General features: G+C 40.3%; 1 protein-coding gene and 1 pseudogene across 1 annotated transcript; both read right to left on the bottom strand.

Moving 5' to 3' along the window:
* Positions 1–28225: 28225 nt before the first annotated feature.
* On the bottom strand, positions 28226–28636 carry LOC118625702 (histone H3.3A-like). The gene has a single exon (XM_036254804.1). The coding sequence runs from the start codon at positions 28634–28636 to the stop codon at positions 28226–28228; it is 411 nt and encodes a 136-aa protein (XP_036110697.1).
* A 30654-nt stretch (positions 28637–59290) lies between these two features.
* LOC118625548 lies at positions 59291–61515 on the bottom strand (annotated as a pseudogene).
* Positions 61516–72089: the final 10574 nt, after the last annotated feature.

Here is a 72089-nt window from a genome sequence, read left to right as displayed (position 1 = left end):
TGAGAAAACCCCCAAATAGAGCAGCAAATGGAAAAAAGGTTTAAAAAGCAGGAGGAGAGTTTAAGGGAGCTGTGAGACAATACAAACTGTAACAACATTCACATTATAGGGATACCAGAAGGAGAAGAATCAGAGAAAGGAATAGAGAACCTGTTTGAAGAAATAATGACAGAAAACTTCCCTAAGCCGGTGAAGGAAAAAGTTACACAAGTCCAGGAAACACAGAGAGTCCCAAGCAAGATGAACCCCAGAAGACCCACAGCTAGACACATCATAATAAAAATGGCAAACATTAAAGGGCGAAAGATTTATGCGATCTGAAGAGAAACCAGAGTATGAAAATGGCAAACATTAAAGACAAAGAAAGAATCCTAAGGGAAGCAAGAGAGAAACAAAGTTTCCTAAGGGAGCTCCCAGTAGACTGTCAGCTGATTTCTCAATAGAAATGCTGCAGGCCAGAAGGAAGTAGCATGAAGTGTACAAAGAAATGCAAGGTAAGGGTCTGAATCCAAGACTACTCTATCCAGCAAGGCTATCATTCAAAACTGAAGGAGAAATAAAGAGCTTCATGGATTAAAAATTAAAAAAAAGCTAAAGGAATTTACCACCACCAAACCAGCACTGCAAAACCAGCACTGCAAGAAATGCTGAAGGGACTGTTGGAAGAAGAAGAAGAAGAAGAAGAAGAAGAAGAAGAAGAAGAAGAAGAAGAAGAAGAAGAAGAAGAAGAAAGAGGAGGAGGAAGAGGAGGAGGAGGAAGAGGAGAGAGAGAGAGAGAGAGAGAGAGAGAAGAACACAGACATAAAATTAAAATGGTAACTAATAACTATCAATAATAACCTTAAATGTAAATGGCTTAAATGCTCCAATCAAAAGACTTAGGGTAACTGATTGGATAAGAAAACATGACCCATATATATGCTGTCTACAAGAGACCCACCTCACAACAAAAGACTCATGCAGGATGAAAGTGAAGGCATGGAAAAGAATTTTCCAAGCAAATGGAAATGAAAAAAAGCTGGTATAACAATACTCATATCTGACAAGATAGACTTCAGAACAAGGGCCATAATAAGCGACAGAGAAGGACACTACATAATATTAAAAAGATCATTCCAACAAGAGGATATAACCCAGGTAAACATATACACACAAAATACGGGAGCACCAAAATATATTTAAAAAACTCATGGAGGACTTCAAGCGAGAGATCAATTGCAATACAATCATAGTGGGTGACTTTAACACGCCACTGACACCACTGGATAGATCTTCTAGACAAAAAATTAACACGGACATAAAGTCCTTAAAAGACAAACTAGATCAGTTGAACTTCATTGATATTTACAGAGCATTTCACCCCAAAGCTGCAGAATATACATTCTTCTCAAGTGCACATGGAACATTCTCAAAGATAGACCACATGTTATAACACAAAGCAAGTGTCTACAAATTCAAGAAGATTGAAATCATATCAAACATCTTCTTAGATCACAGTGGCATGAAACTAACTCAATTACAATAAAAACACACAAAAACATTCAAACACTTGGAGGTTAAATAGCATGTTATTAAACAACGAATGGGTTACTAATGAGATCAAGGAAGAAATTAAAAACTTCTTGGAAACCAATGAAAATGAACACACAACAACACAAAATCTATGGGACACAACAAAAGCAGTGCTGAGAGGGAAGTTCATAGTACTACAGGCCTACCTCAAGAAGCAAGAAAACTTTCTAATTGACCCTCTAACCCTACAACTTAATGAACTAGAAAGTAAACAAAAAGAATAACCCAGAGCTAGTAGGAGGAAGGAAATAGTAAAGGTCAGAGCAGAAATAAAAGATATAGAGACCAAAAAAACAATTCAAAAGATCAATGAAACAAAAAGCTGGCTCTTTGAAAAGGTAAACAAGATCGATGGACTTTTAGCCAGACTCACCAAGAAACAAAAAGGGAGAAACCAAATAAAATCAGAAATGAAAGAGAAGTAACAACTGACACCATAGAAATACAAAGGATCATAGAAACATACTATGAACAATTATACACCAACAAGTTAGACAATCTAGGAGAAATGGACAAATTTCTAGAATCCCACAGCCTCCCAAAATTGAAACAGGAAGAGATAGAAAACTTGAACAGATCAATAACAACAAAGGAAATTGAAGATGTAATTAAGCAAACAAAAGCCCAGGCCCAGATGGCTTCATGGGGGTTTTACCGAACATTCAAAGAAGATCCAATATCCATACTCCTCAAACTATTCCAAAAGATCTAAGAAGATGAAACACTTCCAAACTCATTTTATGAGGCCAGCATAATCCTAATTCCTAAACCAGAAAATGGGATGATTTCATACCTACATATACATTGCAAAATGTTTACCACAACAGTGTTAGTTAACACAAACTTCACCTCATGTAATTATAATTTTGCTGTTGTTTTTATGGTAAGATCATTTAAGATCTACTCTTTTATCAACTTTCAAGTATACAATATAATATTGATAACTGTAGTCACCCAGAACCTACTTCCCTTATAAGTGGAAGTTTGTACCCCTTGGCCTACATCTCCACACTTCCACCCCCTCCCCCATGGCAACCACTATTTGACTTTCTGCTTCTATGACTTTGGAATTTTTAGATTCCACATGTAAGGAAGATCATATAGTATTTGTCTCTTTCTGTTTGATTCATTCCACTTAGCATATGCTCTCAAGTTCCAACCATAATGTTACAAATAGCAAGATCTCCTTTTTATATGGCTGAATAATATTCGTGTGTGTGTGTGTGTGTGTGTGTGTGTGACCTCACATCTTCTTTATTCATTCATCTCTCAGTGGGCACTTACAATGTTTTCATATCTTGGCTACTGTGAATAATGTTACAATGAACACGAGAGTGCAGATATCTCTTCAAGTTTCTGATTTCACTTCCTTTAGAATACATACCCAGAAGTAAAATTGCTGGGTCATGTGGTACTTCTGTTTTTAATTTTTTGAGAAACCTCCATTTGGTTTTCCATTGTGGCTGTGCCAGTGACATTCCCATCTGCAGTGCACAAGGGTTCTGTTGTTTCTAACTTAGTAAACAGCCAACCAGAAGAAATGTTTCCCAGTTTTACCTGTAGCTCAGTATGGCCATAGAACTAAGTTCTAGCTAAAAGGAATTGAGAGGAAATAATATGTGCAACTTTGGGGATATACCTATAAAGGAAAGGAAGGTATTTCATCCCCCCTACTCTCCTGCTATCCTAATGCCAAGGATGTAATAGCAAGTTATCCTGGACCACGACAACAAGGTTAAATGATTGTGGATGGTGGAGTCACAAGATAAAAGGAAGCTGGGTCCCTGGATGACCTTTTGAAGAGGTGCCAACATGCCAAGCCTCAGGGTATCTGCCTCCAGATTGTTACAAAGCCAGAGAAGTAAAGTTTAATAACATTTAGAACACTGTTAATGTGGGTCTCACTTATACACATCCAAGCTTATAACCTAAGTAATATACCCTGAAAATCTTCAATAAACTGGTTGCATCATAGGCTTGACTTGGTGGCGACACATTGGAAAAGACTGAGGAGGTGCTCAGCGGGGCTTTGCACAGAGGCAAATAAGAGAGTGTAGCTCCTGCATCTGCAAGAGCGAGACTCGCAGGCAGAGGTGAGAGAAATGAACTGTTTGTTGAATGATGAATAAATGGATGGATGAATGAAAGATGCAGGGATACTATTTTGACAAGTCCAGGAGTCAGGTGGTTGCATTAGGTAGGCTGTGAGAAATAGACAAAGCAACTCTATTAGCTTAAATGGAAATTGGTTCATGTAAAGTTTCTGTGGGGGTCCCAGGCCCAGGGTTGCATGACTGGGCATCTCGGTAATGTTAGCTGGACATGGCCCAGCAGTTTTACTTCTGGGTATGTATTCCAAAGGAAGTGAAATCAGGATCTTGAAGAGATATATTTTTTTAAAAACTTAGAAACACACCCTGAGTATGACACTCGTATTGCTTTTAGCATCATTCCTCCAGCTAAGAGACCATTGAGAAGGTGATTATTTATAAGAAGTAAGATTCACATGGCTAACCGAATACATGGATTCCCTGTTGCATGCAATTCCCTGCAGAAGGCTTCTTAGGGGGCTGCTCAATGACCCTTATGTTCTTGTTGAGGAAAAGGCTCATGACATAATTAAGTAAAAAATAAGTATAAGCTAAATGTCTGGACCTTACATGAGCCTAGGACCCTACTATTTCTGAGGTCTTACTTTTATCCCTACCATCCCACCAGCACAGCAACATTCAACAAAGATGTGAGCCATTCACTATGCTAGACTCTGCAAAGCACAGTTGTGAATAATTCATCCATTTCCCCTGAGCAGACTTCTCAGGGATATCAAATAGGTAATGACAAACAAAAAGGTCATGATAATACAGGACACACTGTGGTTAGAGTAGCAGGTACATTGAGATGCATGATCACAGAGAGGTGCAACTAGCCCAGCAGGGGGTGTGGGAAGAGTGACTGGTGGAAGGGACATCAAGTTCTGATGATGAACAGGAGTTCAGTAAATTCTAAGTGAGCTTGGCAAGGGCTGGGAAGGTACATAGAGAGTCTGTTCTAGGTTCTAGATGGTGGGAACACGTAAGTTCTGAAGGCCAAGAAGAGGAAAGCAGAGTTGGAGTACAATAATGACAGTTCAGTGTAACTGGAACAGAAGGGGCAAATGGTATCTAAGCCCGTGGAGGCAGAAACCTGGCTGTTACCATGAAGGTAAAGGGCGTTACCAGGTGTTAAGGGGAGTTGTGAGCAGATGTGCATTTTAGAAAGCACAGCTCTGTTAGCAGTGTGGACTGTGATTGAAGGAGGATGAGGGAGGCTCAGTGGATTGAGATTTGTCCCATGGACTGAGAGGACCGGGTTCGATTCCTGATCAGGTCATCTGCCTGAGTTGTGGGCTCAATCACCAGTAGGGGGCATGAAGGAGACAGCTGATCAATGGTTCTCATATGGATGTTTCTCTCCCTTCCTCTGTAAAAAACAATTTAAAAAAAAGGTGAACGATTTAACCAAACCACCACCATTGACCATCAACTTCTGGCTTCACACTGAGAGCCTCCAACATGAGTTCAAAGCTCAACTTCATCTGGAGCAACTGTACATGCATCTCACTGAATTCGAACAGAATTCAATGCTGTTTAAAATGTGAGGAAACTTGGACACACGGGAAAGGGTTTTGTTGAAACATGCTTGTCCTGGCCTCTGTCTCAGTGGTGCGTGCTGTCTAGCAGACTCCTTTCCATTCTAGTTTTTTAATTTTCTCTCTCATTAAAGGAAGAAATTCATTAATTAGACAAATAGTTGTTGTAGAGGCAATGTACTACCACAAAATCTAGAAATATAGCCATGGAGAAAACGTGCTTTTCCAGAGCTTAATTCCAAGGGAAAGATGAGCACTAAATCCATGAATGAGGATGTGATGAGAGTCAGCTGGCTATCATCGCTACAGAGGCAGGGAAACAGGGAGCTGTGGTGGGAAGTACCTGGGGTGGAGAGCTATGTTGTATGGGGTCAGAGGAAACCCTCTGGGACGAGAAGACATCTGAGCCACACCATCGTGATGGGAAGGACCAGCCGTAGCGAGATATGGATAGTGCTTTCTAGGAAAGGGAAACATGGTCAAAGTTCGGAGCCAGGAGGGAGCATGACTTGTTTGGAAAGACCAGAAGGAGCAAGGACAGAGTGGTGGATGGTTTCTGGATTCTTGAATTTCATTCTGTGACACATGAATTTGATCCTTACAGCCATACTTCACATGCCCCTTTGAGAGATGCCCACAATAACATACAGAGCCTGTTGACTCCTGAGATGATGTAGCTAGCCAAGACGGAAGAAAAATGGACCCATGCCTCATCCACCAGCGGATGACTGTGAGAGGAATCAGTCGATGCAGAACTACTCTTACTTCTGATCCTGGGGGTTCTCAACACCAGCCTTCAGTTTGATAATTCGCTGGAAGGACTCGAGAACTCACTGAAGCCTGTTACATTCATGGAAGGTGAAAAGCAGCCAAAGGAGGTGCTCACAAGGCAGAGCTGAGGACTGCACGGACGTGGACTTTCATCTGGCCTGCCTGGGAGTCAGGACAGCATTTCTCTCCGGGCGTTGGGGTGTGACAGTACACATGGAGCACGGCCAATCAGGGACACTCCCCTGAGCCTCAGTGTTCAGCATGTCTATTAGGGCTCCATTGTGTAGACATGACTGCTTGTTTGTCCGTAAGGCTGATCTGTCTCCAGCCCCTCCAAAGCTCGACTGATAGGACATGACCCAAATCCCCCACCTCAGATCCACACTGTCACTGTCCAGTGTGGCCACACCCCACCTCAAATCACATTGTTAGGTTACCCAATGTGACCTTGGTGTGACCCAAGGCCCACAGATGACGAAGTCACCCCATCAGGCATGCCATTCCAAGGGCCTGGAGATCACTCCCCAGTAGCAAAGGCAAAGGGCAGACATCCTCTGATCCCTGCTTGCATGCACTGAGCTGGCTCCCTGTGCCCAGGCTCTGGACACTCCCTGCTCCTCTCCTGTCCCCTGGTCCTGTTGGGCGGCAGAGGGTATGGAGTGTGGCTGGGCTGCAGTGGGGAGCTCCTGCCCTGCACTGGCACACACAGACACCTTCTACCTTCCTCAGGTGGGACGTTTTCTCTCCACCAATTTTCAGGCTCCAGAGCAGGCATTGGTGGGTTCCCTGGGAACCTCTCTGGGAGCATGATGGGAAACACCCTTGTTTCACTTTACTTAAAACAGGCAAAGTGGAGGGGTGGCAACAAGTGGCAGTCCTGTACCTTCACTAAGGCACTGCACCAGCCCCACACTCTGCACCCTTCAGACCCCTCCCTGAGCCCGCTCCCTTCTCCTGGCCAGGGAGTGGTCAGCTTTGTTCGAGGGCAGCTTGCGTGCCTGTGAGTCAGCTCTGGGCCAGGACACTTAGGCAGTGCCTTTCCCATTGTGAGAGCATCTGGTACCCCACAGAGAGGGTGGGAGCTGAACTGCCCGAGGACCCCGATGAAATGGGGCCACTTTCTGCTAAACCTCTGAAGACCTTATATAAGAGCCTCCATCCACCCACCTCACTTTAGTCTAAGCTACTACACCTGAAAAGGTCCTTTCTTTTCATCCCTGGTTCCTCCTCCCAGATCTACCCAAGCCTGATCCAATCTGAAATAGTCTTTCCTGTCCCCTCTATGGAGGCAGAGTGGTGGGTCCATGAGCATGTGGGGGTCACACAGTAATCACTTAAAAAGCCAAGTCTGCCTGTGGCCAGCTTAAGTCACGGGGATAAATTACTTTAAATTTTTGAGTTTGTTTTCTCCTTGGTAAAGCATTACAAGCTTCTTATGCATGAATTTGTGCACATTTAAAGTGGGATCAATAAATGATTATTATTATTATGGTGTCTATTGTGAGGGTTAAATGAGAGAATACATTGTCAGTATTATAAACCACAATTTCAAAAACAAAGCGATAGTGTAACTTAGTTACTTCCCTTCATTGCATAAGGAATGATGTAATTATTCTTTCACAGACATTCCATGTCTGTCTTCGCACTATAATAAAGATGATGATTATATTACTACCATTACTAATAATAGTAAGTAATAGCTTACCAATCACCAAATGCTGTTCTAAGTACATTTCATGGATTATCTTGTTAAATCCTCATAATGGACTTTAGGTTTAGGCCTATTGTTAGCTCCATTAAGCAGATGTGGAAAATGGGCCCAGAGAGATTACAAAGTCATGTTATCTAAAACCTCACAGTGGTGAGAGGGTGAGAGGCAGAGGGCTGGGATCTGTCTTCAGAGCTGTTCTTTTTTACTTTTTTATACAAATTTTTTAAAAATTGATTTTTAGAGAGAGAGGAAGGAAGAGGGAGAGAGAGAAAAAGAAACCTTGATGTGAGAGCAAAACACTGACAGGCTGCCTTTTGCATGCCCCTGACTGGGGGTCAAGCCCGTAACTTGGGCATGTGCCCTGATGGGGAATCGAACCAGCGACCCTTCGGTGCACAGGATGATGCTCAACCAACTGACCCACACTGGCCAGGGCCCAGAGCTGTGTTCCTAACCACTGCACCAAGCTGCTTCTCCAGAGCCACTGGATTTGGGCACGGACCATGTCTGTCTCATCATTATGTCCCCAGGCCTGAGAGCCCTCCTGGGCTCCTTCTCGCTCTTAGGGATGTGGTCTCTCCATCTCATAGTGGGTCTAATAGAGACCATGTGTGATCTCTGCATCTCAGTCCTGGCACGGAGCTTCATGAACACTGAGTAGTCAGTGTCAGGATTTGGTTGAGCTGCAGGTGTAAGGAGAATTGTCAGAAACCCACGAGGATCCGCAGGGATCTATCTATGTGCTTTTCAATCTCTCATAGCATTAACATACATCATCAACTGAGAGGCTCATTTTAAAAGAAGCACTAATGAATGATCAATAAGACTGAAAATGTGAACACGGCACCTATCACAGAGACATTTGCCACAGAAAAACATCCTATTTTCTTGTGCACTAAGTTAGACATCAGCCTGTTGACAAGTTGTTTTTGGGGGAAGCGGGTCTTGCCAAAGCCAGTGACCTCAGACTGTCCTCAGCTGAGGATAGGGCAGAAATTTGGATGGCACACACCTGAGCCAGGGCTTGAATCATTCACTTATCAGTGCTCCCAACTGGACGTGTCTGGGCTTCAGTGCCCCACCCCCACCCTCAACCACATCCACTGATAGGAGCACAAGTTTTAATAAATTTCCTCACATCATTTGTTTCAAGACAGATGGTCAACTTGGCATGACATCTATCCCGTTCCAAGAATGCTTGAGTCTGGCCAATACAGGGTGGGGCAAAAGTAGGTTTGTAATGGCATTCATTTTTGAATATAGTATTTAATAAATAATAATACAAGAATAAACTGTGAATACTTGGAAGACCCTGATTGTCATGGGGTTAGGTGTCCACAGTTGCCCAGGGATGGTCATCTTGCCCTGCCCTTGGACCAGAACGTGGGCTGGCTCCCACTGATTTATCTGGAAAGACATCACACTTACACTTTCTAAGAAAGATCATCTGATTGGGTTGTGTTGCCCTGTTCTAAGTTCGGGGGCCTGGCTGGATCTCTCACACCACACTCTGCTCATCCTTTGGCCTAGACTAGTTTCCAGTTCTGGCCCATCCAATAGCCAGGAGAAAAGCCATGGAGATCTACTCCCGGGAGGAGCTACACATGCACACGCTCTCTCAAAGAGCAGACCCTTGGCACTCCATGACTCTGGTGGAAATCCTGTTTTTTTTTAAAAAATATTTTATTGATTTTTTAGAGAGAGAGGAAGGGAGAGGGAGAGAGAGAGAAGCAGACATCTATGTAAGAGAGAAATATTGACTGGCTGCCTCCATTACATCCACCCCAACTGAAGATCAAACCAGCAAAATGGGTGTGTACCCGGACTAGGAACTGAGCCCAGCACCCTTTGGTGTACAGGAAGACACTCTAACCAACCAGGCCACACTGGCCAGGGCAAAAATCCTTTTCTAAAATGTCAGATATCAAGAATCTAATGAGAAATGAAAATACACCTAATTTGAAAGACATAGATCCCAATGAATATAAGGATTTATTATTATGTAGATGTCAACTTTAGAACACAGAGCTGGCTGTTGATTTTATTTTATATTATTTTTTCATCACCATTTATCTCTTCAATACCCTCTTCCACCTCCACCCACCACCCTGGCCCCTGCAATCACCACACTATTTTCCGTGTCCATGAGTGCTTCCTCTCTCTTTTCCCCCCTTTTTGCTCTATCCCGCCACCACCATCCAACTTTCCCCTACCAGAGCCGTCAGCCTGCTCTCTATCTGTGAGTCTGTCTCTATTTTGCTTGTTAGTTCAGTTTGTTCATTAAATTCCACATGTGAGAGAAATTGTATCGTACTTATCTTTCTCTGACTGGCTTATTTTACTTAGCATAATGCTCTCCAGCTACATCCATGCTGTCCTAAAGGGTAAAATTTTCTTCCTTTTTATAGCCAAGTAATAATCCATTGTGTAGGTGTACCATAGCTGTTTTATCCACTCATCTATTGATGGACACTTGGGCTGCTTCCAAATTTTGGCTGTTCTAAATAACACTGCCATGAACCCAGGAGTGTATATATTCTTTTAAACTAGTGTTTCAGGATTTTTCAGATAAATTCCCAGAAGTGGAATTGCTGGGTCGTAGCAGTACCATTTGAAAATTTTTGAGGACACTACATACTGTTTTCCACAGTGGCTGCACCAGTCTGCATTTCCACTAACAGTGCACAAGGGTTCCCTTTTCTCCACATCCTTCCCAACACCTTTTTGTTGATTTATTGTGATAGCCATTTTGACGGGTGTGAGGTGATATCTCACTGTGGTATTACTTTGCATTTCTCTGATGATTTGTGATGTTGAGCATATTTGGTTTTGACTCTAACATTTATGACTTTAATTTACTTTGAGTTTGTTCTTGTGTGCGGTGTAAAAGGTGGTGTTGTTTAATTTTCTTGCACAATTTTCCCAACACCATTTATTGAATAGGCTATCATTACCCCATTGCATGTTTTTGCCTCATCAAATATTGACTATAAAGATGTGGGCTTATTTCTGGGAATCTCTATTATGCTCCATTGATCTATATCCCTGGTTTTATGCCAGTACCATGCTGTTTTGATTACTATGGACTTGTAGTATAGTTTAATATTAGGTAGCATGATTCCTCCAACTTTGTTCTTCTTTCTCAGGATTGCTGTTGCTATTCGTGTGTGTGTGTGTGTGTGTGTGTGGTTCCATATCTATTTTTGGGATATTTGTTCTAGTTCTGTGAAATATGTCATTGGTATCTTGATAGGAGTTGAGTTGAATTTATAGATTGCTTTAGGTAGTATGGGGTTTTTAATGATATTAATTCTTTCTATTCATGAACATGGTATATACTTCCACTTATTTGTATCATCTTAATTTCTTTCTTTAGTGTCTTATAATTTTCTGAGCACAGGTCTTTTACATCCTTGGTTAAATTTATTCCTAAGTATTTTATTCTTCCTGAAACAATTGTGAGTGGAATTACTTATTCCTTTCTTTTCTTGACAGTTCATTATTGGTGTTTAAAAATGCAACTGAGCCTGGCCGGTGTGGCTCAATGGTAGAATGTCAACCCATGCACCAAGAGGTTGTCAATTTGATCCCTGGTCAGGGCACATTCCCAGGTTGTGGGCCTGGTACCCAGTGAGGGGCATGCAGGAGGTGGCCATTCAGTGTTCTCTCTCATTGAGGTTTCTCTCTCTCTCTCTCTCTCTCTACCTCTCCCTTTCTCTCTCTCTCAAAATCAATAAAGAAAAAAAAATTTATTTTAAGTGCAACTGATTTTTGGATATTTATTTTGTATCCTGCTACTTTGCTGAATTAATTTATTAGTTCTAGTTGGTTTTGGTGGAATTCTTAGGGTTCTTCATATACAGTATCATGTCATCTATAAATAATGACAGTTTTACTTCTTCTTTTTAAACTTGGATGCCTTTTATTTCTTCTTCTTGTCTGATTGCTGCGACTAGAACATCCAGTACTGTGTTGAATAAGAGTGATGAAAGCAAACGTCATTGTCTGGTTTTTTATCTTAAAGGAAATGCTTATAGTGTTTGTCATTGAGTATGATGTTGTCTGTGGGTTTGTCATATATGGCCTTTATTACATTGAGGTATGTTCTATCTATTCTCACTTTGCTAGAGTTTTTATCAAATAGGTGCTGAATTTTATCAAATGCATTTTCTGCATCTATTGATATGATTATATGGGTTTTAACCTTCATTTTGTTTATGTGATGTATCATGTTTATTATTTTGCAGATATTGTGCCAACCTTGCATCCCTGGAATAAATCTCACTTGATTATGGTGTGTGATCTTTGTATTGTATTGCTGGATTCAGTTTGTTAATATTTTGGCAAAAATTTTAGCATTATGTTCATCAAGGATAAAGGCTTATAATTTTCTTTCTTTGTTGTGTCTTCATCTGGTTTTTGGAATTAGGATAATGCTGGCCTTGTAAAAAAGAGCTTTGGAGTCTTCCTTCTTGAACTTTTTGGAATAGTTTGAGAAGGAGAGGTGTTAGTTCTTCTTTGAATGTTTGGTAAAATTTACCTTTAAAGCCATCTGGTCCACGGCTTTTGTTTGTTGGGAGTTTTTTGATTACTGCTTCAATTTCACTGTCTGTAATCTGTCTTATCAGATTCTCCTGATTTAGTTTTGGAAGACTGTATATTTCCAGGAATTTGTTCATTTTACCCAGGTTTTTCAATTTGTTGGCATATAGTTGTTGATAATGTTTTCTTACAATCCATTTTTTTGGTGTCAGTTGTTAACTTCGTTTTCAGTTCTGATTTTATTTATTTGGGTCCTCTCTCTTTTTTCTTGATGAGTCTGGTTAAAGGTTTGTCAATATTTTTTATCTTCTCAAAAAACCAGCTATTGCTTTCATTTATCTATTGCATTATTATTTTAGACTCTATTTTGTTTATATCTGCTCTGATCTTATTATTTCCTTTCTTCTATTCACTCTTGGCTTTGTTGTTCTTTTCAAGGTTCTCTTAAATATAAAGTTAGATTGATTATTTAAGCTTTTTCTTGTTTATTGAATGAATTTCCAAGTTAGGACTGCTTTTTCTGTGTCCCACACATTTGGAGTTGTTATGTTCTTATGTTCATTTGTTTCAAGGTATCTTTTGATTTCTTCCTTGATTTCACTGTTAAACCATTCATTGTTTAGTAACATGATATTTAACCTCACGTCCTTGTGTTTTTTTGCAGTATTCTTCTTGTGATTTCTAGTTTCATACTATTATGGTGTGAGGAGATGCTTGCTAGGATTTCAGTCTTCTTGAATTTATTAAGATTTGTTTTATGTCCTAACAAGTGGTCTGTCTTAGAAAATGTTCTATGGGCACTTAAAAAGAATGTATATTCTGCTGCTTTGGGGTGAAATGCTCTCAAGATACCACATAAATCCATTTGGTTCAGTGTGTCATTTAAGGATGCCATCTCCTTCTTCGTTTTCTTTCTGGAAGATCTATCTATTGATATCAATACGTTTTAAAATCCCCTCTTATAACTGTATTACCACAATCTTTCCCTTTATGTCCATCAAGAATTGCTTTACATATTTTGGTGCTCTTATGGTGGGTGCATAAATGTTTACAAGGGTCATATCCTTTTGTTATATTGCTTCCTTTATCATTATGTATTGCCCTTCTTTGTCTCTTACTATAGCCTTGCCTTTAAAGTCTATTTTGTCAGATATAAGTATTACTACCTCAGCTTTTGCTTTCTTTCCATTTGCATGAAGCATCTATTTACATCCTTTTACATTTAGTTTGTGTGTATCTTTCATTCTGATATGGGTCTCTTTAGGAGAGTGTATACATGGGTCTTGTTTTCTTATCTATCCAGTTACCTTGTGTCTTTTTATTGGAACATTTAAGCCACTTACATTTCAAGTGACCATTGACTGGTACATACTTATTGTCATTTTATTCTTTTTTAACCATGTTCTTCTGTTTTTGTTTCTCCTTCTTCCTCTCCATTCTCCTCTTCCTCCTTCTTCTCTTCCTCCTCCTCCTCCATCTTTCTCCTTCTCCTCCTCCTCTTCTTCTTGGAAACTTTTGAACAATTCTTGTGATATTGGTTTGGTGGTAACAAACTCTTTTTGCTATTCCTTGTCTGGGAAGCTCTTTATTCCTCTTTCAATTTTAAATGATAGCCTTGCCAGGTAAAGCAGCCTTGGTTGTAAGTCCTTGCTTTTCATCACTTTGAATATTTATGCCAATACCTTCTAGCCTTAAATGTTTCTGTTGAGAAACCAGCTGACAGTCTTATAAGAGCTCCCTTGTATGTAACTAACTTCTTTTCTTTTGCTGTTTTTAAAATTCTCTATCTTTCACCTTTGGCATTATAATTATAATGTGTCTTTGTTTGGGCCTCTTTGGATCCATCTTGTTCAGGACTTTCTGCCCTTCCTGGACTTGCATGTTTTTTTTTCTTCACCAGGTTAGACAAGTTTTCAGTCATTATTTCTTCAGATCAGTTCTCAATCCCTTGCTCTTTCTCTTCTCCTTCTGATACCCCTATGACATGGGTGTTGTTACAGTTTATATGGTCTCAAAAGTCCCTTAAGCTAGCTTCATTTTTTTAAAAATTATTTTTTCTTTTTGCTGCTCTGATTTGGTATTTTTCCTATCTTGTCTTCCAAATTGTTAATTTGATCCCCTGCTCATCAAGCCTGATGTTTATTCCTTCCAGTGTATTCTTTATTTCTGATAAGGCATTATTCATTTCTGATTGGTCCTTTTTATGGTTTCTATGCCTTTTTTATGCTGCTGAGCATCATTATAATCATGACTCTGAACTCTGTATCTGATAAATTGCTTACTTCCATTTTGTTTAGCTCTATTTGTGGAGAATCCTCTTGTTCTTTTATTTTGGGTCATTTTTGTGTATTGGGTAAGTCTGCTATGACTCCCAATCTTGGTAGTATGGTTCTATGTAGTAGGTGATCTGTGGGGTCCAGTGGCACAGTTTCCCTGATCTACTGAGCTGGGTGCTCTAAGAATGACCCTTGTGCATGTTTTGTGGGCCCTCCTGTTGTAATAGAGTCTTGGTTGCTATTGGCTCATTTATGTGTGGGATCAACCCTCAGGCTGTTTGACAGTGAGGATCAAAACTCAGAACAGTGTTCAAGCTTCTGTGCAGGTGGTGATCACAAGAAGCAGAATTTGCTCAGCAGGGTTTGGTGCATGCTGATATCTTTCTGAGAATATGCTCTTTTTGAAGCTTATTGGATCCAACGCTATTGTTCTCTGAACGTGGCCACTGGGTATATTGGTTCTGGGCCTCTTCAAATGGACTCTGGTGTAGGGCAATGTCAGATGCTGTGTGTGGCTGGTCCTGGATAACCTGTTTAGAGTTATCAGTGATCCACAGTGTGTAGCTTCCTCTGCTTGGTCTGGGTACATGTGGCAAGGATCCAGCTGCACACCAACATTTGATTTTATCTGCACCAGGATCAGGGGCAGGTCAGCAAAATCTCAAAGGACCCAGAGATCTGCCTCTGCCTATAGGCTATCTGTTAGGCTCAATCACTTAAAACGCCTTGGGCTATACTCCTCAAAGGGGCATAAGCTCCACATGGTAGGGTGAAAGGTATTCCAGTGGGTGGAACTATTGCTCCCCCCAGGTTGATGCTGCATGGAAAAGACTGTTCTGCCTGAGAAAGATGGCTTCTGCAGTATAGGGGAATGACTCAGCATAAGGATCCTGGTGGCTGACCTCTCAGCTCTCCCCAGATCCACCAACCCTAGATTCTCCTCATACAACTCTAGTCTGCTCTACTTTTCCTTCGCTATAACCCATGGTGAGTGACTGCAAACAAAATTTTGTGTGTTGTCCCTTTATGAGGGTGCCTGCATTTCTAGCCATATCTCCCTGGTGGACAAAAACCCTACTGCTTTTCACAACCAGATGATATGTGGCTGTCTTTCTCAGTTCTGGTGTTCTTGCCTAGGGAGCCCAGCTTGGGGTTGAGACCCCATAGTTCTCCGGGGGAACCCCTCCCAGCTTATTTATTCCTCCAGAACTTCAGTTGCTACCTGTGAGTGCCTGGCCTTGCCCTCTCATGCCTCCATACCTCCTACCAGTCTCATATGTGGCCTCCTCTGTAAGTCCTTGTTTATAAGGGATAGCGTCCACCATTCTTCAGTTGGTTGTTCAGGATGATTTTTCTATACTTTAGTTGTAATTCCAGTTAGGTCCTTGGAGGAGGTGAGTGTAGCTTCGACCTTATTTGCCACCATCGTGGATCTTACCCTGGATCCTTGACAGACAGAAGTCAGGTAGGATCTGAAATCTCTTTTCTTCAAGGCTGGCACCTATTGAAAGTGTTTCAGGTCACCAGCTGGTACCTTGTAAGTAACAAAACTAAAATACAAACTAGGTATCATGGAAATGGCAATGTAGATGCTTGTTGCAACATAGTTCCGCTCTTGTAGCTACCTCTTGCAACAGTAGCTGCCTCTAGCGATAGCCTGGAGATGTTGTTTTTAGACATCATGTATACTGTTGAGAGATAGGTCAGGACCCCTTGGAGCTACCTAAACTACATTCATAAAGAGCTACCAGCCATCTCCTCCACTTTATGAGGCTAGTCTTCTACAGGCCACTATTTTTTTTTGTATGCTCAGTTATTTCAGTTTTAAAAGTGTTTACATCACAGTCACAAGCTGAGTGTGAAGAGATTATATTTAGCTCATAAGTGGGCACTGTGGTTTTAAAATTCAGAAAATTTGGCTTACAACCTGGATTCATGCCTTCTTTTGGAGCTACAGATTTGACAACTCTGGGATCATGTTTATTCAATGGAACATTTGACCAGAAATTAGTGACCACCTCTGTAGACAGTTTATACTTACTGTAGTGTCCATAGTTCCCACCATTTCTCATTATCTCACATCCTGTCCACTTTGTTCATTCACACTAACTGCCTGGGTCCATCTTTTCCTTCTTAGATATTATCTCTCACCTATTTTGACCAAAGAGTTGATTGCAAGCTGAATCCAGGCAGTGTCATGTATTTTCTCTGAGCTTACCAGTTATTCACTTGTTCATTTATTTAATAAAGAAACAATAGATGCTTCAAGAGCTCTTCTAGATACATGAGTGCATTTAAACATAAGTATTTCAACATGATTGGTCTCTACTCTTAAGCAGAGCACCGTTTATTTGGGAAGATGGACAAGCTAACCAACCTAGTAAAATATCCTACTGAATTAAATGGAAGAGAGCACAGTGTGCTTTGTGAATACAAGAGGAAACTGATCTCATAAGGGTGGAAAGGATGGTCAAGGATAATTGCCAGTCTTTCCAGAGAAGCTGTCTGGTGTTTGTTCCAAAAGACAATTAGGACTGAACCTGGGGGAGAATAGAGTCAGGATATTCCAAGTTGGGAAAGAGCAGTTTGTGAATGACAAGAGGTACCTTTGCATATGCCCAGAAATAGGTCAGTGTGCTTGAAATAGGATGTGCCAGGAGGTATGGAGGGACACTGACAGTATCATCTACACATGAAGGAGTGTGGAAGATGGGAGGGCTCGATCCATGGAACTGCTTAGGCAGCCATCTAGCTGGTGGAAGTTCTAAATTCATGGGTATGGAAGATCTGGACAACTGGTAGAGACCACAGTGGGTCATCGGCAGTGGAAAGAGCTGGGTTGTAGATCAGCACAGAGCCAAGAAGACCATGCACACCATCCTGAGAGTCCTCCATGGAGCAGGAGCTGAAGGTGGTCATCAGTCGTGGAAAGAGTTGAAGTATAGATGAGCACAGACCCAAGAAGACCATGCACACCATCCTTAGGGGCCTCTGCAGAGCAGGGGCCTCCAGTGGATGGAGCTGGATGAGCCACAGAGAGACCTGGCTTCTCTCTACCCCTCACAGTGACACAGGATGACTCCTGACTGCTCTCTCTCTTCCTCCTGCAGAAGGATGGGTAAGTACAGGCAAAAAAGCTGACCACGCCCCACCTCATCCTACATTTCTGGAGCATAGGTCTAGCTCAAGAGAAGGGAAACTTGTCATTTGACATAAGATTAAGACTTAAATTTCATTTACAATTACTAAGAGTGACTGAGACCTACACGTTCTGTACAAGATGGCATTGAAGAACAAGAAGACAGCTTGACAGAGCCTGGTTGAAAGCAGTGATTAGAAAAACTAAACAAAATGTTTCTCTGTGTGGACTCCATTGGCTACAGAACACATAATATGCTTGTTATACGAGGTTGAGCAAGTTTCAAGCCAATAGGAAGGACTTGTTTGAGTGGCTGACCCTGAGGTCCAGAGTCAAAGATAACCTGGAAGTGAGATGAAACAGGAATAATCATGAGAAGCATAAGGTATACTGCCCCAGTACAGTGACTAATACAAAGGCACCTATCTGTCCATTGGCAGATGAATAACCAGCAGGGCAGCTGACCTTATCCAGGTGAGACTTTTGAGAGCTTGGGCGCTGAGGAAAGAAAACCTGAAAAAGCAGCTCAAAGCAGGTGTACAAGTGACAGGTAACTTCATGGGTGTGTGTCCTTCCAAATGCAGGCTAGCCACCTTCCCATATCCACCGCAACCATGGATACATACAGATTAGCATGTCTATTATGTTCCCTCTTATTCTCAATTACTGTAAATTAATTTCTGCAGAATCACCGAGAAGTGGGAAGATTTACCACAGATTAACTTTCATTTAGTTTAATGGAATTGTCTAAATGCATAAATCCAAGCCAGCCTCAGGCTCATGAATTTTTATAGCTCCTGCTTGGTCGACAATTCTTTTTCTCTTTCTTTCCTTCCCCGCCCCTCCCCCTGCCCCTCCTCCTCTGCTTTGCCTGTGGAGTCCTTCTGTGCGCTATGCCCGTGTCAGGCACCTTCAAGCCGGAGATGAAAGCTTCCAGAGAGCTGTGTAAAATATATTTATGGGGTGTCACTGAAAATACTCCTGTTTAGACATAAATGAATATAAATGAAGTATGACAAGTAATTTGCTTCATGGAAGCGGATACTAATGACTTGACATATTCATACCTACTTGCATAATCAGATTTTTTTCCAGTGGTATATTCTGGTCCAAAGTGTCTCATATTAGAAATATCCCTCTCCTCATCTTATAGGAAAATTCTTGTCAAGTTCCCATATTCTAGTGGGTGCTTAGGAGCTCATTTGTTTATAGTTAGTGGGTCCTTATTGTGGGAAGCTGGGTGAATAGGGGAGACAAGTTTTCTGTTAATTGAATCAATAAAATCTCTTGGTCTGATTCTTCTGTCGGATGCTGGGGTCTGTAATGGGCCAGAACTGAGATGACACCATTCTCAAAAGCTCACAGCCCAGTGGGTGCCATGGGACAGCAAGGCCAGGATTCATCCTGGACGGACTTACTCATTTTCCTGTCTGATGCTAAATTCCTGCAGGGTTGTTGTGGAAGCTCCCAGAACCTCTCCAGAGCGATGCTGACTACGATGCCCGCACCCTTGGATATGGCAGAGCACTAGTTGGAGAATTAGACTGTTAATCATCCCATTCATTCTCTTTCATGGCTGCCCCCTTCGAAGCCATTGCCCAGGAGGGTCTTGTCCAAAGGGGCTGGGTGAGAAGGGTAAAGGGATTAAGCAAAGAAAAAAAAAGACTCATGGACACAGACAACCATATGGTGATTGTCAGAGGAAATGGGAATATGGGGGGGGGGGTTGAGAAGAGGGCATGGGGGGACAAATGGTGATAGAAGGAGACTTGACTTGGGGTAGTAAACACATAATATAGTATATAGAGGATGTATTATAGAATTGTATTCCTGAAACCTACATAATTTTATTAACTAATGTCACCTCAATAAATTTAATAAAACAAATTATGAGATTTTGTTATTTCTTGAAGAAATGTAGCAAACATTGGAACTAAATGAGTTATACTTCAGGATAACTCATTTATCCTGAAGGATCAATTAAGGTTAAGGTTAAAAGCCAGGATCTCAAAGTTAGCAAAAAGTGAATCAGAAATTCATTCTGGAATTCCTAATAATAATAAAACCACCAGAAATTCCCTCCTGATAAATTCTCAAAGGTCATTCATGCTGATTAACCCAAACGATATCAAGTAAATGTGGTTGCCATTCCACATTTTTTCATTATGTTAATCTTTTACTTGACTTAAAGCAGGTTACAGCAGAAACAAAACTTGACAATTAAACATTGCAGAAACAGCTCCCTGACTTTTTCCTGTTTGCGTGTTAAAATATTCCCACCCAGAGCTACAGAGTTTATCTCACTGCTCTGCTTGGGATGCAAAGACATGGGCAAGAGATAACGAATGTTCTTATCAGTCACTGCAAATGGGGTTTGTATTACAAATATATCTGATTTATTTGGTATATTTGGCATTCCTGGCTGGTGGTTATTGTTATCATTATTATTAGTTATGACAGTGTTTTATTAAAATTTTTTATGTTATAAAAATAATAAATTTCCTTTTTAAGAAAAAAATCAGTAAAAAGAGAACAATAAAAGTTATCTATAGTCTAGAGGTTAAAAAAAAGAAAAAGAAATAGACTCAAGTTATTATTTTAGGAGACAAAGGTCAGGATCAGAAGACATGAGACGGAGAGTGTTTGGAAGACAACTCATGTGGTGTGTTCCCCTCCACCAAGACCAGGGAAGCGACAAGCTTAAACCAGGTGAGCTGACAGGTGCTCTGTTTCCTCGGGACTGGACTTGAGAGAGGTGCCAGCCCTGTGACCACACTCAGCCCACAGCTGGGTGAAGAGTGTTAGGACAGGAAGAGATACCCCAGGACATTGCCTTTTCCATCCTCAAGGGTATTTCAAGCCTATAAGGGGAATAATGGAGTAGTCAGGTGCAGAGGCGACCGATGTATCTGAGACTGGAGACAGGACCGTCCATGAAGTGCCATGGGCTGGAGGCTGTGGTGGTGGGACGGGCCATGATGCAAAATGAACAGCAGTGGGTCTGTGTGTCCACGAAAGGACCAAGGGAAGGAGTCACCTGTGGGGCGGGACTGCGCCTGGGTGTCTGTGATGCAGACTCTGCTCGATTCCAAATCAGCCTTCTGCCACCAGTCTCAGGGCACTTCCGTGCCCCTCATTAGCTGTCTGACCTGGGACACAGAGGCCTTCGAGATGAGCAATGAGTAAGAATATTTGGACTCGACTATCTATAATTCCAGGACTAAAACATCTTGCAGAATGAGAATTTCCCAGTTTGTTAGGTTTGCCCTTGAGGATTTCATAGAATGAAAAAAGAATCCTGTGATTTATTTTCTCCTCAGAAGAAACCCCCCTCCCACCCCAAGCTATTTTGTAACACCCTAAAAGTTACAGAAATAAAATTAACTCCTGTCTTTGGGATGAGAAAGCACAGTGGGAATTTCTCTCACTCACAGGCTGCTCCACTCGCTCCGGCAGTTTGCAGGGGCCGACCCACCTGGCGGCACTGCCCGGGCGGTCACCCGTGTGCCTGGCGCTGGGCTTACAATCCGGGGCCGACCCACCTGGCGGCACTGCCCGGGCGGTCACCCGTGTGCCTGGCGCTGGGCTTACAATCCGGGGCCGACCCACCTGGCGGCACTGCCCGGGCGGTCACACCTGTGCCTGGTGCTGGGTTTACAATCCGGGGCCGACCCACCTGGCGGCACTGCCCGGGCGGTCACCCGTGTGCCTGGCGCTGGGCTTGCAATCCGGGGCTGACCCATCTGGCGGCACTGCCCGGGCGGTCACACCTGTGCCTGGTGCTGGGCTTACAATCCGGGGCTGACCCACCTGGCGGCACTGCCCGGGCGGTCACACGTGTGCCTGGCGCTGGGCTTGCATTCCGGGGCCTCCGCAGGGCCGCAGGGCACAGCCCTGGGCAGGCTTCTTTGGGGAGGCGGATTCTGCACCAAGTCTTGACTGTGATCGCAATTGCAGGGCGGAAAAGACGTTTAGGGCCTTTCTGGAAGAATGTTGCTTTGAGAGAAGGAGGAAGACCAGGGCTTCTGCTTTCTGGTCGGTGTGTATTGACACCAGGAGCTCTGGCAGCCTAGGCATGTTCTCTCTACCGCAGGGCTTGTCCGCGTCTGGAGGAGCCGTGCGCTGGGCGTGAGCGCCGCCCGCCGGCCAGGCCAGCTGCTGGGAGCTGCTTGGAACTAGCAATGTGAGCCTCCCAGATGTGCTTGTTTTTGTTTGTTTGTTTGTTTGTTTGTTTGTTTGTTGGGGGGGCGGTGTATTTAGATTTAGCTGTTTTATTTATTAAACAAATAGAATCCTGCCTTGCAATGATTTGTGTGGATGTTTTGTTTCCATGCTGGATTATAAACTACTGGAGGGAGAGGACAAGGCTTCCTCTTTGCTTCTGCTCATAGCGTCTGAAAGCATCTCGGCAGCGGGGCCGCGTCTGCCCAGAACGCAGATGTGAAGCAGGGAGACCTGCCGGGGCCGCCGGTTTACCCCTTTCCTGCAGCGTGACCTTGTGCAACTGACCCGACCTTTCTGAACCTCCGTTTTCTTAAAAAAGTGAGGATACCAAATCGCTGCAACAGGGTTTGACTGTTAAGATAAAATGGCCTGACAAGAAGTGAATGTTAATATTGGAAGCTTCATGATGGATCAAAGTCAGACAACGATTTCAACCTGCAGCCAGGATTGCCTAGTGCTAGGTCCACGAGTGTCACCAGGAATAAGGTGAAACAGTGATGGGGACAGATGGGAAATAGAGACCCCAGCCTCTGCACTCGTCACTCACAATATTATGTGCCCAACACAGTACCCGCAGAAGGTTCCTACTGAGGAAAAGATCACATAGGAAGTGGCCTGCGCTGGGTCCACAGGCTTGTTCCCTTCCCCTCTGCAACAGCCTGTCTGCAGAGATCTACACTTACTTTTTGTTCGAATCCAACTATTATCAGCCACACGATTTGGTGAATGTGACCATCATGTTGGAATGTAAGCTCCTTGAAGGTAGTAATTGGTGCCTGCCTCATTTACCCCTGAGTCGCCGGCACCCTGAACAATATCTGGCTTATGTTTTCAGTCAGCAGCAAGTGGGCGAATGTCCCTGTGGGTCACAGCTGGGATTAGGGCTGTGAGGGCTGGAAGGGGAGCAAGGCTGGGCCGTCCAGGGTGGCTGCCCCGTGCAGCTGTGTTAATGCGATACCGGAGGCATCTCCTGGAGAGTACATGGAAACAGCTCGTTTCCTAGGCAGACAGGCGAGCTCCCAACCCTGCTCAGCGCATGCTCTCTTTCTTCAACAACCAAATTCATTTTGCGGTAAAATGTCCTGCGGGGGCCTTCAGTAATATGTATCACCGAAACAGAGGGTCAGACACACCACCTCAGTGCCGCGAGACATATTTCATTGCTACTTAGTGTCAACCATCATCTCATTTGTCAACCAAGCGCTGGGGGAAAGCAATGCTATCAGGCACCTTGGACAGGTTCAGTCCTTCATCAGAGGAGCCTGTGTTTTCAGAAAGAAGGCTCTGGTTTAGCCATGGATGCTTGAATCTCTTTGCCAGTGGGAATTTGATAGGATATGGCTTCAGGCCCCTTCCGAGAGATATCAGCAAGCTGACAACTAATTAGTGATAGTCTAAATTCAGCTCCCCTTAAACATCACACGCATAGAAAACATGTACTTTCAAAGCGGTTACACATTCTTCGTTTTGCATATAGCTAAATGATAAATAACAACTGTGATTGTTTTCTGAGAAATTTGTTACTAGCCTTATTTTACAAAGGGTTCAACTAAGGTTACAGGATAAACACAGTACTCCGGCTGAGTGTTTGTGAGGAGGGAACAAGTGGGTAGAGACATTTTTATTAACAGCTGTGACAGGGTGAAAAGGGGTGACGGGGATTGCTCTAACTTTTTTCTTCACTTCAGTGTTTCCTGCCATTGTTGAGCATGTTCTGTTTTGTGAAAAATGTAGGTGTCAAATTCCATGAGATACCTTGCTGAGTTTTTAATTAGTCTTGGACTTCATTTGCTGATCAATTTGGGTGATAATATTTCAAAAATTCTCTCATGATTATTCTAATATTTTCTAGTTTCTTTTTTAAAAACATTGATTCATATAAAAATAATTTTGATACAAAGAATGAAGTAGGGATCCATCTTCCATTATTTGCCAGAGGGTTAGCTGTCTGTTCAAACACCATTCATCTACTGATCCATCTTTTTCCACTGGTTTGACCGAACAGTGTCTCTGATAGGAATTATTACTTATCTCTGAACTCTCTTTTCCATTTCATTGATGTCTGTCTTCTGTTCAAGGGCCAGTATTCAGCTTATAATTATTATACCTTGTCACAGTTATCTTTTTCAGCTCATTTTGAATATACTCCTATGTTTACTTTTCCAAAGGAACTACTGAATTAGCTTTTCTGCTTCTATCAATGCTCCTTCCCTTCTAAAAATGTCAATATGATATAAAAAGACATTTACAGATTTATAGATAGGATTTTGACAGATTTACAGATGTGTACAGATTTATTTATAGCTTTTAGAGTCTTGATAGCCTTTTAGTATTGATTTTTTTCTCTAAAATATATAGTGTCTTCCTTTCATCGAAAGGACTTTAAAAATATTCTCTTAGCATTTACAATCGTTCTTCATATAACATTACCCTATTCCTTGTTAATGCCTATATGTTTATTCTTGGTTGCTGTTATAACCACAGCCTTCTTCTCATTTCACTTTCTAATGGGTTGATCTTTTTATAGTGGGGAGCTATTGAATTTTATATGTTGATTTTGTAATGAACCACTTCACTGTTTTTTGTTTGTTTTTGTCTTAGTTCTTAATTGTGTTCAGCTAACTCTCTTGGGCTCTCTAGATATGCTCCATTACTTTTGGAAAATGACAATATTTTTTAATCCTTTCCAATTTTATGCCTCATACTTCTTTCTCTTGCCTCCTTGTCCTGGCCGGGACCTCCAGAATAATGATAAGAATAGTGGGGAGAATCTTGGTTTTCTCTGTATTTTAATATAAATGTTTTAGTGCTTCACCATCAAGTATAATGCTGGCTTGGACTTAATCCATTGGTACTTTTAATAAAGTTATCTTTATAGAGCTTTATTTTTACTTTAAAGTAAGGAATGGGTACTGAATTTTATTGAATATTATGTGTCTACCAGCTACAGAGATATCTATGCATTTTCTACTATTATGATTAATATTGTGCAAGGCATTTGGTATTATACGTTCTTATGTTCATGTCTTGCAGGGTTGCTTGTTAACACAGTAAGACATTTACAGTGACATCAGTAGTGAATTTTGTCTGTGTCATATCATTTTGTTTCATTGTGCTGTTTTTTGGGCATATTTTTATACCCACAGATAATAGTTTTATATGTATAATTTGGAGAGTTTTGGCCTATGTGTATGTTCTGGGAGACTTTTGAAAGCACTTGAGTGATCTGTTAGCTTAAGCACATATAAAATTCACGTGGAATCTGTGATGTCTGGCATCAATTTCACATTCCTTTACACCCGTATTTTCTGTAAACTTAGGCTTAAATCTGGAGACTTTATTAAAGTTATATTTAATTTTATTTTTACAAGATCACTTTGTAAGAGTTGCAGTGTACCTCCATTAGGAACGTTCAATTTTGTCTCTTTTTATAATATTAGTAGCCATTGATAATTGTTGCCTAGATCCATTAATTATTTGGGGATTTTAATTATTGATGTCTTTATTCTATCATTTCTTCTTTATTTGATGGCATATTTTCATAAACAGTAAACTTCCCTTATCAATATTTGATTATTTTGAAGTATAGTTCATATATAAAGGCAGGACAAATGTTTAATTCTTGGCATTTTTTTCACTAATTTTTAAATTAATGAGTTGTTTCCTTAGAAATGACAGGTATTTTACATTGTTTGTTGTTGCTTTCATATCTTTACAGACTTCTGGATTTAGACATGTTTGATATGCTTCTTTCCATTGTGATTATTAACCTAATTATAACATTTTCTCATTTCTGGACAATATAAGCTTGTTAAACTTGGTTCATGAATGCTTTTGACGTGACCTTATAATATTTGACCTTTTACCTTTCTGGTAGGAAAAACCACCATAGTCTCCTTTTTTACATTTTCTTTTGCTTCAGGTATGGCATCATTATTTCCAAGGAGTCCTGGTTTTTCTTAGTAGAAAATTAGAGAGAGTACTCTGGGCATGAGGGGTGTTTACTCATATTGGATCACTTAGAGTTTTTAGGAATTTTTTGTACACAGAGTAAGGGAAATTTTTAAAAACATGGTTTTGTAGATTTGTACTGATACTTTAAGCTCTAATGATTAACCATCATAATTATTGATTTTCCTTATTTCATACTAAACACAAAATAATTTCATAATGCCAATATTAACACTACTACCAAAAAGGTTTACATTTAAGTTTGTGTGTATGGCAATTGTTTACACCAACATACAATCCACTCATTTACCATGTCCTACTAAGTATAAACATTCAAAAATTACTGTTTACAAGCCATCCAGAAGAGTGTCTTCTGCCTTATACAATCCCAAATGCTCAGTTTGGATTGTCTAATTACTTTTTATCTTCAGGGATAGATTTTAGACTGAACTGTATTATCATGTTAATTTCTTACTGAACAAAATCAGATGTACAGAACCAGGTATTTGCACAGAACACTTATTCCTCCACCATATCCCCTCTCTTATACTATCAGCAGTCACATGAAAAAAAATCTCGTCATTACCTATTTTATTATAAGGAAATATGTACCTCTTTGTGCTTATTTTTTGGTATTAGAAAGCTTTGCACTTTTTCTAATGGGTATCCTGATGGGTATTTAACTTTTAAAATAACACCTTTATTTTAGCTATTGTCTATTGTTCCTGCTAAGAACAGTAATGGAATTCGATGGGAATTTCTCCTTCCTTGGTCCTGTTTTTCCTTCCAGTGTCTAATTTGCTGTAATATACTTTTACTCCCAGTCAATCCCTGAGAGGCAATAATTAAAAGTAGTTATATTTTTTATATATTTACTCACTTCTCCCTCTATTTTTACAGCAGTTTTATTGAGATACAAGTTATACAACATACAATCCACTCATTTACTGTGTGCGGTTCCGTGGACTCTGGCATATGCACAGGGCTGTCCTGCCGTCACCAGTCCAGCTTGAGAACATTTATATCATCTAGAAAAATACTTTCTATCCATTTCCAGGAACTTCCCGTCCTCCTAATTTTGCTTATGTAGATTTGTCTATTGAGAAATTTTCATATGAAAAGAATCATTTGTCTGTTGCTGGAGGGGTGGGGGTGGAGGGCTGAGTGAAAACGTAAAGGGGAATATAATCAATAACATTGTGATATGTTTACATGGTGACAGGTGGTTACTTGAGTGTGTGGTGATCAAATTGTAAACTATATACATTTTGAACCACTATGTACATCTGAAACTAATATAATACTGTATGCCAACTATACTTGAATAAAAATAAAATAAAAATAAAAGGAATCTGAAATACGTGGCCTTTTGTGGCTGGTTTCTTTCATTGAGCATCATGTTTTTAAGGTTCATCTGTGTATTTGTACTTAATGTTTTTTGGTTGAATGTTTCATTGTATAGAAATAACACTTTTTGTTTATCTATAATAGTTGATGAACATTAGTTGATGGTTTTTTGCTAGGATTAAAAAATGACCCTTTTAAAGATACATGCTTCCAAATTTCTAGAGCTTGAGTTACTTTATATGGGAGAAAAGAGGAGAGGATCTATGCATTAATGATTAAGGATCATTTATTTTAACTCATCTTTATTGTTAAATGTATTACAGATGTTCCCTCCCCTTTTTCCCCACTGACCCCTCCTCCCCAATCCTGCCCCCCTCCTGCCTTCCTCAACCTATTGTCATGTCCATTGGTTATGAATATATGCATAGAAGTTCTTTGGTTTATCTCATCCCACCTTCCTTCCCTCCCCCCTTCCCTTTGAGGTTCATCAGTCTAGCAACCAATCTGTACTTCTTTTTTTTTTTTTTTTTTTTTAAGAGTTTAATGTATTTTAATAGAAAACTTACAGAAATAGCACAGAAGACAAACAACATTAAAAACATGTACTTGCATGTAGGACAACTCAGTTAGAAAAGTATAGTGAATGGATGGAATCTACTGTATGATAAAAATGCTACAAACACCGTTTAGTTGCCATCAATAAGAAATTTACTTGTTTTAAAAAAAATTCCAAATGCTGGCATTGTCCAGAAAAATTTAACAGCTTTATTTACATTGTTATAAAGTTGAACTGCTGAAACTTGTTCACTGAGACATTTTGACTTGCATTAATGCCTCATGTCCCTGCATTTATATTAAAAAAATTCACACACAAATGAAAGTGGAAAAACTGCCAGAAAGTGGAAAACCTGATTTCTGACCCCTATTTTCAACTTGCAATCATATACTTAGGTACCTTTTGACCTCATGGAAAAAAAAAAAAATCTAACATTCAGAACTACCAATGACAGGAAGAAGAGAATTTTTTTTTTAAGGAATAAAATATTTCCCATCATAGTGGATTCTTAAGCATGTTCTCCAAGTATGCGGCATGCTAGCTGGGTGTCTTTTGGAATAATTGTTACACCTTTGGCATGGATAGCACACAGGTTGGTGTCTTCAAAATGGCCAACCGGATAGGCCTCACTTGCCTCCTGCAAAGCACCAGTAGCTGCACTCTGGAAGCGCAGATCTGTTTTGAAGTCCTGAGCAATTTCTCGCACCAGACGCTGGAAGGGAAGTTTACGAATCAGAAGTTCAGTGGACTTCTGATAACGTCTAATTTCACGAAGTGCCACAGTACCAGGCCTGTAACGATGAGGTTTCTTCACCCCTCCAGTAGAGGGCACACTCTTACGAGCCGCTTTGGTAGCCAGTTGTTTCCTGGGTGCTTTACCACAGGTGGATTTGTGGGCAGTCTGCTTTATATGGACCATGGTATAGAGACCTCTTTACTTACCCCCCTTCTCCTTCTGCTGGAGCTCAACCAGCTGGAGGTGGTGCAGGCGTTAGAGAGCGATGGCGGTTGCAAACATCCCGATCTGTATTTCTTAATTCCTTCATCTTTTTCACCCATCCACCCAGGCCCCACCCATCTGGCAAGGAACAAAGTTTTTCTGCTTGCTCATTTTGTGTGTAGTTTTAATTGTTGATAGATATGTATTAATTACCATTTTATTGTTCATATTTTTGTTCTTCTCCTTTAAGAAGACCCTTCAACATTTCATATAAAACTGGTTGGGTGGTAATAAACTCCTTCAGCTTTTTCTTATCTGGGAAACTCTTGATATGTCCATTGATTCTAAATGACAGTTTTACAGGATAGAGTAACCCTGGCTGTAGGTCGTTGCTTTTCAGCACCTTGAATATCTCTTGCCACTCTTTTCTGGACTGCAAGGTTTCTTTTGAGAAATCAACTGACAGTCTTATGGGAACTCCTTTGTAGGAAATAAACTGCTTTTCTCTTACTGCTTTTAAGATTCTTTCTTTGTCTTGAACCTTTGGCATTTTGATGATGGTGTACCTTGGTGTAGACCTCTTGAGGTTCCTCTTGTTTGAGACTCTCTGTGCTTCCTGGACTTGTATGTCTGTTTCCTTCACCATGTTAGGAAAGTTTGCTTTCATTCTTTTTTATTTTTTTTATTATTATTATTTTTTTAATCCTCACCCGAGGACATTTTTTTCGATATTTTGTTCAGATAGAGTGGGAGGAAGAGAGAGAGAGAGAGAAACATCGACGTGAAAGCGACACATCGAGTGGTTGCCACCCACACGACCCAACCAGGGCCGGGGACAAACTGCAACCGAGGTACGTGCCCTTAGCGGGGACCAAACCTGGGTCTCTCCGGACTGCAGGTCAACGCTCTAACCGCTGAGCCAAACCGGCCAGGGCTGCTTTCATTCTTTTTTCAAATAGGTTTTCGATTTCTTGCTCTCACTCTCTTCTCCTTCTGGCACCCCTATGATGTGAATGTTGGCACACTTAAGATTGTCCCAGAGGCTTCTTACACTATCATTTTTTTTTTGGATTGTTTTTTCTCTTTGCTGTTCTGATTAGGTGTTTTCTGCTTCCTTATATTCAAAATGGACTGCTTTTGAAATGTTTTGCTTCTTGGCTTTACCTACTCTACTATTGATTTCCTGTAAATTATTCTTTATTTCAGATAGAGACTGGTCCTTTTTTATGTTGTTGATGTCCTCACTAAGTTCCTTGGAGGTCTCCTTAAGTTCCTTGAAGGTCTCACTAAGTCCCTTGAATGTCTCACCAAGTTCCTTGAGCAACCTTATAACCTGTGTTTTGAACTCTGCATCTGATTGATTGCTTATCTTCATTTTATTTAGTTATTTTCCTGGAGTTTTGTTATTTTATTTCATTTGGGACATGTTTCTTTGTCTCCTCATTTTGGCTGCTTCTCTGTGATTACATCTATGTATTAAGTAGAGTTGCTATGTCTCCTAGGCTTTGTAGGGTGGCCTATTGTTGTAGGTATCCTATAGGAGCCAGTGGCACAGTCTCCCTAATCACCCCGGCTGGGCCCTTGAGGTGCACCCCTAGTGTGGACAGTACATGCTTCTGCTGTAATTGAGTCTTGATTGCTGTTGGCATGTCAATGGGAGGGATTTACTCAGGCTGATCTGCTGCAAGGACTGGCTGTGCTCATTAGCCACCTGCCTCTGACTACTTTGGAAGACCAGTTGTGTAGGGGCCCACCACACAGAGCAAGACTTACTTCATCAGGGCTCTGGTACCCACTGAGTCCTTTCATTGAGTGTGTCACTTGTGGAGGTGGTTGGGTGGTGGTGTTTTGATGTGGTCTGAAGCTGTCCACTGGGTGTGCTGGCTCTGGGGCAAGGTCAGCCACTGCCTGTGTTCTATCTGGGGTCATCAGCATAAGCTACAGAGTGATTTGACAATGGCTGCTTCTTGTGCTGGGCTTGGAGGTTTCCAGGAAAAGCCAAGTTGTGAACCAAAGCTCATTGCTTCTAGTGCCAGGACTGGGGCCACTTAACAAGAGGTATGGGGCTTGCTGAGACCGGATGCTACTTGTTTGAAAAATTTTAGGAAACTCTGAAGCAGGATCCAAGACAGGGCAATCCTATGGTAAAGCCTTTGGAAACAGCTTGCATGGGCCTGAAAGTTGGGTGGGGAAGAGTCTCAGGGAATCACCAGGGTGGGGAAGACGGTGTGAGCCAGGTTGCTGGAGTCTCAGATATGACGGCCGTCTGCCACCCCAGGGAAGGGCTCACCAAAGGAACATCAGCTTCTGCCAGCACCTCTGTTCAGAAGAAAGCTGCCCCTCCAGCCATCATCCCAAGACCAAACAGCTCAGTTCTTCCCTGTATGTCTCTGGCATCCTTCAAGCTGCCTCCCCTCCAAGCTTAGAGGGAGCAAGTCTGAATAATTCTGTGCACGGGCCCTTTAAGAGAAGCTGCCTAGGGCTCCAGAAGCCTCAGCCTCCCTCAGCCTCAGTTCCTGCTGGTTTTCCAGCCAGAAGTTATGGACTTCTCTTTCTAGCACTGGAACCATGAGCAGGGAGCCTGGTGTGGGACGGGGACCCCTCACTCCTCAGGGAAGACCTTCACAGCTGAGGTATCCCCCTGATTTTTATCCGCCACACGTGGGTGTGGGACCAGCCCGTCCATGCCTCTGCCCTTCCTACCATTCTCTGTGTGGCTGCTTCTTTGATTTTGTACTTGTAGGACTTCCATTCAGCTCGATGTCAGGCGGTTTTGAATGATGGTTGTGTTGTAGTTTAGTTGTATTTTGATGAAGTTGTGAGAGGAGGCAAGACAGCGATTACCTACTTGCCATCCTGACTGGAAGTCTGATTAAGGATCTTGATAGGGGGTTATCCTAGATTGTTCAGGTGGGCTCTGAATGTGAGCACATGCATCCTTATAAAGAGAGAGAGGGAGATTTCTCACACATGCACAGAGGAGAAGGAATGTAAAGATGGTGCAGAAAAAGATTTGAAGAAGCTCGTCTTGAGTATTGAAATGATGTGGCCGCAACTGAAGGGATGCTGTCAACCACCAGAAGCTGGAAGAAACCAGCTCCAACCTTGATTTCAGCTCAGTGATACCGACTTCATACTTTGGGAATCCAGAACTGTGAGAAAATACATTTCTGTTTGTTTTTTTTTAAGCCACCAAGTCTGTGGTAATTTGTTACAGCAGCCACAAGAATATACTACCTAGTTTTTTTCACTTTTGAGCTATTATAAATAATACTTTATGAACATTCCTGTACAAGTCTGCTTTGAGGTATTATTTCTCTCATGTACAAATGTTTGTGTCAAAACACGTTTTCATTTTGCTTTGCATTTAACTGGGAGTGAATTGCTGGGTCGTGCAGTAACTTTACTGAACATTTGGAAGAATTGCCACCTTTTTGCAATATGCTTTCACAATTTTACATTCCAACCAACAATGTTTGAGTGTTCCAGTTTCTAAAAATTCACACCAATGCATTTATTTATTTTTAGCCACTCCAGTAGTTGTGAAGTGGTATCTCATTGTGCTTTTCATTTGAATTTTTGTAATGACTAATGATGTCCAAGTATATTTTTCCATGCTTATTGGATTTTTGTGTTATTATCTTTAGAGATACATCAATTGAAGTTATATGCCCATATTTTAATTGTTATCTGTATTTTCTTGAGTTGTACAAGTTTTTCAAAGATATATAAGTATACATATAAGTATATGATTTATAAATAATTTCTTCTAATCTGTGTTATCTTTTAACTTTCTTGATGGTGTCCTTAGAATCACAAAGTCTGTAGTTTTAAAAATCAGATGGTATTGTCTTTCTCTGTCTGACTTATTTCACTTAACATAATATCTTCTCAAGTTATCCATGTTGTCATAAATGACAAGATTCACTCTTTTTAACCACCGAGTAATGTTCCAGTGTATATATGTGTGTACCACTTCTTCATTACCCATTTGTCTATCAATGGACACTCAGGATGTTGCCATAGCTTGGCTATTTTATTTTTTATTTAATTAATTAATTAATTAATTTTTGTTACAGAGGTTTCTCCTTTTCCCCCCACAGATTCCCCTCTCCCACTCCCTCCCCTCCCTGTCCCTAGCTTTGTTGTCCATGTCCATTGTTGATGCACACATGCATGTAAGTTCTGTGATTTATCTTTCCCCCACCACCCCTCTTCTGGGGATTGTCAGTCTGTACCCCACTTCCACATCTCTGGGAATACCCCATTCCTCAGACTGTTATGTTCATTATACTCCACAAATAAGTGAGAACATATAATACTTGTCGTTCTCTGTCTGGCTTGTTTCGCTTAGGATAATACTTTCCAGGGCCCTCCATGTCGTCTCCAAGGATAAGAGATCTTTCTTTCTTATAGCTGCATAGTACTCCATTGTGTATATGTACCACTGCTTTCCTATCCATTCATCTACTGATGTTACATTTGGGCTGTTTCCAGATCTTAGCTATTGTAAATACTGCTGCTACAAACATGGGGGTACATATATTCTTTCTGATTGGTGTTTCAGGCTTCTTAGGGTATATTCCTAGCAGTGGGACCACTGGGTCAAATGGAAGATCAATTTTTAATTTTTTGAGGAAACACCATATTGTTTTCCATAGTGGCTGCACCAGTCTGCATTCCCACCAGCTGTGTACTAGAGTCCCCTTTTCTCCACACCCTCGCCAACACTTGTTTTTTAATGATTTGTTGATGGCAGCCATTCTGACAGGTGTGAGGTGATACCTCATAGTTGTTTTAATTTGCATCTCTCTGATGATTAGTGATGTTGAGCATGTCTTCATATGTCTCTTAGCCATTTGTATGTCCTGTTTGGGGAGGTGTCTATTTAGTTCCTCTGCCCATTTATTAATTGGGTTCTTGTCTTCTTTTGTTGCGTTGTATGAGCACTCTATATGTATTGGAAATTCATCCCTTATCTGATATATCATTGGCAATTATGCTCTCCCATACAGTGGGTTGCCTTTCCATTTTGATGATTATATTTTTTGATTTGCAGAAGCTTTTGAGTTTGATGTAGTCCCATTTGTTCATTTTCTCCTCTGTTTCTCTTGCCTTAGGTGATGTATCAGTAAAAATTTGACATCGTATTATGTCTGAAATTTTGTTGCCTGCAGTTTCTTCTGGAATTTTTATGGATTTATGAGTCACATTTAAGTCTTTTATCCATTTTGAGTTTATTCTTATGTATGGTGTAAGTTGATGGTCTAGTTTCATTTTTTTGCATGTAGCTGTCCAATTTTCCCAACACCATTTACTAAAGAGGCTGTCTTTACTCCACTATATGCTCTTGCCACCTTTATCAAATATTAATTGAGCATATTGTCTTGGGTCCATTTCTGGGTTCTCTATTTAGTTCCATTGATCTTTCTGCCTGTTCTTGTGCCAGTACCAGTCTGTTTTGATTACAGTGGCTTTGTAGTATAACCTGAAATCTGGTAATGTGATCCCTCCAACTTAGTTCTTTTTCAAGATTGCTGTGGCTATTCGATGTCCTTTTTGATTCCATATGAACTTTTGAAGTATTTGTTCTAGTTCTGTGAAGTATGTTGTTGGTATTTTGATGGGGATTGCATTGAATCTATAGATAGCTTTGGGTAGTATGGACATTTTAACGATGTTAATTCTTCCAATCCATGAACAAGGTATGTGCTTCCACTTTTTTATATCTTCCTCTTTTTTTTCCTCAATGACCTGTAGTTTTCTGCGAATAGGTCCTTCATTTCTTTGGTTACGTTTATTCCTAGATATCTTAATTTTTTTACCGCAATGATAAATGGATTTGTTTTCTTAGTTTCTCTTTCTGTGAGTTCATCAATGGTGTATAAGAATGCCATCAATTTCTTGACGTTAATTTTGTATCCTGCTACTTTTCCAAATTCATTTATTAAGTCTAGTAAATTTTTGATGGAGTCTTTGGAGTTTTCTACGTATACTATCATGTCATCTGAGAATAATGACAGTTTCACTTCTTCTTTTTCAATTTGGATACCTTTTATTTTTTCTTCCTGTCTGATTGCTGTGGCTAAGACTTCCAGTACTATATTAAGTAAGAGTGGGGAAAGTGGGCATTCTTGACTTGTTCCTGTTCTTAAGGGAAATACTTTTCATTTTTGCCCATCGATTATGATGTTGGCTGTAGGTCTTTCATATATGGCCTTTATTATGTTGAGATATGATCCCTCTATTCTCACATTGAGCATTTTTATCAGAAATGGATGCTGGATTTTGTCGAAGGCTTTTTCAGCATCTATTGATATGATCATGTGGTTTTTATTCTTCATTTTGTTTATGTGGTGTATCACATTTATTCATTTGCAAATATTGTACTAGCCTTGCATCCCTGGAATGAATCCCACTTGGTCACGGTGAATAATTTTTTTGATGTATTGCTGGATCCAATTTGCTAGTATTTTGTCCAGGATTTTGGCATCTATGTTCATCGGGGATATTGGCCTGTAGTTTTCTTTCTTTGTAGTGTTTTTTTCTGGTTTTGGAATTAGAATTATGCTGGCTTCATAAAACGAGTTTGGAAGTCATCCTTCTTCTTGAATTTTTTGAAATAGTTTGAGGAGAAGGGGTGTTAGTTCTTCTTTGAATGTTCGGTAAAACTCCCCCTTGAAGCCATCTGGGCCTGGGCTTGTTTGCTGGGAGAGTCTTGATTACCTCTTCAATTTCCTTAGTTGTTATTGGTCTGTTCATGTTTTCTATCTTCTCCAGGTTCAGTTTTGGGAGACTATGTATTTTTAGAAATTTGTCCCTTTCACTTTGATTGCTGAATTTGTTGCCGTATAATTGTTCATAATATTTGTTAACAGTGCTTTCTATTTCTGTGGTGTCAGTTATTATTTCTCCTCTTTCATTTCTGATTTTGTGTATTTGAGTACTCTGTATTTGAGTACTCTCTCTTTGTTTCTTGGTGAGTCTAGCTAAAGGTCCATCAATCTTGTTTATCTTTTGGAAAAACCAGCTCTTTGTTTCATTGATCCTTTGTATTGTTTGTTTTTTTTTTTAACTCTATGTTATTTATTTCTGCTCTGATCTTTACTATTTCCTTCCTTTTACTTGCTTTGGGTTTTTGTTTGTTTGTTTGTTTGTTTGCTCTCTATCTTTTTAAGTTGTGAAGTTAGATAGTCGATTAGAGATTTTTCTTGCTTCTTGAGGTAGGCCTGTAGTGCTATGAACTTCCCTCTTAGGACTCTTTTGCTGCATCCCATAGATTTTGTGTTGTTGTGTGTTCATTTTCATTGGTTTCAAGGAAGGTTTTAATTTCTTCCTTGGTATCCTCAGTAACCCATTCGTTGTTTAATAGCATGCTATTTAGCCTCTATGTGTTCAAATGTCTTTGCATGTTCTTGTTGCAATTGATTTCTGCTTTTATTCCATTGTGATCTGAGAAGATGCTTGATGTGATTTCAATCTTTTTGAACCTGTAGTGACTTAGTTTGTGTCCTAACATGTGGTCTATCTTTGAGAATGTCCCATGTGCACTTGAGAAGAATGTAAATTCTGTAGTTTTGGGGTGTAATTCTCTGTAGATATCTATTAAATCCATTTGGTCTAGTGCTTCATTTAGAGTCTGTGTTTCCTTGTTAATTTTTTTGTCTAGAGGATCTATCCAGTGATGTCAGTGGGGTGTTGAAGTCCCCTGCTATGATTGTATTGCTATCGATTTCTCCTTCGGAGTATTTCAGAGGATTTTTAATATATTTTGATGCTCCCTTATGGGGTGCATATTTGTTTATCAAGGTTTTATTTTCCTGTTGGATAGATCCTTTCAATATTATGTAGTGGCCTTCTTTGTCTCTAGTTATGGTCTTCATTTTGAAATCTATTTTATCAGATATGAGTATTGCTACCCCAGCTTTATTTTCCTTTTTGTTTGCTTGGAAGATTTTTTCCATCCCTTCATTTTCAACCTACGTGAGTCTTTTGTTGCGAGGTGGGTATCTTGTAAACAACGTATAAATGAGTCATGTTTTCTTATTCAATCAGCTACTCTCTGTCTTTTTATCAGAGCATTCAATCCATGTGATTATTGATATGTACTTATTTATTGCCCTTTTTTGTAGTATAGTTATATTTTCCTTCCTATTTCTCCTGCTAATTACAGCAGTTTTTTTGTTTTGTTTTGTTTTTGTTTTTAACATTTCTTGCAGTGCTGGTTTGGTGCTAATGTATTCCCTTAGCATCCCCCCCCCCCCGCCCCCGGGGCTCTTTATTTGACCTTCTATTTTGAATGATAGCTTTGCTGGGTAGAGTAGTCTTTGTATTCAGATCCTTGTTTTTCATGACCTTGATTACTTCATGCCATTCCCTTATGGCCTGTAGTGTTTCTGTTGAGAAGTCAGCCAAGAGCTTTATGGATTTCCTTTGTAGGTAACCTGTTGCTTTTCTCTTACTGCTTTTAGAATTCTCTCTTTATGTTTAATTTTTGGCATTTTGATTACTATGTGTCTTGGGGTGGGTTTGTTTGGGTTCTTCTTACTTGGGGCTTTCTGTGCTTCTTGAACTTAAATGCCTTCTTTCTTCACCAAATTAGGGAAGTTTTCTGTCACTATTTCTTCAAATGTATTCTCTAACCCTTGCTCATTTTCTTCTTCTTCAGGGACTCCGATTATGCGAATATTATTACGTTTCCAGTTGTCCCACATTTCTCTTAAGCTGTCGTCCTGTTTTTTAATAGTTTTTTCCTTTCGGTTTTTTGATTGGTTGATTTTTTCCTACCTTGTCTTGTAATTCACTGATCTGGTCCTCTGCTTCCACTACTCTGCTATTTAGACCTTCCAATGTGTTCTTTATTTCTGATATGTCAGTCTTCATTTCTTCTTGGTGGTTTTTAAATTTCAACTGGTTGATTTTCAACATTTCTATGCCTTAATCATGGTGCTCATGTCCTTGCACATGCTGTTGAGCTTCCTCAAGATCATGGCTCTGAATTCTAGTTCTGTTAACTTGCTTAACTGCACCTCATTTATCTCATTTTTTGGTAGAGGTCTCTTGTTCTTTCATTTGGCATTTGTTTCTTTGTTTCACCATTTTGGCTATCCCAGTGGACTTTGGAGCCTGCCAAATTTTCCCTGTTGGTGTTGGTGTTCTTCTGTTTATGGCACCCTCTACTGGGCTTGGATGAGTGTGGGAGGACCCATATTAAATACCACTGTCAAGTCTTAACTTCCTGGGCAGAGTTGCAAGCCCAGGAATTGTTCAGTTATTCTCTAGCTTTTTGCCGGGGGCTGTTAGTAGCAGTTAGTTAAAGAACCTTGGCTTCTCAGTTGAATGAAAAACTCCCTCAGGGGTTCAGCATAAGGAGATTTATTGAGGGTGGGGCAGATGCTGGTTGTTAATGAGCCTCAATTTGCATTCCAAGTCCATGAGGTTTGGTTGAATCTCTGAGGGAGGGGCAGTCACCTCTCCCTAGAGCCCTGGGTAGGAGTAAGATGACCACTGTCCTGCTTGGCTGCAACTCAGCAAAAGCTCTGACCGCCCTCCAAATCCCAAGTGTCCCCACACAGTTCCAGTCCAGTCCACCCTCCCTCTGCTGGATCCCAAGGTTAGTGGCTGTGGCTATTTTAGCGTCTGTCCTGGCTCTGTGCTGTGGAGCCACTTGGGAGTGTATCCCGAGGGTGCTGCTCACAGCTAAGGCCGCTGCTGTCTGTGGGCTCCCAGCCCCTCTCTCACACCTCCTCCATCCTACCAGTATTGAGTCAATGTCCCTGGTTATAACATCCTCCGACCTGCTTTTCTGTTACTTTTTTCCTGACGATTTGTCTTTATTTTCATTGTAATTTCAGTTTGGTCCTGGGAGATGGTCTGTGTAGCTTCCATTCACTCTGCCACCATTTAGGAATGTCCAGCTTGGCTATTTTAAGTAATGCTGCAATGAACGTAGACACACATATTGTTAGCTCTTAACTTCCATATTACTGCCCTAAACCTCTCATTCCAGGAAACCAAAACCTATCACTCTTATTGTTTATCCTTTCCCTAAGCCTCTCATTCCAGAAAACCAAAACCCATCACTCCAGTCAGGTGGAATGGAATGATGAAACCACCCTAACTCACCCAAAACTGCAAATGGTCACTCGACAAGAAAAACAAGTTTCAGGAGACCCCAGCCCTCGACCAATCAAGAACTCGGGAGACCCCAGGTCTGACCAGTCAAAGGCGACCGCATCTCCTTGACTGAATGACTGCCCCCCCCCCCAGCCCTGTGTATAAAAATCCCTAGTCTGTACAAGCTGGTTGCTACTCTCCTTAGAGGTAGTCTGGCAGGCTGATTTCCAATTAACCTGCACTTCTGGAGACCATGCACCACCTTGTTTCGCCTCGTTCTTGCACATATGTCTTTTTGAATTAGTTTTTTTTTTTTTAGATAAATACCCAGAAGTGAAATTGCTGTCGTTCTCTATCTTATTATAGACTGTTTAAAAGTGTATTTTGTCTGATATAAGAATTGCTACCTCAGCTTTTTGTTGTTTCAATTTGCATGAAATATCTTTTTCCATCCCTTTACTTTCAGGTTCTGTGTGTTTTTGTTCAGAAAAAGGTCTCTTGTACACAGCATATGTATGGATCATGTTTTATTCTTCATTCATCCCAAGTCTTTTAATTATAGCATTTATTCCACTGATATTTAAAGTAATTATTGATAGGTATGTAGTTATTTTCAAATTATTATTTATATTTCTTCTCCTCCTTCTCCTTCTTCTCCATTCTCTTTTTTGTCCCTTTAACATTTTTTGTAATACTGGTTGGTTTGGTGGTGATGAAATTCTTTAGCTTTTTCTTGTCTGGGAAGTTCTTTTTTTCTCCTTGAACTCTAAATGATAGCTTTGCTAGGTACAGTAATCTCGGTTTTAAGTCCTTGCTTTTCATCATTTTGAATATTGCATGCCAAGCTCTTCTGGCCTGAAATACTTATGTTGAAGAATCAGCTGACAGTCTCATGGGAGCTCCCTCATAGGTAACTAACTGCTTTTCTCTTGCTGCTTATAAGATTCTCTCTTTGGTTTTAACCTCTGGATTTTAATTATGTTGTGTCTTGGTGTGGGCCTCTTTGGATTTATCTAGTGTAGAATAAACTAGATTGGAAATCTCTGTGCTTCCAGACTTGTAAGTTTATCTCCTTCACCAGGTTAGAGAAGTTTTCAGTCATTTCTTCAAATAGGTTTTCAGTCTCTTGCTTTCTTATCTTTCTGGTCCCCCCATGATGTAAATGTTATTATGCTTTACATTGTCCCAGAAGCCCTTTAAACTACAGTCATTTCTTATATTAAATTATTTTTTTCCCCTGCTCTGATTGGGTGCTTTCTGCTACCTTGTCTTCAAACCACTGATTTGATCTTTTGCCTCATATACTCTACTGTTGATTCCCTCTAAGGCAGTGGTTCTCAACTTGTGGGTGGCAACCCCTTTGGGGGTTGAACGACCCTTTCACAGGGGTTGCCTAAGACCTTTGGAAAACACATGTTTCCAATGGTCTTAGGAACTAAGACACTGCTCCTCTGTTCATCTACAGGTGGGTCCGCCCACATGCAGATATGCCACATACATGAGGAACTGTATTAAATGGTCGTGGCATTAGGAAGGTTAAGAACCATTGCTCTAAGGTATTCTTCATTTCAGTTATTATGTTCTTCATTTATGACTGGTTCTTTTCAATGTTTTCTATCTCCTTCTTTATGTTTCCTGTCTCTTTGTTAGAGTGCTTCCTAAGTTCATATACTATATCCCTAAATTCATGGAGCATCCTTATAACCAGTGTTTGGAACTTTACATCTGATAGATTGCTTGTCTACATTTGATTTAGTTATTTTTCTGGAGTTTTGTTCTGTTCTTTCATTTGGGACATGTTTCTTTGTCTATTAATTTTGGCTGACTCCTTGTGTTTGTTTTTATGTATTGGGTAGATCTATTATATTTCTCAGTCTTGGTAGAGTATTTTTATACAGTGAGTGTTCTGTGGGACCCGGGAGTACAGTCTCCTTTGTCATCTGAGTTGGGTGCTGCAGGTGTGTTCCTTGTGTGGGTTGTGTGTGTCCTTCTGTTGTATTTGAGCCTTGATTACTTTAACACATGAGTGGGAGGGACGGACCCTTAGAAGATTGGCTGTGAAGAATGGTTTGACTACAGTGTAGAAGCTGTTGTGTAGGGTCTGACCCCATGGGAAAGGATTCACTTTAGTGGGGCTCTGGCACCTGTTAAATCTGTCCTTTGGATGTGTCTTTTGTGGGTGTGGTTGGCTGGTTCTCTGGAGTTATCTGAAGGTGGCCACCATGTGTTGTGGTTCTGGGGCCTCTTGAAAGGGGCTCTGGTGCAGGCCAAGTTTAGTTGCTGCCTGTGCCTGGCCAGGGACAACCTGGTATGAGACATAAAGTATCTGTATATTGTTTTCACTTGCTCTGGGCTTGAAGGCACCTGAAAGAGGCTAATCTATGCACTGAGACTGGTTGCTGCTAATGCTGGTCTGGGGGTTTCTGAACAAAAGGTACAGGGCATGCTGAGGCCATTCACTGCTTATTTGGGGTTTGTGTACCTTTTAGAGGTTTCAGGAAATTCCATAGTATGAGTCAAGCCATTTGTATGAAGCAGCTAAGTGGGCCTTCAAATTCGGTGGGACAGGGTCTCAGGGAATCACCAAGGCAGAGTGAATGGTGTTAGCCTGGTTGATGGAGACTTGGCACTGGGCCTGCTTGTGCCTGCAGGGTGGGTAGGGAGAGAATTAAACAAAGGTGCAATGGCACCCACCTACCTGCTCTGTGGGGTGTGGGCTCCCAAATGCCTATTTCAAATTAAATAGTTTCATTCATTTCACTTTTGGAGTTTGTACTGCTAATATATAGTAGTAAAATTGCTTCGTATATATTAATCTTATATTTTTCAACCTTGCTGAACTTTGTAATAGTTCCACTAGTGTTTCAGTGACTGTCTTAGGATTTTCTCTCCCTCTCTCTCTATATTCATGACACCTATAAAGAATGATAGTTTTGCCCTAGCCGGTTTGGCTCAACAGTTAGAGTATCAGCCTGTGGATCAAAGAGTCACAGGTTCAATTCTGGTCAAGGACGTGTACCTCAGTTGTGATTAGGTCCCCAGCCCTGGTTGGGGTCGTGTAGGAGGCAGCCGATCGACGTGTCTCTTTCACATCAATGTTTTTCTCTCTCTCCCCCTCTCCCACTCTGTCTGAGGATAAATGGAAAAATTCCTTGAGTGAAGAAAAAAAAAAAGAAGAAGAACAATAGTTTAACTTCTCCTTTTCCTGTTTGGATTGAAACCATTTTTTTCTTGCCTACTTGTTTTGGCTAGGCCATTCAGTGCAATGTTGAATATAAGTGGCAAAAGTGGATATTCTTCTTTTTCCTGATTTTGGTGGGGAAATATTCAATATTTTTCTATTAAATATAGTGTTAGTTGTGAACTTTACTAGATGTTCTTTATCAGGTTGAGGAAGTTTACTTCTATTTCTTCTAGTTTACTTCTAGTTTCTTGCATGGTTTCATTATTAAAATGCTTTTAATCATGTCAAATGCCTTTTTATATCTATTGAGATGATCATGATGTTTTTTTTCTTTTGTTCTATTAATTAATATGGTATATTACATTGGTTCATTTTTGGTTGCTAATTTAACTTTAAATTGTGTAAATCCCACATGGTCATTATGTAAAATTAATTTTTATGCTGCTGGATTCTGTTTTCTATGATTTTTAAAAATATGTTTACATCTATATTAAAACATATTAGTCAGTCATTTTCTTTTTTTGTAATGTTTCTGTCTGGCTTTAGTGTTAGAACAATACTGACCTCACAGAATAAGTTGAGAAGTGTTCTCTGTTATGTGTTAGTATTAATTCTTTACATGTGTGGTTGAGTTCATTAATTAAACCATCTGGGCCTGTGCTTTTCTTTTAGGAAGTTTTAAAATTACTAATTTAATCTCTCTACCTATTTTAGTGAGTTCATATTTTTAAATTTCTGTGTCAGTTTAATTAATTTGTTCCTTTCTAGTAATGGTCAATGTTATTTAAGGCAACTTATTTGTGGATACACACCAGTCATGGTATTACCTTGTAATTATTTTTCATTTATGTAAAGTTGGTACTGATGTCCCTTCTTTTATTTATAATTTTATTAATTTGTGTGTTTATTTTTTGTTTTCTTGGTCAATGTAAGCTAAACATATGTTAATTTATTGATATTTCCAGAGAAGTAACTTTTGGTTTTGTTGATATTCTCTATTGCTTTAAAATGTTTTTTTCTGTTTTGATTTCAGAGAGAGAGAGAGAGGAAGGGAGAGGGAGATAACATCAGTGAGAAAGAACATCGATTGGCTGCCTCCTGCATGCCCCCCACTGGGGATTTGGCCCATAATTGGGCATGTGCCCTGACTGGGAATTGAACCAGTGACCTCTTTCTTGGTGCATGGGTCAATGCTCAACCACTGAGTCACACCGGCTGGGCTTTCTATTGCTTTTCTAACATGTGTTTTATTTATTTTTCCCTCAAATATTTATAGTTTTATTTTTTTTGCTTGTAATGATTAATTAGATATCTTTTGTCTTTAAAAAAATATGCTATATATTATAACTATATATTTTCTTCTGAATATTACTTCACTTGCAATCCATAAATTTGAGTATGCTATTTATTTATTTGAAAGAATATTTTAATTTTCTTTATGATTTATTCTTTGGCCCTTAAGTTATTTGTGAATATATTGTTTAATTTCCACATATTTGTGAATCTCTAAAATATTGTTCTGTTGTAGATTTTTTTTTCCTAAATTAAATTTATTGGGAAACAACTGAAGACTAGCTTAAGAGAAGTCTTAGACTGAAATATTTTGAGAAGAAATTACATTGAGACTAGTAGGAAAGACAGCGGTGTGAAAAGGGCTGGCCCTACTCCCACAGGTGACAGTTGAGATTACAGAAGAATATCTCCACTTCAAAATTGGCCCCTGAGAAGCATGAGGTCTCAACTCCAGGCTGGGCTCCCCATCCCAGAGCAAAAGTCCAGGAAGAGGTGCCCACATCACATCTGGCTGAGAAAATCAGTAGGGATTCTGTCCACCAGGGAGAGAAGGTAGTCTTCAGGGGCACAGGTGCCCTCTTAAAGGGCCAACAAACAAAATCTGGTTTGCAGCCTTTCACTCTGGGCTCCAGGGGAGGGAGGGCAGAAAAAACTATAGTTGTGTGAAGAGCAACTAGGGTTTGTGGCTCCATTGAGAGAGCTGAAGAGACAGCAGCCACTATACCTGTGCTGAGTCACTCTCACACACTGTAGATGCCATATTTCTTGGGGGATCACTCCCTGCCATAAGGCATCAGCTTTAAGGAATGCAATAGCCCTGCCCTCTGGACTCCCAGTAGCTCCACTCTGAGTATCTTGCACCTTGCTGAGGAGCCAGCTGCCTGGGTTGGGGTGTGAAGGTCTAGGTCGATTTAAGGGTTGTCAGTGACTGAGTTGTGTGGCTTTGGGTAGGGGCCATTCCCATCACTTTCCGTGAACCACTTTCCAAACTGGCACTTCTTCCTCATGGGAGATCCTCCAGCCCCTGTCTTCTGGCTCTCAGCAGTCCCATCCTCCCAACTACTGGTGGATCTGCACTGCCCTGCTGAGATCTGGCCACAGTCCTGGAAGACTAGTTGTGTGGCTCTGAACCTTCCCCCAAGCCTGCCCAGCATTTACCCATCATGGTAAATTCACTAGCCCCATTCCCTGGACTCACGGTAGCACTGCCCTGCGGAGACTGGAGTCTTGGCCAAACATATGGGACAGACTGAATTGTGTGGCTCTAAGTTGAGGACCATTTTTTCTTCTCACACCTACGCACTGGTCAACCTTCCTTTGACACAGTCAAATCTTGGTCTGCTTGAGCCTGCTAAACTTTGCTGACCTTACCCTGATGACTCCCTGAGACCCCAGCCCACCACAAGGTGTACAAGTGCCCAGGACGTGGCAGCTGGACTTGGTATACCCTGAGGTATAATCTGAGTGACCTCAGACCCAGAACTGGCACTGAATTAGAACTTGTATTCATCTGGTGAACACCACATACCACTACCTGGTGACCCACTGTGAACCCACCTCATGTAACTCACGTACCATTAGAAGCTTTCTCGGTGAATAAGCCTACCTGGCAGCTGACAGATGGAGGCAGGTGGAATTTGATCTTGGCATGTCTTGGAACCTTTGCTAACCTGCCCCCGGCCCTGTGATGGTAAAAGCCAGCTTGGTGAACAGCCTTCCCACACACACCTAAGCTCAGCAGAAGTAGCCACAAACTGTGGAACACATTGTAGTTCCAAACAAATTTCCCAGGATCAGTCACAGACAGCATCTGACACTGAGCATGACCAGAGACCCCAGGATCAACAAACTCAATGGTCAGCTTCAGACAACACAAGAGCAGGATCCAATTAGCTTCTCAAGTAGCATATTCAAAGAGAGATCTCAGCAAGCACCAGAACCTGCTCAAATTTTTCTTCATGTGGTCAGCAGCTACTCATACACTGGGGAGGGGTTGATTCTCATAGTCAGCCAGCCTGAAGGTTGACCCCATGAACAAATGGGCCAATAACAATGAGTACTTAACACAGGAGGGCCCACATAATGTACACAAGGGGCATTCCTGAAGCACTCACTCAGGTGATCAAGACTATGCTAATGGGTTCCACATGACACTTATCAAAACTGGGAGTCACAGCAGATCTATCTAATCATAGAAACATATCCAAAGTTGCAGCCCAAATGAGGAGACAAACATTTTATAAATGAAAGAAGACAAGTATCCAGGAAAAGAGCTAAATGAAATAAAGGCAAGTGATTTATCAGATATAGAACTTTAGCCCTGGCCAGTTTGGTTCAGCGGTCAGAACATCGGCCTGTGGTCCAGAGAGACCTGGGTTCAGTTCCTGCTAAGGGCATGTACCTCAGTTGCAGTTTGTCCCCGGCCCTGAATGGGTCATGTGGGTGGCAACCACTCGATGTGTCCCTTTCACATCGATGTTTCTCTCTTTCTCTCTCTCCCACTCTATCTGAACAAAAAATGGAAAAATGTCCTCGGGTGAGGATAAAAAAAAAAAAGAACTTTAAAAAATGATTATAAGGATGCTCAAGGAACTTAGTGAGAACAACAGCATCTAAAATGTCTTACAACCCATAAAAAAGACCAGTCAGAAATGAAGAATACAATATCTGAAATGAAGAACTCACTAGAATAAATGAAACCGGGGATTAAATCAGTGATATGGATGACAAAGAAGCAGAAAACACAATCAGAATTTTTAAAAATGAGGATATATTAAGGGAACTTTGGGACAACATGAAGTGTAACAATATTCATATCACAGGGGTACTAAAAAGAGAAAAGAGAGAGAGAGCAAGGGACTGAGAATCTATTTGAAAACAATAATGGCTAAAAAATTCTCTAACCTGGTGAAGAAAAATACAAACAAGTCCAGAAAGTGCAGAGAATCCCAACAAGAGTAACTCAAAGAAGTTCACACCAAGACACATCATAATTAAAATCCAAAGGTTTGAGGAAGATGGCAGCAGGCAGGACCAGAGGGAGGATGAGTGTGTGAGAGAGTGAGTGAGTGTGTAAGAAAGTGAGTGGACGTGATGGTGGATGACCAAACCTGAGCAGTGCAGAAAGGCGGAGCAGAAGATTCCTGTGCTGTGGACGAGAGCAGCCAGCTATCATGGTAAGCAGCCCTTCAGGGTGCTTCTCCCTGCACTGCAGGGAGGTCCCACCATTTTGGAGGATCCCAGGTCTTCCCTGGGAGGAGGCAGTGGGAGCGGCTAGGGCCCAGCAACCTGAGCCCACCAGCACACCTGGCACCATCAGACCAGTGGACACTCTGTGTCAACATAGACCAGTGTGCAGTAGTGAAGCTCCCAAGGTGCTGATCACAGAAGCTGTGGACAGCTGGGAGCCCAGCAGCATCCCCTGCAGTAGCAACCCAATCAGAGTCAAGATATACCCCCAGCAAAAGAGGCTAGGGAGCAGACATCTATCCCCAGGCAACAGAAGCACAGACCAGCAGCTGAGACCCATCCACAAAAACTACAGCAAAGGGTGAGCAGGAGCTGAGCCTCACGGGGCAGCAGCACTCCCCAGCCACCAGCGGTGGGACCTGTGGCTCCACAGAGGCCTGTACAATCCAGCAGCCCACAAGAGCAATGGGAAGCCAGAGCCCAAGATGGACTGGTGTGATCCAGCTGCCCCTGGGTCCAGCAGGGTGCTGGGGCACCAGAGAGGCTTGTACAACCCAGTAGCCCACAAAAGCGGTGGAAAGCTGGAGCCCTAGAGGGACTGGTGTGATCCAGCTGCCTGTCCAAGGGACCTGCAGTGTGCCGGGGTACCAGTGAGGCCTGTGAGACCCAGCAGGGACTGTGCAATCCAGTTACCCACAGGACCTGCAAGGTGCTGAAACACCAGAGAGGTTTGTGCGACCCAGCAGGGATTGTGCAATCTAGTTACCCACGGGACCTGCAGGGTGCTGAAGCACCAGAGAGGCCTGTAAGACCCAGCAGGGATTGTGTGATCTAGTTCCCAGAGATATCTGCAGGGGGCTGAAGCACCAGAAATGCCTGTGCAACCCAGCAGGGACTGTGTGATCCAGTTACCCTTGGGACCTACAAGGTGCTGAAGCACCAGAGAGGCCTGTGCGACCCAGCAGCCCATAACATAGGCATAGAGCCGGGTCCCCAAAGGAACTGTGTGATCCAGCTACCCCCAAAACCTGAAGGGTGGAGGGGGAGCACCAGAGAGGCCTATCGAACCCAGCTGTGCACAAGAAAGGCTTAGAGAATGTGAAAATGGAGGCAGAGTAAATAGAAGCTACACAGATGATCTCCCAGGGCCAAAAGGGAATTATAACTAAAATAAAGACAAATCCTTGGAAAAAAGCAATAGAAAAGCAGCAGGACAGGAGCATGTAATGAGGGACACTGGTAGGATCTGTGGAGGCGTGAGAGGGTGGCAGACTGGGAGCCCACAGACAGCAGCAGTCTTAGCTGTGAGCAGCACCCCTGGGGAATAAAGACCAAGCCTGCTCCACAGTGCGGAGAGATGGGATAGAGTGCTAAAATAGCCACAGCCACTCACCTGGGGGCTACAGCAGAGGGAGGACAGACTGGGCTGAAACTCTGTGAGGACAACTGAGATTTGGAGGGCACTCAGAGTTTTTGCTGAGTTGCGGGCACAAAGGAAGGTTACCAGTGTGCTTTGAACCAGAGCTATGGAGAAAAATAGCATCCCCCCTCTCAGAGATTCAATCTTTCCCAGGTGAGGCAAAGAAATGAAAATTGAGGCTCATTAACAACCAGCATCTATCCCACCCTCTGGAAATCCTCTTATGTAGAACACCAGGGCTACATTCCAAGGCACTGAGTAACTGAGACTACTAGTCACCAGGAAAAAGCTAGAGGATAACTGAACCTTTCCTGGGCTTGCAAATCTACCCAGGAGAGTAAGACTTAACAGTGATGTTCAACATGGGCCCACCCAGGTCCATCTAAATCCAGTAGAGGAAGCCACAAACAGCAGAACACCAACACCCACAGGGAAAACTTGGCAGACTCCAAAACCCACTGAGATAGCCAAAATGATGAGACAAAGAAACAAATCCCAAATGAAAGAACAAGAGAACTCTATTGAAGAGGAGATCAATGAAATGCAGCTAAGCAAATTATCAGAGGTACAGTTCAGAGCCATGATCTTGAGGGAGCTCAACAGCATGAATAAGGACATCAGCACCATGAATAAAGATATAGAAACACTGAAAACCAACCAAGTGGAAATGAAGAATGACAGCAGAAATTAAGAACACACTGGAAGGACTAACCAGAATAGTAGAGGAAGATGAGGACCAAATTAGTGAATTAGAAGACAGGGTAGAAAAAAATCACCCAATCTGAAAACCAAATGGAAAAAACAATTAAAAAACACGAAGATAGCTTAAGAGAAGTGTAAGAAAACTGGAAACATAATAGCATTTACATCATAGGAGTCCTGGAAGAGGAAGAAAATGGGCAAGGGTTAGAGAATATATTTGAAGAAATAGTGACAGAAAACTTTCTTAACTTGGTGAAGGAAGAAGGCATTCAACTTCAAGAAGCACAGAGAGCCCCAAGTAAGAAGAACCCAAACAGGCCCACACCAAGACACATAGTAATCAAACTGCCCAAAATGAAAGACAAAGAGAGAATCCTAAAGGCAGAAAGAGATAAGCAACTGGTCACCTACAAATGAAACTCCATAAGGCTCTCAGGTGACTTCTCAACAGAAACACTACAGGCCAGAAGGAAGTGGCATGAAGCAATCAAGGTCATGAAAAACAATTATCTGAACCCAAGAATACTCTATCCAGCAAGGCTATCATTCAAAATAGAAGGTCAAATAGAGAGATTTCCAGACAAAAAAAAGGCTAAGGGAATATATTAACACCAAACCAGCACTGCAAGTAATATTAAAAGGACTGCTGTAATTAGTAGAAGAAATAGGAAGAAAAATAAAACCACACTAAACAAAAATGGCAAAAAATAAGTACATATCAATTATCACCTTTACTGTGAATTGTTTGAATGCTCTGGTAAAAAGACACAGAGTAGCTGATTGGATAAGAAAGCATGACTCATCTATATGTTGTTTACAAGAGACCCACCTCACAACAAAAGACTAACATAGGTTGAAAATGAAGGGATGGAAAAATTTTTCCAAGCAAACGGAAAGGTAAAAAAAGCTGGGATAGCAATACTCATTTCTGATAAAGTAGATTTCAAAATGGAGACCATAACTAGAGACAAAGAAGGCCACTACATACTATTGAAAGGATCTATCCAGCAGGAAGATATAACCTTGGTAAACATATATGCACCCAATATAGGAACACCAACATATATTAAAAATCGTTTGGAGGACTTCAAAGGAGAAATCAACAGTAATATAGTCATAGCAGGGGACTTCAATAACCAGATAACATCACTGGATAGATCTTCTAGACAAAAAATTAACAAGGAAATACAGACTCTAAATGAAACACTAAATCAAATGGATTTCATAGTTATTTACAGAGAATTACACCGCAGAATTCACATTCTTCTCAAGTGCACATGGGATATTCTCAAACATAGAACACATGTTAGGGCATAAACTAAGTCACTACAAGTTCAAGAAAACTGAAATCATATCAAGCATCTTCTCAGATCACAATGGCATGAAACTAGAAATCAATTGCAACAAGAACATGCAGAACATTTGAAAACATGGAGGCTAAATAGCATTTGATTGAACAATGAATGGGTTACCATGGAAATCAAGGAAGACATTAAAAACTTCCTTGAATCCAATAAAAATGAATACACAACAACACAAAATCTATGGGATGCAGCAAAAGCAGTTCTGAGAGGGAAGTTCATAGCACTACAGGTCTATCTCAAGAAGCAAGAAAAATCTCTAATAGTCTACCTAGCCTCACAACTTAAACAACTAGAAAGCAAACAAAAGGAAAGCCCCAGAGCAAGTAGAAGAAAGGAAATAGTGAAGATCAGAACAGAAATAAATGACATAGAGACCAAAAAAACAATTCAAAGGATCAATGAAGCAAAGAGCTGGGTCTTTGAAAAGATACACAAGATTGATGGACCTTTAGCTAGACTCACCAAGAAACAAAGAGAGAGAACCCAAACACAGAAAATAAAAAATGAAAGAGGAGAAGTAACAACTGATACCATAGAAATACAGAAGATCGTTAACAACTAGTATGAAAAATTATATGGCAACAAATTCAACAATCTAAGCAAAATGAACAACTTTCTAGAAACACATAGTTTCCCAAAACTGGACCAGGAAGAGATAGAAAACTGGAACAGACCAATAACAACAGAAGAAATTGAAGATGTAATTAAGACTCTCCCAGCAAACTAGATCCCAGGCCCGGATGGCTTTACTGGGGAGTTTCACCGAACATTCAAGAAAAGAACTAACACCCATACTCCTCAAACTATTTCAAAAAATTCAAGAAGAAGAAAGACTTCCAAACTCATTTTATGAGGCCAGCATAATTCTAATTCCAAAACCAGAAAAAGACATTACAAAGAAAGAAAACTACAGGCCAATATCCCTGATGAACATAGACACCAAAATCCTGAACAAAATACTAGCAAATTGGATCCATCAAGAGATAAAAAAAAAACAATATTCACCATGACCAAGTGGGATTCATCCCAAGGATGCAAAGCTAGTAAAATATTCGCAAATCAATAAATGTGATACACCACATAAACAAAATGAAGAATAAAAACCACATGATCATATCAATAGATGCCGAAAAAGCCTTCGACAAAATCCAGCATCCATTTCTGATAAAAATGCTCAGCATTGTAGGAACAGAGGGATCATATCTCAACGTAAGAAAGGCCATATATGAAAGACCTACAGCTAACACCATACTCAATGGGCAAAAACTAAACACATTTCCCTTAAGAACAGGAACAAGACAGGGATGCCCACTTTCACCACTCTTGTTTAACATAGTACTGGAAATCTTAGCCACAGCAATCAGACAAGAAGAAAAAATAAAAGGCATCCAAATTGGAAAGGAGGAAGTGAAACTATCCGTATTCGCAGATGACATGATACTATTCATAGAAAACCCCAAAGACTCCATCAAAAATTTACTAGACTTAGTAAATGAATTTGGAAAAGTAGCAGGATACAAAATTAATGTCAAAAAATCAATGACATTCTTATACACCAATGATGAACTCACAGAAAGAGAAACTAAGAAAACAAACCCATTTACCATTGTGGTAAAAAAAATTAAGATACCTAGGAATAAACTTAACCAAAGAAGTAAAGGACCTATTCGCAGAAAAGTACAGGTCATTGAGAAAAAAAATAGAGGAAAATATAAAAACGTGGAAGCACATACCTTGTTTATGGATTGAAAGAATTAACATCATTAAAATGTCCATAGTACCCAAAGCAATCTACCCAAAGATTCAATGCAATCCCCATCAAAATACCAATGACATATTTCACAGAACTAGAACAAATACTTCAAAAGTTTGTATGAAACCAAAAAAGACCTTGAATAGCCACAGCAATCTTGAAAAAGACGAACAAAGTAGGAGGGATCACATTACCAGATTTCAGGTAATACTACAAAGCCACTGTAATCAAAACAGCCTGGTACTGGCATAAGAACAGTCATATAGACCAGTGGAACTGAACAGAGAACCCAGAAATGGACCCAAGGCAATATGCTCAATTAATATTTGACAAAGGTGGCAAGAGCATACAGTGGAGTAAAGACAGCCTCTTTAGTAAATGGTGTTGGGAAAATTGGACAGCTACATGCAAAAAAATGAAACTAGACCATCAACTTACACCATACATAAGAATAAACTCAAAATGGATAAAAGACTTAAATGTAATTCATGAATCCATAAAAATTCTAGAAGAAACTGCAGGCAACAAAATTTCAAACATCATACGCAGCAGAATTTTCACTGACACATTACCTAAGGCAACAGAAACAAAGGAGAAAATGAACACATGGGACTACATCAAACTCAAAAGCTTCTGTACAGCAAAAGATACAATCATCAAAATGAAAAGGCTACCCACTGTATTGGAGAGCATGATTGCCAAAGATCTATCATATAAGGAGTCAATTTCCAATATATAGAGAGTACTCATACAACGTAATAAAAGAAGACAAAGAACCCAATTAATAAATGGGCAGAGGAACTAAATAGACACATCTCCAAACAGGACATATAAATGGCTAAGAGACATATGAAGAAATGCTCAACATCACTGATCATCAGAGAGATGCAAATTAAAACAATGAGGTATCACCTCACACCTGTCAGGATGGCTGCCATCAACAAATTATCAAACAACAAGTGTTGGTGAGGGTGTGGAGAAAAGGGGACTCTAGTACACCGCGGGTAGGAATGCAGACTGGTGCAGCCACTATGGAAAACACTATGGCATTTCCTGAAAAAATTAAAAATTGAACTTCCATTTGACCCAGTGATCCCACTTCTAGGAATATACCCTAAGAAGCCTGAAACACCAATCAGAAAGAATATATGTACTCCCATGTTTGTAGCAGCACTATTTATAATAGCTAAGATCTGGAACCAGCCCAAGTGCCCATCAATAGACGAATGTATAGGAAAGCAGTGGTACATATACACAATGGAGTACTATGCAGCTTTAAGAAAGAAAGATTTATTATCCTTTAAGACAGCATGGCGGGACCTGGAAAGTGTCATCCTAAGTGAAACAAGCCAAACAGAGAAAGACAAATACCACATGATCTCACTTATTTGTGGAGTATAATGAACATAACAGTCTGAGGAATGGGGTAGTCCCAGAGACGTGGAAGTGGCGTACAGACTGACAATCCCCAGAAGAGGGGTTGTGGGGGAGAGATAAACCACAGAACTTATATGCATGTATGCATGAACAGTGGACATGGACAATAAAGCTGAGGAGAGTGTGGGGAGGGAGGGGGAGGAGGGAATCAGTGGGAGAAAAAGGAGAAACAATTGTAACAAAAATAAATTAATTAATTTTAAAAATATACACTTATAGTTATAAAAATAATCTAACATAGACATTAATGGAACAGAATGGAAAGCCAAGAAGTAAAGCCACACCATTATGGTCAATTAATATTTGAAAAAAGAGGCTAGAATATACAATGGGGTAAACACAGTCTGTTCAGTAAATGATGGTGTAAAAATTTGACAGTATGTGCAAAAAAAAAAAAAAAAAGAAAGAAAGAAGGAAACAAGACCACCTTCTTACACCATACACAAGAATAAACACAAAATGAATTAAAGGCTTAAATGTAAGACTGGAGACCATAAAAATCTTAGAAGAAAACATAGGTAGTAAATCTTGAACATTTCTCATAGCAATATTTTTTGACATATTGCCTAGGGCAAGGAAAAGAAAAAAAAAATAAGACCATATCAAACTAAAAAGGTTTTGCACAGCAAAGGAAACTATCAACAAAATGAAAGAAAACCCACTGAATGGGAGAACATATTTGTCAATGATACATGTGTTAAGGGGTAAATATTCAAAATTTATAAAGACCTTATACAACTCAACACCAAACAATTCAAACCATCCAATAATAAAATGAGCAAAGGACTGGAATAGACACTTCTTCAAAGAGGACATACAAATGGCTAATAGACATATGAAAAGAAGCTCAAAGTCACTAATCATTAAAGGAGTGCAAATTAAAACCACAATAAAATGTCACCTTACACTTGTCAGAACGGCTGTCATCAATAAATTAACAAGGAAGTGTTGGTGAGGATGTGGAGAAAAGGGAGCCCTTGTGCACTGTTGGCGGGAATGTAGATTGATGCAGCCATTGTGGAAAGAAGTATGAAGTTTCCTCAAAATATTAAAAATTGAAGTGCCTTATGACCCAATGATCCCACTTCTGGGAATATATCTGAAGAAATCCAAAACACCAATTCAAAAGCATATACACACCCCTAGCTTCATTGCACCATTATTTACAATAGCTAAATTTTGGAAGCAGCCCAAGTGCCCAACAGTAGATGAGTGGATTAAAAAACCATGGAATACACAATGGAATACTGTTACACCATAAAAAAAAGAAGTAAGTCTTACCTTTTGGGACAGCATGGATGGATCTGGAGTGCATATGTTAAATAAAATAAGCCTGTCAGAGAAAGACATGTACCATATGATTTCACTTCTATGTGGAATCTAAGGAACAAAACAAGCAAACAAACAAACAAACACACAAACAAAAAACCAAATAAACAAAATAGAAACAGACTCATAGATACAGAAAACAGACTGACAGCTGTCAGATTGGAGGGGGAATTGGGGGCTAGGTAAAAAAGGTGAAGGGATTAAGCAAAGAAAAAACCTTATGTACAAGATAACAGTTTAGTGATTAGCAAAGGTAAATGTGGGTGGGGGAAGTAGTAGAGAGTAAAGGGGGTATAAATGGTCATGTAAGGAGACTTGATTTGGGGTGGTGAACACACAGTACAATATATGGATGACGTATCATAGAATTATACACCTGAAACCTATAGAATTTTATTAACCAATATCATCCCAATAAATACAATAAAAATTAAAAAAACTTATTGGGTGACATTGGTTATAAAATTCTACAGGTTTCAGGTGTACAATTCTATGATATATCATCTATATATTGCATTGTGTGTCCACCATCCAAAGTCAAATCTTCTTCTGTCACCGTATATTTGACCACCTTTACCCTTTACTATCTCTCCATCCCTCTTTCTCTCAGGTAACCGCTATACTGTTGTCTGTGTCTATGAATTTTTCTTTGTGTCTTATTTGTTGATTTCAGTTTCATATCCCACATATGAATGCATCATGTGGTTCTTGATTTTTTTTTCTATTTGGTTTATTTTGCTTAGCATGCTATTCGCAAGTTCTGTTCATGTTGTCACAAGTGGCAGTATTTCATTTTTTATTATTGTTGAGCAGTATTCCATTGTATCTCTGTACTGCATCTTTAAAAAAATTTTTTTTGTTAATCCTCACCAGAGGGTATTTTTTCCACTGTTTTTTATTTTATTTTTTATCCTCACCTGAGGATATTTTTCCATTTTTTGTTCAGACAGAGTGGGAGGGAGAGAGAGGAAGAGAGAGAGAGAGAAAAACATCGATGTGAAAGGGACATATCGAGTGGCTGCCACCCGCACGACCCAACCAGGGCCGGGAACAAACTGCAACCGAGGTACATGCCCTTAATGGGAACCGAACCCGGGTCTCTCTAGACTGCAGGCCAATGCTCTAACTGCTGAGCCAAACCAGGCAGGGCTCCATTGTTTTTTTTAGAAAGAATGGTAGAGGGGAAGGGGAGAGAGAGAAACATCAGTATAAGAGTGATACATTGATTGGTTGTCTCCCACATGTGCTCCAACCAGGGCTAGGGATCAAATCTGCAATCCAGGTATGTTCCTTTGACTGGGAATCAAACCCATGGCCCTTGGTTCATGGGTGGATACTTTAACCATTGACCACACCAGCCAGTGCTGTACCACATCTTCTTTATCCAATCATCTATCTCAGGACACTGTGGTTGTTTCCATGTCTTGGCCATAGTGATTTCTAATTTAACTCCATTTTGGTCAGAGAATATATATATTCTCACACATACACACACACAGTGGGCCCAAAGTAAGTTTACAGTTGTGAGTATATGAAAAAGAATTTATTCTTATATTATTATTTCTTAATTTTTGTATTATTTTTCATACCAACAATTATAAGCCTACTTTTATATAATATTGAGTGTGTGTGTGTGTGTGTGTGTGTGTGTGTGTGTGTTTAGATTTAGTGAGTATCTGTTATGGTTTAGTATTTGGCCTATCTTAGAAAATATTCCTTGTGTGCTTGAGAGGAGTGTTGTGTAAATGTTAGCTCTAAGGCATTCTCGTGTTTCATAGGTAATTTCTATTTACTATTTGTCTTATGCCTCATATTGGTCTATCCTTTATTAAAAGAGAGGTATCAAACCACTTTTTGAGTTGTCTATTTCTCCCTTCAGTTCTGTCAGTTTTTGCTTTATCATATTTTAAGGCTTTGTCAATAGGTGCATATATGTTCATTATATCTTCCTAATGAATAAAATATCTTTACTTGTACTTAGTAACAATTTTTTACCATAAAATCTGTTTTATGTATAACCTTGCTGGTGTGGCTCAGTGGCTGAGCATTGACCCATGCACCAAGAAGTCACTGGTTCAATTCCCCATCAGGGCACATGCCCAGGTTGTGGGCTCAATCCCCAGTGGGGGACATGCAGAAGGTGGCCAATCGATGTTCTTTCTCATCAATGTCTCTCTTCCACTTCTTTCCCCTCTGTCTCTCTAATCAATAAAGAAAAAAAATTTTAAATCTACTTTATGTATATATAACTATAGCCATTATAACCCTTTTTGTGGTGCTTGAGAGATATATTTGTTTTATCATTTCACTTTCAACTTATTTGTGTCTTTGAATCTAAAAGTGTGTTTTTTGTAGCCAGCACACAGTGGGTCATGTTTTATTTTACATCCTCTCTTTTTATCTCTGCATTCTGATTGGAATATTTAGTCTATATTAATTGTAATTATTGATCAAGTTGGATTTTTATCTGCCATTATGCCTTTTTTTCTACATGTCTTTTTTTGTTTTGTAATTTTATTTCTTGATTCTAGTTCCTTGTGTTAAATAGTTTTTTTAGTGTAACATTTTAATTCCCTTGGTGTTTTTTTTACTATTTTTAAAATTATTTTATTATTTGTTTTCCTGGGGATTATAATTAGCATCTTAAATTAAAACAATCTTGTTTACATTATTATTACCTTAAATTATTATTATGTCTTACATAATATATATATAAACTTTCTTTAAATATATATTTTTTCTAATCCCTCTTTGATAATATTGTTGTCATATAAGTGATAAATTTTAATATTTTAAACTCTTCAGAACTTTTATAATTATTGCATTTTGTTGTCTCTTTTGAATCATATATAGGAGAAGAAAAGTTATAGACAAAAATACAATTATTCTATATTTTATAGTATCTATCTAGTTACTTTTAACAGTGCTCTTTATTTTTGTTTGTGTGTGTGTTGATTCAAGTTACCATCTAATGTTTTTTAATTGAAACTTAAAAGATTCCTTTTAGTAATTATGTAGAATAGGTATACTAGTGACATTTTCTCAGTTTTTGTTTATCTGAAAATATCTTAATTTTATCTTCATTTTTGAAGGTTAGTTTTTCTTTATTGTTGATACAATTACAGATGTCCCTGATGCCCCTCCCCCAAGCCCCCACTGTCCACCCCCATCCCTGGCCTGAAGGCTGATTTTGCTGAATGTGGCATTCTTAGTTAACAGTCTTACTTTCAACAGTTTGAAGACAGACATCTCAGTGTGTTTTAGTATCTGTGGTTTCCCATAAGAAGAAAGCTGTTAATTTTATTAAAGTATACTCTATGTGATGTCAATTTTGCCTTGCTAATTTCAAGATCCTCCTTCTATCAGTTAGACTATAATTTTTCTAGATATGGATTTTTTGTGTGTTTTATTCTACTTGGAGTTTGTTGAGATTCTTGGATGTGTCAATTAATATTTTAAGTCCAATTTGGAAGTTTTAGACCAGTATTTATTTGAATATATTTTTTACCCTTTCCTCTTTGTCTTCTCCTTCTGGAGTGCCTATTATGTGTATGTCTGTATGCTGGACAGCTCTATGGGGCTCTGTTCATTGTTGTCTATTCTTTCTCTTTCTCCTCCTCAGACTGGGTTAATCTCTCTCTCATGCTCTTCTGTTTTTGTTTTTTGTTTTTCAGGTTAAACAACAATTGGTAACCAAAACTTTAATCCCAAGGATTCTCACAAAACATTACAAATGACAGAATGGGAAAAAAAATTGCACAGGCCCGGCCAGTGTAGCTCAATGGTTGAGCATTGACCTATGCACCAAGAGGTCGCTGGTTTGATTTCTGGTCAGGGCACATACCCAGGTTGTGGGCCCAATCCCCAGTGGGGGCCTGCAGGAGGCGGCTAATCGATATTCTCTCTCATCAATGTTTCTGTCTCTCTCTCCCTTCCTGTCTCTTTAAAATCAATAAAAAAAATAAAATTTTTAAATTTGCACAGTAACTCAAAGTTCAGCTCTATAATGTACCCTTAAACTTCAGGACACTGGTATCTATGAATAATCTCAAATTTCAAAATGAAGAATGTTGCAAAGAGCTATGTATTCATTACAGTAATCACATAAGAAACTTACGACGACAGCAAAGGTAAACTAATTTCTAGAAACCTCTTCAACTGTACAACAACTGGACCACCTCTGCCCAGTGCCAAGAATGGTATTTTTTTAAACCTCTAATCTAGTTAATGGTTCAGTTTTAATTTTTACCTGCTGGCTTGTGTTCACAACAGCTTTTATTTATTTATTTACTTTTGGGGGGGGGTGTATTTATTGATTTAAGAGAGAGAGCAAGGGAGGGAGATGAGAGAGAGAGAGAGAAACATTGAATTGTTGTTCCACTTATTTATGTACTCATTGTTTGTTTCTTGTATGTGCCCTGACCAGGGATGGAACCCACAACCCTTGCATACAGGGACAACATTCTAACCAACAGCAGTTTTTAAAGACTGTTTGTTCAACTACAGCTGCATACTATACCCCAGGTATGAAAAATGTGAATCTTAAATTTAATTTTTTCTAGTTTTGTTTCCATAATATCAAATGTCACACTTTACCTGGACAGGTTTATTATCAGTCTGCTTAAGGGAACATTATAAAGTAACAATTTTTGATATTATATGCTTCATATGATTCATTTCAAGCCATAGAAAATTATATCTTTACATGTCAAGACAAACAAATGTGAACAGCTAAAACATCTTAAATTTAAAAAAGCTTATAAAGTCTCAAACAAAACTTGAATTTTCTATACATATGCCTGTCAAAGTTATTTCCTATATAGCACTCCTCTTGCAAACTGGTCTTCTATTGCCTTTCATTTAACCTAGTTCAGCCACCAGACCTAGAGATGGATCTGGATGCTTTGTTCTTTCTCTTCCCGAGACGGTGATCTCTCCTGTGTCTAGAAAGGGACCTCCTCTGGCTGTCGGAGGAGCTTCTCCATCTTGGAGATCTGTGGTGAGGTGGAGGACTCCTTTTCTGATAATCATCTCCGGGGCAAGGACCCTCCGAGGGAGGCGGGCCACAGTTTCCACTTCTCTCTTCACCATCGGACAGTCCACTTCCACTTTCACTCGGTGTTCTCTCATCTAGTTCTCCAACAGCACTGGCTGCATCTCGGGATCTTCAAATCGAGCAGCAAAGCCTGCAGGACTTCTAGCAAACATGCACTTCGTAGTGGTCCAAAATAGCCAAAAGGTCATTCTAATTCAGCCCTGTCACTGTTGTTTCCAAGATTACTTACATAAATCTTACAGTCCTGTCAACAGAAGAAACATTCAAACCTATAGAGAATTTTTGTGAGATTATTTGAGCCAAATTGTCAACAATTGTCAGAAAGCAAAATGTCAAAGGATTGAGCTAATGTTCCAGAGAAGGGCAGTTTTGCCACTTATTTTATACATTACAATCAAATGGGAAGATGCAAGTTAGGTACATGAACTCCACTGATAGATAGGGAGGGGGAGAAAGCAAAGTGAGGAAACCTCTGGGATTGGATACAAAGTAAAAGGATACACACATGCTTCTTTTACCTAGATGGGTACAGGTTAGTTAACATTCAACAATTAACATGATGATAATAACAATGAGAGGTTTTATGGTCTCTGCCCTGGTGCACTGGCTGTGCTCTGAGGGGTCTGAAGAAAGGGAAGTTATCTTGACATTCCAAAGAAATGTTATGGTAGATGTAGAAGACAATAGATGGTGTTAGCTAAAGTAAAGACTGACCTTTGTCAGGGAAGTTTCTAGCCTAGGACATGACTACCTGCCATAAACTGCTTTTAGTTAAACTTCTCATTTCAGACCACCTCCTGTGGTTCCTTTAGGTCTCTGAGTTTGCAAGGCTGCCAGAAAGTCCTTCCCTGAGCTTGTCAGGTTAGCATGTGGCTCCTGTTCATCCACAAGCCAATGGACAGGATGCATTTCGAGATCTTGCATTAGAAATGCAGAGGCTGAAATTCACACCCCCTGGGATGGTCCTCTGCTCTCTTCCACCAGAACCTCAGGTGCTCTCACTAGCCTGGAGTCCGCCAAATGGCTAGGTCATCTCTCCTGACCTGTGTCTACATTCTCTAATTCATTCTCCTGCCTGCTCAAATGAGTTTTTCATATTTAGATATTATACTTTTCAACTCCAGAATTTCTGTTGAGTGCTCTTTACAGTTTCCATATCATTATCAGTATTTAGATTTCTCCTCAGTAACATTATTGATATTCTCTATTTGACAAGACATAGTTTTCATACTTCTCCGGTAATTCTTTATTCATTGTTTCTTTTAGTTATTCAAAAATATTTATAATAACTGCTTTAAAATATCTGTCTACTAAGTTCAATATCTGGCCTCTCTGATGAACATTTTCTGTTGGGTCTTATTTTTCCCGGTACATGGGCATGCTTTCGTCCTTCTTTACATTTCTGATACAGTTTCATTGTTGCTGGTGTGGAACACTGAATATTTTAGAGAATATATTGTAGCGCTTCTGGTCAGATCCCTTCCCCCTCTTTGTTGTTTTTCTTTTTCTTTTTATTTATTGTTGCTGCTTTTTGTTTAGGGAATTACCTGGATTAATTCTGTAGATTCTGTAACTGAAATCACCAAGTTTTCTGCTACATTTTTGTATTAAAAATATTTTTTTTATTTATTGATTTTTGAGAGAGAGGAACATCAAAGTGAGAGAGAACATCGATTGACTGCCTCCTGCATGCTCTCCACTGGGGATCGGGCCCACAACCTGGGCATGTGCCCTGACCAGGAATCAAACTGGGGACCTCTTGGTGCATGGGTCTACGCTCACCCACTGAGCCATAGCAACCAGGCTTCTGCTACATTTAAAAATGTTTTTGTTTTTATGTTTATGCTTAGCTTCCTCAGGTTTATCCCTAAATCAGTAGTCAACCATTTCAGGTCGGAAAATATCCACAAATGCCATGACAATTTGTCTCCCTTTGCCAAGGGGATCTGTGTAAGAAGGCTCACCTTCAAGATTCGGGTAACTTCCAAGATAGACTTAGCTTTTACTTCCTCCATGTGCAGGACTTCAAGTTCACCCAGAGGGGGTCTTTTTTTTTTTAAATCCTCACCCAAGGACATTTTTGCATTTATCTTCAGATAGAGCAGAGGGAGAGAGTGAGGAAGAGAAACATCCATACTAGAGAGATACATGAGTGGTCGCCACCCACATGACCCCAACTGGGGGCCAGGAACAAACTGCAACCAAGGTATGTGCCCTTAGAGGGAACTGAACCTGGGACTCTCTGGTCTGTGGGCCTACACTCTAACTGCTGAGCCAAACTGGCCAGGGCCAGAGGTTTTTTTTTTTGTTTTTTTTTTTACCAAGTTTTCACTGGGCTCCTGCAATGCCTTGTACCTGAGCAAAGACAGATTTGCAGGAATATGTCAGAGCTTCTGAAGTTCCCTGCGGTCATTGATTCTCCTCCATTCCCTTTTATATTCCTGGCCCTGCTCTTGTTTGCCACAAGCAAATCAAGTCATAGCCGTAGGCAGCTGTTGTCAAGTGGTTGATAGAGTTTTGGTAATAACCTAAGGGTAGAGTTTTTTTATATTGTTTTTATTTCCTCCTTGAGGAAATGAACTCCAAGACCACAACACCTGGCAATAGAAGTTTTCCTGGCAGCCTGTAGTTCAGACAACATATTTACTGTGCTTTTCAGATGATGCTTTTAAAGGCATTTTAGAAGAGGTCAGTCATTTCTGTTGGCTAAAACCATACTGGCCATTGATAGCTACCACATTACTAAGCAGGGAATGAAGGTATATGGGAATAGTCCAAAGTTAGGAGGTCACACACCCTGCTGTGTTAAGGAGGGTCAATAGTTTCTCACAGATAATTTTAACTTTTCTGTGGATTTAGTTAATTTTGAGTTATAAAATAGTTAATGATTAGTTTTGCTTTGTCAGTCTTTTTTAAAAATTGTTTTTGTGTGAGAACTGAGGTAATCTGTCTGTGATTCTGCTGATCACTTCCCCTTATTTTTGATAGCAAAGCTAAATCTTCATTGTCCACGCATCTTGTCGGTACTTTGTTACGGAAACGGGACCTGGCCCCTGGCGGGTCTGCATAGGGCCAGCTGGTGCAGGTGGGTTTTTGACTTCGTGCAGGAAAATGTCACAGTGCGAGTCGAGGTGAATTTTAGAGGATGTTTAATAAAGCTGGGGACAGTGATACAAGGAAGGGCTGGGGAAATGAGCCTGGGCTGGGCTGCCTTGGCTCACTAAGAAGTCAGAGAAAAGGGGGCCGTGGGGTCAGGTTCAGGGGGTTTGTCTGGGATGAACTGCCGCTGCCCATGGCTGCCCTGGTGGGAAGTAGAGATACTGCTGGGCCATTTGTCTTGAGCCTCTTATTTCTCCCTTGCAGGGGGAAGTCTTAGGGGAGGGTTTCAACGGAATATTCATCAGTTTTCTAGATGTGCTCCTTCAGGGTCTGGGTCCTCACTGATTCATCAGTGTCAGGGCAGGGGTGGGGGTCCTGGTCCTGCTCCTGGTCCTGCCCATCTGGTTTTACTGTTTTTCTGGGTCTGGAGCTGAAATACAACTGCGACTTAGATGTTATTTCTAGGGAAGTGACCTTCTGTATCTGCTGTAAATTGCTGTCAGTTTGTTCAGAGATCTGTCTCAGTTTCCCTGTTCCAAGTGTCCTGGCTTACTGGCCTGCCTCACTCCACTGTATTCCTTCTAGTGAAGATCCCAAATAATGCAGTTTACAGAGTTTACAGTATTTGGCATCCATGGGAAAATGCAAAGTACATTCACAACCTGTCTTGATGATGTCATTTCAGTCATGTAGGTTGTCTGAAGATCACCTTTCAGTTCTCAGGAAAGAATCATGAAAACAATATTCTCTATATTCTTGTCTAGAAATAAGACTGAGTCTGTGACTTTTGTACTTGAATGTCAGTTTGACTAGATAGAAGGTCCCTCATTTATATTTTATTTTCTTCAAACCTTAAATGTTCTGTGATAGAAAATGTTGCTGTCAAAAATCTCATGGCTTCATGAGTTTCCGTTATAAGTCATTTGGTCTTTAGTCAAAGGATACTTTGTTCTGTTACAATAATTTTAGTTTAATATGTCTTGGTTTTGGTTGTTCTGGGTAGATTTTCAGAGTTATGTGGCATGTTATTTTATTATATAGATTCAACTAATATTTTAATTCAGAAAGTTTTTTGAATTATATTTTTAGTATTTGTTTCATTTATTATTTTTGTTTTCTTCTTTGAGAATTCCAAATGTGTATTATGCAGAATATGCATTTGTCTCTTTGAATATTTTTTTGGTCTCTACTTCATTTATTTTACATATTCATTTTCTCTTTCTTTCACAAATCATGATGTTTACCTTATTTATAGTATATTTGTTCTTGTTGTCAATTGTTTATTTCTGAAATGAGGTTTTACATTTTTTATAACTTTCCCAAAATCTATCATCTCTCTTTTTAAACCACTTTACTTAATTACCTAATTTTCTAATTGCAATTTATATTGCCTTTTAATTTCTCTTCGTTAATTTTGTGGGTACATCTTTTTGGGGGGTGGTTTTTATTATGTGAACATTTCTTAAACCTTTGTATAAATTCTGTTTTTTGTTTTTTGTTTTTTTAAATTGATTTGAGAGAGAGCGAGAAACATCAATTTACTGTTCCACTTATTTATGCATTCATTGATTGATGCTTGTATATGCCCTGACTGGGATCGAACCCACAACCTTGGCGTAGCAGGAGTATGCTCCACCAACTGAGCTACCCCACCAGGGCCATTTCCCAAATCTTCAAAGAGACAAATGCATCAGGATAACTTTTACAACTTTATTTCTTTGGAAATCACATTGTTTCACAAAGAGGTAAATCTGTCTTTTCACAAAGAAAAACATGGCCTCATGCTTTCTCAGATCTGCCTTCACTCCTTCCATTTTTTATTGTGTTTGGATCGTTTTAGGAAAACTTTGATTCTACTGTTTAATGTGTGTTCTATCCTGAGTAGCTTCTCCTTAGAGGAGGGATATTTCCTGGAATGGGGGTTTGGGTTGTAATTGGAGACTCCATAGAACAAATATTGTTGCAGCATCAAGGTTCTCTGGGAGGAATCCGACCTGAGCACTTCAGGGCTCCCCTCAGGTGGCTCCTCTCTGGGTGGTTGTCATGCTCTGCAGTGAGCATTTGTCCGTTTCGGAGTTTGTCTGTTCTCATAATCATGATAAACCTGTTTGTCTTTCTCCATGTGGACCGTATAGGTGGCCATATGTTTTCCTTGCTCCTGTGTTGGGATCTGTAGAATATCTGCTCATCCAATTTTATCCTAAACGTTGTCTATATATTTTTATTTAGTTTATTCTGGTTGTTTTGCACATGTGTGTGTGCATGAGCAAGAAAGCACATTTTAGAGGAATTAGGGAAATTAAAAAGCTGTACTGTCATCTACATCTTCCTGAAATCCTAATTATATTTGAACAAAACACTCTTTATTTTATTTTGTTGATTCATAATATTTTTATCAGATGTTTTTTGAATTCTTGATAGAGACCATAGATTATTATTTTTAGTTTCATAGAGAAATATTGATCACAGCTTTCATCATGTAGATTGTGTAATATGTCTGGTGTATATTCATCAATTACCTATGTGTTTTTTCTTTCTTCCTTAATTACTTTGAATATTTTTACCTGCTATGCTAACAGATATATATAGATATATAGATATATAACACACACACATATAAATATTATATATAATATAAATTATATATATGTTATCTATACAATATAATATATATATATTTTTTAAATGCTCCCTCATACCTTAAAGGGGGTAAAGGAAAGAGACAGTAGAGAATAAGTTTTAATGGGCCAACATTTTGAAAAATATAGTCTTAACAAGATATTAGAAGTATTTGTTGCAGAAATTCAGCAATGTGAGGAATACTTTTGGTCCATGAAAAGTTCCTCAAAGAGCTGGTCATTCTTGTCTAAGCCACGTTATTACCAATTCACAAATATCAAACAGGTTCAGAAATACTCCGCTGGATTTCTGGAAAACTTGATTTTTTTTTTTATTTCAACTCAAAGAGGAACTATTGTTTTGTTCCTTGGAGTAAAACGTGCTCTTTGCAGACCTCTCATCCTATCACAGACCTGCGGAGAACATATTTTCACGAGGTAGTCTGTATTTTCCTGGACCAGTACTTACAGTGTTTGTCATGCGTCCTTCATACATTGTATTTTTCAGATTATGTATTTTTTATAGGAATTGTTTATCTTTTATTGTTGTTTTTCTTCTTTCCAAGTTTATTTCTGAGAAGATATCTTCATTCTGCCATCTTAAGCCAGGGCATCAGCCCATGTTCCACAGGTAGTCTTTACTGTGGCTTTACCTGCTGCAGGGAACCTCATGAATTTCATCCCGCAGTGGCTTTCATTGCAATGGACAGAATATTGAATATGTAAAAGTCTTATGGTCTTCCCATCAAAATTTTAATTTTTACTTTTTAAAGTAAATCGAATGCATCTTTTCTTTTTCACTGCTAAGGAGAATTAATCATGCAGCCCACATTCAGCCTTTCTTTTAGTAACCCAGTCAATAGTTATCCAGCTCTGGCTATGTACAAAGCACCAGTCTAAGGAGGAGAAAAGAAAGTCCTTATCTTCATGGACCTTCATTCTAGTGAGGGATGAAGACTATTTAAATAAGTCTGCATGACTTCCACAGGTCTCTATTGTACAGGATACTTAAACTGCTTCCCCTACTACCTTCAAATTCTATTATTTTCTCTTGGTACTTTAGTCTTATGAGAGTTTGATTTGATAAGATACTAGTTTTCCTGATTAATTATAAATAATACCGAACATTTCATAGTATAACTTTCACCCAAAGATTGAATGTGTCAGGGCTTTAAGGTAATATCATTTGAGCTTCTATCAGAATATAATTTAAAAGTGTTTGTACCAAATGTCAGACTTTTAAAAAGAGAAACACTGAAGGAAAGTGAAGCAGGTTGGTAATATAGGCCACTTGGCATTTAGTGTGAAAGGACATTCTGCAAGCTGGTTCGAGGTAAATCCTGCATCCACAGAAATATTGACTGCTTCCCAAATCAACCATCCGTCAATATGTGCAGAGACTCCCAACAAAGAGTTTGTAATGAATTTAACTTTCCTTCTGTTCAAATTGCTTGCACAGAATCAATAAAAGCCAATTGCTCTTTATCAGCATTATAAGATACCAAACGACTGAGAGTTATAGCTATCTATAGTCATCTGGTTAATTATTAGTATTTTGGTTACCTTTTAATTTTGAATTTCTCTGCAGTGAAATCTTGTTCTGTATTTTCCTCCAGTGGTGTGTCCTAACCCCATGATTTCCAGAAGCTAAGAGTAAATCAAACCAATGACAATTAGTGCTCTTTTGAGCCCAGAAATCATTAGAGACAGCAAGATGGAGACTTTCAGCAGTCTACCCTGAACTCCTGTCTTCTCAGTTCACAGTCTCTTGTGTGCCTGTTTTTATAATAGGCTCATTATGAAAGCTGGTAAACAGACATTTAGCTTTAGCTAATCTCTATTGTTCACTCTACTGAGTATATTTTGTAAACTACAGAACTGAGCTGATTAAAAATTAGCTTCAAGTGGGCATGTCATAATTTCCTTACTAAGCTTCCTTTTTTAAAAAAATATATTTTTATTGATTTTTAGAGAGAGAGAGGAAGGGAGAGAGAGATAGAAACATTGATGAGAAACATCGATCGGCTGCCTCCTGCATGGTCCTTACTAGGGGTCAAGCTCACAACCCAGACGTGTGCCCTGACCAGGAATTAAACCAGAGACCTCGGTTTATGAGTCGGTGCTCAACCAGTGAGCAACACCAGCCAGGCTTACTAACCTTTCTTAAACTATTTTCTGCTTTGACCCAAATTGCCTCAGAGTAGGCAGGCCACATCTAGGCAGTTGGATGTTATCTGTTTTGGGTTGAAGATGACATTTTAGAGACCCCAAGCTGGTGTGAGGACCAAGAAGAACAGTAGTCACAATTTGTAGCAAACATTAAGTCAGTGTCTTAGAGTAGTTTCCCTGAAAATAGATTCTGAGATGGGAAAATAGACTCAACGGCTTTTTGAGTTGTGATTGCAGAAGATAAACCTCTAATGAAATGAGAAGTTGGAATTAGGCAGAGAAAAAAGCTGACCTGCAATGTGGCCTCAACTAAGGCCCCAGACAAGCCACAGGAAGTTCTTACACTAGGACACCTCTTCACAGGGACCAGGTCTTTGTTTCCCCGTATCAGCTTCCTTGGTAGTGGCATCATCTTGGACATACAGTCCTCTATCGCTGAAGGCAATGTCCAGTAATAGACAGAGCTGGGAACTTTCAACATCCAATAATCCTGACAGTTGGGAGGTGTGTATTTGGATTTGAAGTAGAGATCTGTTTGGAGCTCCACAGAGTCCATTACAGTCAGTAAGTAAAGAAGGCTTAGGGTTAGAGTGTATAAAGTTGTGTTTTTTTGTTTCTAGAAGTATGATGATTAAACAATAGTATCACTGAGCTTCTGTGATCATGTAGGAAGATTTAATGGTGTAATAATACCCATGTCTCTTTAAAATGAATGTTCTTCAGCCCAGATCCCAAATAAGCAATAACTTTTCCCATAAGAAAGAATGACCACAAAGTTTTATCATCAGAGACTGGATATAATGAAAGGAAGGACAACATGTATTTGGATAAATGTGCAGAGAAATAAATAACATGGAACAAACATACAGAGAGAAAGATGTTTTTGTCTTTCCTGGTATTAAGTAAAGCAGGAAGCTGGCTTTTTACAGAGCATTTGGGAGAATCCAGCTACTATCAGAATATTGATTACAAAAACTAGAGTTTATAAGTAACCATTGGATTTTCCTTCTCCAGTAAGAACAGAGTACTTGTTATGAGCCAATGGTCCTCCTCAGGAAAACTACAGAGTGTAAAAAGATTACAAAATCAAATCTCTTTGAAGGTATTAGGGGACCGATAAGTCAATCAGAATTTAAAAGGCCAGAATCTGAGAAGGAAGGAAAGCACGTTGATATGGGACTGATTTCATTGGCATTTGACAGTTCATGAGTGACATGGGGCTCTGAGCCTCCAGAGCCAAGCAAAAGCAGTGACTGCAGATAGGGAAACCGACCAAGCCTCACGCCGTCTCATGAGGCTGTGGAATTAAACATGGACTCCTGGGCTCCAAGTGAGTGTTGAGAATAGACCAAGATGCCAGAGAAGAGGGAAATGCCTTGAGATGTGCAAAGTCATCTGCCACCCTTCCTATTAAGACACTTTTTCATCCTTAGGCTGAGGGGTTACCAAGGCAAGAGGAAAGCAATAGATAAAAGTATAGAGACAGAGAAGAGCTTTTAGCAGTCTCTCTGGGCTAAGGAGACAAATGGAAGTTTTGGGCCCACCAAAGAGAAGGTACCCTGGTAAACAATGTCCAGTAATAGATAGAGCTGGGAACGGTTAGCATCCAATAGTCCTGGCAGCTGGGATGTGTATATTTAGATTTGAAGTAGGGATCTGGATGGAGCTCCAGAGCAAACATGAAGTCAACTTCCAGTGCAGGAGTAAGAATGTACTCCAGTAATAGGAACAAAGACGTAAGTCAGCTCTTAGAAAGCTCTTGAAACCCACCTTTAAACAAGCTAAAACCAGACTGAACTAAGGCTGTCTACCCACAATAAACCTTTTGTGGAAGGAAGATAGTATCAGCCAGAGCTTTAAGTTATCTGTATAAATTTTAATACACACTTTGTGCAATTCAATTGAAATTACTAGGTTTACAAGGACTTTGGACTAAATTTTTTTTAAAGGGGGGGCGGGCGGAAAGCCATGAAAACAGATCCAAACAACACCTCAGATATCAAAATGAACGGAAACAGGCTTTCAAATAACTGCAATTACTATGTTTAACAGAATAGGTGACAGGAGAATTTCTACAGAGAATTGGAATTCATAAAACAAAAGTTGAAAGAAATTATACAGATACAAATATAATATATGATATTAAGAACCCAGTATGTGAATTTAACAGCAACATGTAAAAAGTAGCTAACACAAATGGCAGTGGAGTGAATAGAAGAGACACCGAGTGTCTCCCAAGACTGGAATTAAAACTAAAATAATTTTTAATTTTAACTGGAATTAAAACTAAAATAAATAAAAGTCATCTGGAAAACTAACTGAAGAGCAGCTGGAGAGAACCATTACAACCAGAAATGTAAAGAGGACCCCAAATCGAGACTGGTAGGAGGTGCAGCAGCATGTGAGGGCTGGCTGGGTTCCCACAGGCAGCAGCTGAGGGCTAGCTTAGCTGTGAGATGCTCCCTCTGAGAAGGTGGGGGTTAAAACCTCAAGCTGGCTCCCCAGCACACAGCAGTGGAACAGGGAAAGATGCCCACATAACATCTGGCTGAGAAAATCACCAGAGCAGAGGTTCTGTCCAGCAGGGAGAGGCGCTGGGAACACTGGCAATTCCCTGAATGGCCAGTGCACTAAATTACAGCTATAGCCACTCACCTTGGGCTCCAGCAGAGAAAGGGTGGACTGGAGAGAAGCCAAATGTGTGAGGGGTTCATGCACTGGGGACAGAGCTGGGAAAGAGGCAATCGGGAGCTCTGTGCTGAGTCACTCCCCCATGTAGCAGTAGCTATCTCTGTCCAGCAGTCCCTTCCCATAAAAGTAGCCTTAGCCCTGGGAAGAAGCAACTGCCCCTCCCTTGGGAATTAAATATGACCCGGCCCAGAGAAGTACAACCTGAGGCTCATTAATAGCCAGAGACTACCTTCCACCCACTAGGCAGAGAAAAACCTCTGAAGGCTTTGAGCTTTGGACCTGGCTATCAGTGTTGGGTGTCAGGGCTCTGGGGACTGAGCTGTGAAGGCTGAAGCCTGGGTTGCTGCACTAAGCCAGTAACTCACACTGCAGAAACCATTTTCTTCTCAAAGCAACTTTAGACCAGGGGAAAGCAATTGCCCCACCCACTGGAAATCCTCTTACCTTGCCTACCTGTGGGATTTTTCATTTAGCTGAGAGCTACAACCAGAGGCTCAGTAAGTAACTGAGACTAGTAGTCAGCCTGCAGGCAAAAGCTCTGGGATAACTGAATCTTTGCTTGGCCTGCAATTCTACCCAAGAAAGTAAGATTAGACATAGGAGTTCAGTGTGATTCCTTCCATACTCACCCTAACCCAGCAGAGGGAGTCACAATCAGTGGAACATGGACACTGCTATGCAGACCATCTCCTAGGACCAAACTGGAATTACAATGAAAATAAAGACAAATCGTCAGGAAAAGGCAACCGAAAAGCAGCTTGGAGGACCACATAACCAGGGACACTGACTCAATCCTGGTAGGCTTGTGGAGATGTGAGAGGGGGCTGGGAACCCAAGGTTGGCAGTGGCCTCGGCTGGGAATGGCGGCCTCAGCTGCAGCAGTGACCTTAGCTGGGAGCCGCGCCCTTGGGTTAAACTCCCAAGCGACTCCACAGCGCAGCGCTGGGACAGAGGCTAAAATAGCAGCAGCCACATACCTTGGGCTCCCGCAGAGGGAGGGCAGACTGGACTGAAACTGTGTGGGGACACTTGGATTTGGAGGGCGCTCAGAGCTTTTGCTGAGTTGCAGCCACACAGGACTATGGTCATCTTACTCCTTCCCAGGGCCCTGGGGAGAGGTAGTAGCCCCTCCCTCAGAGATTCAACCCCACCTGGTGGCCATTGAAATGCTAATTGAGGCCCATTAACAACCAGCATCTGCCCCACCCTAGGGAAATCCTCTTACACTGAGCACCTGAGGGAGTTTTTCATTCAACTGAGAAGCCAAGGTTCCTCAGGTAATCTCTACTAATAACCTCCAGGCAAAAGCTAGAGGATAACTGTACCATTCCCTGGGCTACCAACTCTAACCAGGAAAGTAAGACTTGATAGTGGTGTTTAATGTCAGTCCTCCTTGGCTCATCCAAACCCAAGAGAGGGAGCCTCAAAGAGCAGAACAGCTACAGCCACAGGGAAAATTTGGCAGGCTCCAAAGCCCACTGTGATAGCCAAAATGGTGAAGAACAGAAACAAAAGTCAAATGAATAAACCAGAAACCTCTACTGAAGATGAGATAAGCGAGGTGTAGTTAAGCAAGTTAACAGAACTAGAATTCAGAGCCATGATTTTGAGGAAGCTCAACAGCATGTATAAGGACAGGAACTCCATGAGTAAAGACATAGAAATGTTGAAAATCAACCAGTTGGAAATTAAAAACCACCAAGAAGAAATGAAGAATGACATATCAGAAATAAAGAACACATTGCCCTGGCCGGTTTGGCTCAGCGGTTAGAGCGTCGGCCTGCGGTCCTGAGAGACCCGGGTTCGGTTCCCGCTAAGGGCGCATGCCTCGGTTGCAGTTTGTCCCCGGCCCTGGTCGGTTGTGCGGGTGGCAGCCACTCGATGTGTTTCTTTCACATCGATGTTTCTCTCTCTCTCTCTGTTCCTCTCTCTCCCTCCCACTCTACCTGAACAAAAAAGAAATAAAGAACACATTGGAAAGTCTAAATAGCAGAGTAGAGGAAGCTAAGGAC

Source organism: Molossus molossus, unplaced genomic scaffold (assembly GCF_014108415.1).
Source record: "Molossus molossus isolate mMolMol1 unplaced genomic scaffold, mMolMol1.p scaffold_m16_p_11, whole genome shotgun sequence".
Lineage (NCBI taxonomy): Eukaryota > Metazoa > Chordata > Mammalia > Chiroptera > Molossidae > Molossus > Molossus molossus.
This window is presented reverse-complemented; position numbering and strand designations above follow the sequence as displayed.

What these genes read in the sequence shown, in the direction of transcription:
- LOC118625702 (XM_036254804.1), bottom strand. Translation starts at nt 28,636, where the DNA reads ATGGTCCATATAAAGCAGACTGCCCACAAATCCACCTGTGGTAAAGCA.